Source organism: Capsicum annuum, chromosome 1, assembly GCF_002878395.1.
Source record: "Capsicum annuum cultivar UCD-10X-F1 chromosome 1, UCD10Xv1.1, whole genome shotgun sequence".
Classification (NCBI taxonomy): domain Eukaryota; kingdom Viridiplantae; phylum Streptophyta; class Magnoliopsida; order Solanales; family Solanaceae; genus Capsicum; species Capsicum annuum.
The window spans coordinates 136045088-136117176 of record NC_061111.1 but is presented as its reverse complement, the minus strand read 5'-3'; the positions used below and the strand labels follow the sequence as shown (position 1 = coordinate 136117176).

The window sequence follows — 72089 nt, the reverse complement described above, 5'->3', positions numbered from 1 at the left end:
CGTCGGGGCATTAGTTTAGCCAAATGACATAACCAAGAACTCAAAATACCCATACCAGGTTAAGAAATCCATCTTAGGGATATCCTCCTCCCTAATCTTAAACTGATAATACCTAGACGGAAGATCTATCTTAGAAAAGAACTTGGCACCTTGGAACTAATTAAATAAGTCATATATCCTTGGAAAAGGATACATATTCTTGAATGTTACCTTATTCAACTGTCGATAGTCAATGCATATCCGAAGAGAACCATCTTTCTTACACACGAACAACACTGGTACACCTTACGGGGATACACTAAGATGAATAAACCCCTTAACTAAAAGATCCTTAAGTTGCTCCTTCAATTCCTTCAACTCAGTCGGAGCCATTCTATAAGGAGGAATAGAAATTGAACGAGTGTCCGAAACCAAATCAATACCAAACTCAATCTCCCTATCGGAGGAACACCAGGAAGATCATCCGGAAAGACCTCAGGAAATTCACTTACCACCAAAACCGAATGTAAGAAAAACCCTCCGAGTTAGAATCTTTAAACCAGACCAAGTGATAAAGACACCCTTTGGATATTAATCTAACAGCTCTAAGCTGAGAAATAAAGCTTCCCCTAGGAACTAGGGAACCACCCTCCTACTCAATAACCGGTTCACCAGAGAACCTAAAGACAACCTTACAGGTCTGACAATCTAAGGTACCATAACAAGAGTGAAACCAATCCATCCCCAGACTATCATCAAAATCCACTACATCTATCTCAAAAAATCAACCAAAGTCTTCCTACTACCAACAGATACAACACACCCCATGTAGGCCCTTTTACCAAAAACAGAGTCACCTACTGGGTAAAAAAAGGATCTGAAATAACCTCGCAATCAAAACTAAAACACACAGCCATAAATGGGGTCACATAAGAAAGAGTGGAACCTGAATCAAGCAAACAATACATATCACGAGAAAAGAGTTTTAACATATAAGTCACGACATTGGATGATGCCTCAGATTCCTGCTGAAATGTAAGAGTATACAACCTATTCTGACCTATGCTGATATCAGAAGCAAGAGTAAATGCAAAAACAGCACCACTAGGTGCAGGAGTAGAAGATGAAGCAATCAAAGCTTTGACCACTTCTGAAGCACCTTTACCAACCGGAGAGTTTTTAAGCATATGGTCTGCCAAACCATATTTAAAATATTTGCCCTTTCCTTCACCGTAAAAGCCTCGATAAAGACAACCATAAAACCAGCAAAAAGGGCATAAAGAAGCCGATTGTGCCCCACTCGCCTGAGATAGGGCACCTTGTGCCCAAAAATTATCACCACCTTGTTGACGCCATCACTCGAAGGCTTCGGGTAAGTGGTACTAGTAGAAGATAAGGAACCAGAACTGCCCAACTTCTTATTTAGCCACTTACAGCTATCCTAACCACCCAAATGTTGAGCACCACTCTGCTCAAAGAACCTGCTCCTCTTACCCAGCCTTTCCCCAAACTCTGCCTGTTTTCTCTTTTCATTTTCCACCTGCTACATATGGATAAATAACCTTGAAATATCCATATCCTTGATCAGAAAAGTAGTCTTGTTTTCAAGGATCAAACCCTGAGATACCCCAGACATGAAATTTCTCATCGTCGCTCTCATATCAGCCACCAAATCTAGAGCATACCTTGACAGCTGATGGAACTTCTAGGCATATTCCTTGACAGATATTCTTCCCTACTTAAAATTCATAAACTCTTCTATTTTTGGTTCTCTTAGCTCCTAAGGAAAGAAGCAATCTAGAAAAGTATTAGAAAATGCCTCCCATAAGGAAAACTCCTCAACATCACCTCTATCCCTATCCTACTCATCATACCATTGGTACGCAATATCCTTGAGCGATAAGCTGCAAAGTTTATTCCTTCCATATTCATGGCCTGTATCACTCTGAAGTTTTTCTCCATTTTATCCAAGAAAGCTTGAGGATTCTCCTCCACCTTCACACTAGTAAAACTAGGAGGATTCATTTTCATAAACTAGCCAACTCTTGTGACCTCAGCAGATAAAACACCAAATACATCCCGCTCAGCCTGAACAGAAATAAATTCAGCAATAACATGAGCAAAATATTGCATTGGTCACCTCACCTTAAGTAGGACTAGTAGCAACCAGGGGAAATCTAGAACAATTAGGGATAGGACCCTAGGATCGAGTGTGAACTCCAGGTGTAGGGCATACCCCATCAACATCATCCCCAGATAGGACAGAAGAATTTCCTTATATTTCAGAATATAAAGGAATAATTTGAAAAGCGAACAAACAAGGATTAGAGAAAATTCCAGGACTTAGACTCCAAGCTTGCAAATAGAATACCAAGAAAATAAAACATTCCAAAATGCCTTGTAGCCTCTCTCTTATGAGTGTGGCATGCTACACACCCTTAAAAAAGACTCTAGTAAACACGGCTTTGTGGACAACCAATTGACCATGAACCTAAAGCTCTGATACCAACTTGACATGCCCTGAACTAGGGCCTTGTTGTAATGGACATCCCAAGTCCAACCAGGACCAGGGATCGCCCCCATTACCAAACCCAACCAGCCTATGCATATCCTGAGTCTGCTGAATTCTGAACTTATAACAAGATAGCATTATTGCATAATCCAAAACTCTGGGATAGGTCCTATATCCATGACTACCCAAATGAGTCCAACTATCTGATACCCAACCTATAACCAATACCAACCAATCAATAATCTAACCATAACCATAGGAGCTCCATAATAATAATATATAATCCAAAAATAAAAGAGGATAGAACAGTGAGAAATTTAGTTCTATGGTATTAGCCCCAATACCAAGGTTGACACCAATACCGATCCTACCCATGCTAACTCATAGTAGTTCCATAAAAGCCTTTAACCAAAAGAAAATCAATATTCGATTGGGACATGCCCCCAACCATAGCCGAAATCAATATCCATAAATAAACCAAAGTATATAAAAATGTCCTAACATGAAATAAAGCCTTCCAGATAGATGGAAACTCACCACTTCAATCCAATAGTTAATCTCGAAGTCTGATCGCTAAGCAGGATGAGTGGAACGATCGGTTCCTACATCGCGTGGGGATATAGCCATCCGAAGATAGGTTAGCATGTGAACACTAGCATGAACTTACAATAAGAATAAAATAATGTCATTTAATAAAACCAAATAAACCATACATATGCTTATAAACCATACATATATACATTATATAACCATGCTGGGAAAGGGAATCTGGTTTAACAAGCATTTAAAACCATTAACCTGGGTATGTGCATTTTAACCATCCTTAACTACCCACAGGTTATATGGGTCCAGTGTAACCCCCTGGATGGGCCCCGATGCGTGTAGACATATGAACCAGAGATACTATAAGTGTAAGGGATTCCCAAGTACCCTTCACCCTCCATGATACTTATGTACAGTGTACTTAGAGGATTATCATGTACCTCATAGTATCTTATAAGGTCGCCATGACCTACCCCTTATGTCGGCAAACATGAGTTTCTAGTGTTCATCCATTGGACTCCCACCTTCATGGTTAGCTATCACACCTAGCCTTTATTGCCCAATTAAAACCATTTCCTACCAACCAAACCATTATTATTAACCTAGGCTATACATAGTGTTATCGTCATACTGACTATAACTTGCAAGTATTGTCCCTAGCCAAATCTTTTAGAGATCAAAAGATTCCATGTACCCATAGATCTTATTATCCAATTAACTTAGGGGAGTCCCATGTACCCCACAAGTGTTCTATTATTATGATTACTTAGGGTATTTCATAGTACCCCAAAAGAAAGATTATTAACCCTAAAACCATTCCATTTTGACCATTCCAAACCATTTAACCATTTAGGGTTCTAACTAAGTTTAAACATGCATAAGTTCCATTAAAAATCTAACATTGTAGTGAAAACATTCTCATAGGCATTTTATCAAACATATTGGGGGTATAGTATTTCTAAGACCAAAGCCAATTACCAAATAACCATTCCCATGCAACCAATTATCCAAAACTACCATTAAAGCATATAAAATCATAATTAAATTATAGGAAAACCATAACCAAAACCCCCCAATTATATTTGAAAACCCAAAGCCATACTATAATCAAACCATGAAAACATTATATAAAACCCTGCATTTAGTTGGAACTAACAATGAGGGAAAAGAACATACCTTAAACCAAGAAGATAATGAAGAGAAATCCCCAACACAAGCCCCAAATTAATCCTTAAGATAAAACCCTAGATTTCTTTGCCCAAGAACTTAAGAGAGTATTAGAGAGTATTTTTAAGTGTTAATGAATAGAATAATAGGTCAAATAACCTCCCAAGTGAGTTAAAAGTTATGGGTCCTTATTAGGTTAAGTGGGGAAATGTATAGATTACCCTCATTTAAACTGCACCAAAATCTATCAAAGGGATACGACTATCCATACCAGTTGTACCCTTCAATATGAGAGGTACCCATCACTCGTACCCAAGGCCATCACCTTGGATTCAACACTATCCAAGGTATGTATTCATGTATACGACTAGTACTCATGATCCGTACCCCTGACAGAATAGAATCCAAAGAGGACTAAACAGTGACCACTATACAAGTCCATGGTACGACTTGTACCCTATCTTAAGGCCTTGGGTAATCCATTCATACTCATATCCAACTTAAGTTACCAAGTCTAAGATTAAGTGAAGGAATCAAACAACCCATACCCACCGATATGACTTGTACCACCCAAGTTGTATCCATTCAAGAAACCAAATCCAACCCACCAACCAAAACTTATCAGTATACGACTAACCCATACCACTCGTATCCCAGTGTGTGAGTTATTTACCTTAGTCGTATCCTGTCCAATAACCCAAAATCCAGGAAATTTTCTAAAGGTCAGAAACCCAGGGTGTAATATGTGAGTTGTAAGTGCTACCCTGTATGAAAGGGTAGAGGAGTTCAAAACTAATCTTATTTGTTAAAATATCCTCCCTAAAATCATATCATATCTGGTTTTATCTTCCTTCATCCTAGTTATCTCCTTATTTTCCTAAAATATTTTTGTTTCTGGTGAATGCCTGGCATAATTACTTTTAATATTTTTAGGTATTACTTTTGTGAATGATGTTTAGTACTACTTGATGCATGAATAAATGACTTCTCTTTTTGTGTTATCACTTCTCCTGTTTGTCTTCAATACTCTCTTACTTATGTAAATATTGACTTAATAGCCATAAATCAACATAGATGTCTTATCTATGTCTAGTTTACTGCTTAACCTTTTCGATGATGTTAAAAAGGGGAAAACGTGTTGTGTAGTTTGGCCTTGTATATATATAGATATGTAGTTTGTCAACTGTGGTAGACATGTTGTCTGTCAGCTATGGTGTTGTGCAAATATGTGTAGTATGTTGTGTATATACGTAGTATATGGTTGTGGTGTTTTGCTAGCAAAGACAAGATGTCACGACCCAAACTGGGACCCTGGCCGTGACGAGTATCCCAAACCATGAAGGCCCAAAACACCCCTATCTGTCTGGTAATCATGCACATAATTTAAATGATAAAGAAATGCAGAAGACAAATAACATTACGAAAAACATGGTCAAGATTCATGTAAAAGCAATAATAGGGAATAATGTCCAAAAATTCAAATCAATACCTCTAGACCGTCTGTGAAATCTCTACTACATGACTGAAACAAATATCTATCTGAAAACTGGGACAAGGCCCACAATAGACCCAAAACTAATAAATGATAAATTAAATTACAGATATCAAGCCTTCCGAAATATAAAAAGCTCACCACTTGATTCTGTTATCTGTCGGAAGGAATCTACTAGTTGTCTAGACCCCAAGACTGTGCCTCTAAACCTGGGAGGAGAGGGGGTCAATACAAAAGTACTGGTACGCAAAGAAATCAAAACAGAAATATAATATTTTTACACAATATAGGTGAGAGCCATTATAAAGCAGTTTCATATCAAATTATTTGAACACACATGAGTACAATGTAATAGTTTCTAATATCATTGTAATGCGGTTGAGCTAGGTGGAATACCCTACAATTGTAATTCCACGGCTATGTGGAATCCGCCTCTAGTGCTCGGCGGCCAAGCCTCCAATCTAAGTAACCGCCAGGATTTGGAGCCAGTATACCCCCCATGTGAGATGTCCCAATATTTTATTATCCTCCCATGTAGGATACAATATCAAATGACCCGCATCGGCAACTACGATTTCCAGCGATGATCCCTTTCACTCAATCGCCTTCTTTGGGCATCTATCTTTCTCAAGAAAATCAATGCATTCAAACTTTGTTCAAATCAATCACATGTCATACTCTGTAGGTTATCATAATACCCGACTTGCAAGTCATCAGTATCATATCATTCTCTTCATTCAATCATCATATGCAACATATTTCAACATGAACAAAACAACCCTCTCTTTGAAGGTCAAAAACCATATCCAAATCATGACATTTTTAAGACATTTCATGACATGCATTTCAAGATGATTTCAAATAATTCATATTATGTGAAAACTTAAAACAATATCATATCAAGAGAGGGGTTCCGTATAAATCATGCTCTCAATTTATCATCATTATGAAACACATGCATATCCATACATAATATATCAAATCACATTGGAATTAGGCCTAAAGACCAAATCAATATCATAAAACATTTAAAACATAATCATATTCGTAATTTCAAAACCCCCATTTTGAAAACATGAATTTTTAAAGCCCATGAGATTTTTGAGATAACCCTACGTACCTCTATATATAAAGATTATAGGTGCTTCTTGAAGCCTATGTTCTGAGGATTCGAAATACGCGATTAGTTTATAAAACCCCCGGTTAAATCTTGAGTTGCTTGGGTTTTTATTTTGAAACCCTAAGGAGAATCCTTGAGCACTTTTGATGAATGAAGGTGTATTTTGGGGTCTTTGGAACTGAACTTCGTGTTTAGGGCTAAGTAAGGGTGGAAAAGGACTATTTTGCCCCAGAAATAGAGTGTTTAAGTCACTTGAAACCTTTACATAGGCGCCGCCTATGCCATCGCCTATGTTTACATAGGCGCCGCCTAGGCTATCACCTATGTTTACATAGGCGCCGCCTATGCTATCGCCTATGTTTTCCAGGGGCCATGTACGATTGGTTAGGCGACGCATACTACTTTGAAAGTCCATAACTTCTTGCTCGGGTGCCAAATTTTAGGAAAATTGGTATCGCTGGAAAGCTAACTTGAAGACCTATCATTTGACACATAGTAGGCTTTCTAATTCGATATATACAAAGAGTTATAGTCGATGGAAGTTGACACAAATTATAATATCCACTAAAACTTAATCGATCGAAATAGTTTCAACTCGTCCTTGAGTTGAAGGACCTCTATGGTCTAAATTCAAGATTGAATGGATTCACATACTACATAAATAATTAACATGCCATATTGGCATAGGATTTATTGCTTCAGGATTATCAATGCATCGAAATCATGGTCTATATTATAGCCCAAAATATGGGGTGTTACATTATCTCCCCCTTAGGATCATTCATCCTCGAATGATGGGTAGGAACATATTGAAGCTTAGAGGTATGGAATAACGCGGACATGATATGTTTCTCTAAAAAAGAATGCACTGATCTGAAACATGACTATAAGATTGGAACTACTGATGTTTTAAATGCTTATGCCGGACATGCATATCCGAGGCATGGAATACACAACTGAAGTGACTCATAGGCTGAATTCTTATAATGAATCATGCATATCTAATGCATGGATTTGTTACTGAGATGTTCTCATGAACCCAGGACTGAATACACTGATAAGCTGAACTTTTCTATTGAACATTCATTTCTAATGCATGCATATCTGACTAAACTGACGTATGATGTATGACTGAATCGCAATGATAACTAGTGCGAAGCTTGTAATAAGAATCTATCCATGCAGCTGAATGGGGTATCTCCCCCTTGGGACCCTATGTCCCTCTATGAATGCTCAATTTACTAAGATACTCGAAAAACTGAGGCGATGCATAGGGTACCTACGACTTGAATCATAACTGAACATCTGGAATCTCAATTTAATGCATGATGCATGAACTGGGCTATACTCGTAACTACTAGTATACTCTATCTTGGAATAGTAGAATGTCTAAGATTTTGAGTAGCATGAATAAGTGCAAAGACGAGAAAACAAGTCATGCGAATCTGACTGCTAAACTAACTTATTGGCCATACAGACTAAATTATACCACACCCTCATACTTAACTGGAGTTTCTCTGCAGTACAATTCTCTAAAGAAATTCTAGCGGTAATAGGGGGCCATGAATCTTGGGTATAGATTACACAAGACATCCAACTGAGGAAATCACAACATTGACACTACTCTGCAATCTGGAATATAGACATATAACTCCTAAATTAGGATAGAATTTTTAGACCTTTCGCAATACAACTTCTTACTTTCAGACTTAGCGCACTTCCCGAATATCCCTTTACTATACTATTCCCTATAAATATCATATTCATTCAACTCAGCTTAAAATTCTCATATGAGCATTGACAAATCTTTCTACTAATGTCAGAAATAACTTAATCCCTTCGCCGTGATCAAGCCTAACTCTAAGTCACAAAAATACAACATGCCAGACCACACTATTATTCTAAAACATATGATGCAATCTTCTATACCTCCTTTAAAGATCAAATCCTAAGCATAACATGCCTTACCACTTCAATGACTACTTTGAACTCTTAATATGAAGTCGCTAATGTATATTGTGACCTTTCACTACAATCCTAAAACGTCATTCAAGCCTAATTTATAACCACATGTTAACTCCAAGGCAATCACCCATAAATACATACTTCACATAGTTTCTAAACTATTATCAATATAACTCCCACGTGCTATCCTAAAAACATATACACACCAACTTTTCCACTAACCATCACATGTATCAAAGACTTAGCCCCAAATCTTACTTCATACTTATGGCCTTATCTAAACAAGCATACTATGATCTTCCATCAACAAGAACATCTACATCATCACCCCTATTATTGCATAGGAAAGGTCACTAAAAGGTTAAAACATAAGACCCTAAAGCGTGAAAAGATCATTATACAGGACTGAGTACACTATAAAGAGTGAGTAAATGCGTCATGAGTTGCATGACCTCAACTAGAGTTCACAACATAAGGAATGTGATTCCGACTACTTGAATGAACTAAAACTCATTATCTTAGAACTGGAAGAGTACGTGACTCTCTATCATATACCAAAATCATGAACTATGATCACAGAACTGAATCGTAAGGCATGAGTAAGCATCTGGATAACTAAAAAAAATACTGAGGTCGGAATGGGTTGAGATCCACCCTCACTTTCTGATGTTCTAAATCATACTGTATCACACCTAGAATCTGAGAGCCTTACTTGGTCATTCGTTCTATCATCTCCCCCTCAGCTTCACGTCATCATCTAGAGTTTGGGAGATCCTTTACCAGATTCTAACTGAACTACACTTACTGCACTCTAGGGTATGAAAAAAATGACAATGCATGCATATCGTAGACTTAACCCGAATGACTACCTTCTGGGATACATTAGTTTGCACATTTATTTCTATCGGTTCAACCTTCAAAACTCAAACTTAGATTCTAACACTTAACATGGATATCACAAGCCTTTGATGAACCAAACCACTTTCGACATAGCGTACTAATATCGCGACTCCTAACTTATGCCTCATTACTATGAGAATCAAGATCATATAAAAGGCTCAACACTATCAATCAAGGCTCCTTAACTTGGCTATCTAGAACACCATATACCATCTAACTAGTCTTTCTCCATCTAGCAACTCAACGGTACTACTAGCCACACGCAATATGTAATGGCCTTAGAAAGAATGTCGCAACCTCATGTCACCTTAGGCATACTTCTACATCACACATACAATATCATACATCACTACGAACCAAATAAACTTAATCTATCGCATGCACCGTTCAAGCCTATTTGATCACTTCTATACAACTAATATTCATTAACCAAGAAATCTTCATATCCACCTTCATGGACATCAACTATTCAAACTTAATATCTTGTGCTATGCATGATTTATAACCCAACCTTACACAAAATTTTCACTTGGAAACTATGAATAAACATCACGAAACACTAGTGCACTAGAACTTCATAACCACAATAATCGATCATGACCTAACGGCTTTCCTTATCATAACCCATTAGCATGTACTATTTCAGCACCTCAAGCCTACTAATTTAATCCCACAAAACATGTGTCATCAACTCTTGCCACTATTTAACACCACACCATTTAAATTCAAGCCTATAGTTTAGTATCAATCATTTACCACCAATGAAGAATGCAACATAATATAAATATACTAATCCATCAAATTGGAACATTCTATCCCAAATACTTCAAAATCTTCTACATACCTTCTCATAAGTAGTACTAGTTTACAACTACCAACAAAAGAAGGTCAAGGGGTAAGGTCACATAATAGACAAATCAACCTAAATCTTATATTATAACCCCATACAATCTTTTCTACTTATACGGATTTCTCACCTCATACTTACTCACTCAATCATACATTTCGACTGCCTTTAAATTCCTCAAACAACCATGAGTCTATAATCATAACTTACTCGCTAAAATAGTTATTTTCACATTCAAGAAACCAATAAATCACCCTGACTAACAACTCCTTCTCTACCTTATACTAAACTAACTCACAATGACTAATCATCGCCCAATCTCATGCAACCAGATTCAATTATACATATGTTAAACCAACAAAAGAACAACAAGTTGGACAATAAGTTGCTAGTGAATCAAAATAGGCCTCACACGGCTTCACTAGATTTTGGTTTTATATTTTGAACAAGAAAATGAGATGGATGACAAGACAACTTTGCTGGTGAATCGAAAGAGCCCCAAACAGCTTCACTAAACTTTAAATTTTTTTATTTTATTTTTTTCAAAAACACCATGATAACAAGATTACATATTACAAGGGATAGAAAATTGACACATAATATACATATTATTCTGTATAAATAAAAATCTAAGTAAAACACTTCCTCCATGGACTACCATACCGTCCACATACGCAGCTAGCTACCACATTAGTTTATCACTATAAAGGAGTAAATCATCCCTAAACATCAATTATTCAACTAAAATATTCATTTACACAAAATCACCCTCACTCTGACTACTAACTTTGTGACGTTACATCACCAAATTCTTGGTCCAATATCACTACCAATAGGTCATGAAAACAATACTTTAACTTATGCTACTATTCGGGTGGAAATACAGTTCCAACATTTTGCTATATATTGTCCACATCTGTAACAAGATTTTAAGAGTAACTAGATAAGTTTAATACCTTAAGCTGGAATGCACGATTCCATCAGGATCAATATTTACATCAGAATTAACACATATTGATGCACTAACAGACTCCTATCGAGTCTTTGCACAATTTTTAAAATCTTATAAGACTCAATCAGAAAGGACTATATCATGTAGATTCAAAATTTTTTGCACTTGAATCAGCCCAATAATGAGACATGTCTAAGAATGTCCGAGTAAGGAAAGAATTGGGATGAATGTTACTTTCGTATGGGTGACACCATAGCACGAATTTGAGTATGAAAGAGGAACATTCTACTCTATTGCACGAACTAAAACATGAAGAAAGAGAAAAATTCCTAAACGCCTAGTAGCCTCCTGCTTATAAGTGTGGCGCACTACACACCCATAAACAAGACTCTACCCGATGCAATTTCGCAGACACCCTAGGACTATGAACCGTGCTTTGATACCAAGTTTGTCACGACCCAAACCGGGGCCCTGGCCGTGATGAGTATCTCGAACCATGAAGGCCTGAAACACCCCTATCTATTTGGTAATCATGCACATAATTTAAATAATAAAGAAAGGCGAAAGACAAATAACATTACGGAAAACATGATCAAGAGTCACATAAAAGCAATAATAGGGAATAATGTCCCAAAATTCAAATCAACACCTCTATAACGTCTGCAAAATCTCTACTACATGACTGAAATAAATGTCTATCTAAAAACTGGGACAAGGCCCCAAGTAGACCCAAAACTAATAAATGATAAACTAAAATGTAGACATCAGGCCTTCCAAAATATAGAAGGCTCACCAATTGATTTTGCGATCTGTCGGAAGGAATCTACTGGTTGTCTGGACCCCTAGACTATGCCTCCAAACCTGGGAGGGGGGGTTAATATAAAAGTACTGGTATGCAAAGAAATCAAAAAAAAAATATAATATTTTTACACAATATAGGTGAGAGCCATTATAAAGCAGTTTCATATCAAATTATTTGAAAACACATGGGCACAATGTAATAGTTTTCAATATCATTGTAATACGATTGAGCTAGGTGGAATACTCTACAATAGTAATTCCACGGCTATGTGGAATCCGCCTTTGGTGCTCGGCGGCCAAGCCTCCAATCTAAGTAACCGCTAGGATTTGGAGCCGGTATACCCCCATGTGAGTACACTGCAGGGAATCCCCCCATGTGAGATATCCTAATTATTTTATTATCCTCCCATGTAGGATACAATATCAAATGACCCGCATCGGCAACTACGGTTTCCAGCGATGAGCCCTTTCACTTAAATGCCTTCTTCGGGCATCCACCTTTCTCATGAAAATCAATGCATTCAAACTTTGTTCAAATCAATCATATGTCATACTCTGTAGGTTATCATCATACCCGACTTGCAAGTCATCAGTATCATATCATTCTCTTCATTCAATCATCATATGCAACATATTTCAACATGAACAAAACAACCCTCTCTTTGAAGGTCAAAAACTATATCCAAATCATGACATTTCTAAAACATTTCATGACATGCATTTCAAGATGATTTCAAATAATACATATCATGTGAAAACTTAAAATAATATCATATCAAAAGAGGGGTTCCGTGTAAATCATGCTCTCAATTTATCATCATTATGAAACACATGCATATCCATACATAATATATCAAATCACATTGGAATTAGGCCTAAAGACCAAATCAATATCATAAAACATTTAAAACATAATCATATTCGTAATTTCAAAACCCCCATTTTGAAAACATGAATTTTTAAAGCCCATAAGATTTTTGAGATAACCCCATGTACCTCTATATACGAAGATTATAGGTGCTTCTTGAAGCCTACGTTCTGAGGATTCCAAATATGCGATTAGTTTCTAAAACCCCCGGTTAAATCTTGAGTTGCTTGGGTTTTTATTTTGAAACCCTAAGCAAAATCCTTGAGCACTTTTGATGAATGAAGGTGTATTTTGGGGTCTTTGGAACTGAACTTCGTGTTTAGGGCTAAGTAAGGGTGGAAAAGGACCATTTTGCCCCAGAAATGGAGTGTTTAAGTCACTTGAAACCTTTACATAGGCTCCGCCTATGCCATCGCCTATGTTTACATAGTCGCCGCCTAGGCTATCACCTATGTTTACATAGGCGCTGCCTATGCTATCACCTATGTTTACATAGGCACCGCCTATGCTATCGCCTATGTTTTCCAGGGGCCATGTGCGATTGGTTAGGCGACGCATACTACTTTGAAAGGTTATAACTTCTTGCTCGGGTGCCAGATTTTAGCAAAATTGGTATCGTTGGAAAGCTAACTCGAAGACCTATCATTTGACACATAGTAGGCTCTCTAATTCGATATATACAAAGAGTTATAGTCGATGGAAGTTGACACAAATTATAATATCCACTAAAACTTAATCGATCAAAATAGTTTCAACTCGTCCTTGAGTTGAAGGACCTTTATGGTCTAAATTCAAGCTTGAATGAATTCACATACTACACAAATAATTAACATGCCATATTGGCATAGGATTTATTGCTTCGGGATTATCAACGCATCAAAATCATGGTCTATATATAGACCAAAATGCAGGGCGTTACACAAGAGTTCTCTCATTCAAAGGAACTTAAATGCTCATTAATAGGGGGAATAAGGTGGAGGATACTAGTATTCTTATAAGCATCAGCAATGGGGGGAATTGGTTGGGCAAATTGGTCTGGTATATAGTCTTGTTGCTTATGTTGTATTGATATGGTGTAGGTTATGTTGTACAAAAATTGATTAAAGATATTGAGTATGTTGATCTAATTATATGGGTTTGTCATCATCAAAAAAGGGAAAATTGTTAAGTCTTTAGCTTTGATGATTATCAAATTCATAGTTTAGGACCTATTCCCTGGATCCCTTGTTGGAATAACAAAGGCCATCAAAGTATTAGGGAATGGGTTAGGCTTACTAGTCATTATAACATTCAATAGTCTAACTGACACTGAAATTTAAGAAGGGGGTAAATTTAAAATTTTATGTGAGTCAACTATCGAACCTTCACAGTCGACTCTGCTGCAGATTAACACACTTCACAAAATAGGTAAGATTTAAATAAGTATACAAGTAAATAAATGAAAAAAATAAAAACACACAGATTTATCCTAGTTTGGAACATCAATGTGGTGCCTTCTCCCAGTCCATTTGGGTTTCAAAGTTTCCTTATTTCTTTTGAAGTAGAGGTCGAGTTCAATAATAATGATCAAGTTTCAAAGACTTATTTTGCTCTTCAAATCTTATGACACAGCTTCAGTATATAATACAAAGTTGACTCGATCTTATTTTTATGTAACTATTGTAAACTGATAAGTAAAAAATCTTTATAAGACTAAGATTGAGAAACTTTGAGGTTTTTCTTTGAAGTTACGTGCTCGCTTCAATATTCCATCATTTATTTTATATGCTTAAGCTCCTGTTCTTCACAAGAGAACCCAAGATATTTTGTCCCAATCAAATATTTGAGTTGATTCCTTGATTGAGGAATGTTACCATATAGTATGCCCATACACAATATTCATTCACATCCATATCAGATATGTCTATGATCTTTTTTACTTTTTCCTGTTGTAGTGATTGATGTTCTTTCTAAGTTGTGTTCCGGTTAAGTTACTATTGGGTGCTTGGTTTTCCTTTGAGAGATTTTCTTGAATATCTTGAATTGATTCCATGATTGATGTTATTCCATGTTTAGTGCCAGATATCTCGCTGTTAGATGTGTCCTTCCTTTTACAAAATATGCATGGATATATTCAATTAATTCCTTAAAGATTCTGGAATCTCTTTTGCTCTTTTGTATCTTTGGTGTATCTGCAAGTTGTTTGATTATTGAATATTACTTATCTTTAATAAAACATATACTGAGAGTGTGGGATTAACAATCTTCTTCTTTTTGATAATGACAAATAATAAACATCAGTCAACTTTCCTATTTCGGCTGTCAACTTGTTCCCCATTTCTTGCTGGTCCTCATAGTTTGGAGCATCAGTTGACTTCCTTTCTCTGTAGTCGACTAGCTCCCCCTACTCCCCTTTTTGACATAATCAAAAAAAAATAAAACACAATAAAAGAAACAACACACAAACACAGAAAACCATATATAGCAAAGAGTAGTTAAATAGTCTTTGTAAACCAAAAGAAAAGTATATAAAATCATCTTACAACCCAACAAAGAAAAGGGATAGGACCTCTTTTGGAATAGAATTCAACAGAGTTGTCATTTGGCCAGAAAATATGTGAGGGTATTGTGCATGTTGTGATAGAATCGTTCATAGGATTTCTCAACATTCATAGAGAAGAGGAATAAGAGTTCTAGATGGAGATAGCAAGGTCATTGTTAGAGAAATTAGCTTCATCTTTGAGAGAGTCCAGGCGAAACAATACTTTAGAGAACAACTTGATACCCTCTTACTTGAACCTATTAATGGTCAATCGCACTTTGTTTATGTCAAAGTTGGTATTCTATCCAAGCTACAGCAATTTGAATGTCGACTCCTGAAGCAGCACCAATCCTTCCACGACGTCTCCATGTGGTCCCTAAGTTATTCCAATTCTTTCAACATATGAAACATCTGATTAGAAATACGTTTGCTTACCGTGGGGAGATTGGATTTTGCTCTGGCGGAAACTTTTCTGCACCACTCATCGTCAACTAAGATGTATCCCATACTTCTAAAGGTATTTGAATCATATGTGGTAGAGATCTCAATAGTTCGATAAGCAAACAGGTCGATGGAGTAGTATTGGAGAATTCGGGTGATCAACAATCCGTAAGGCAAACTGGCGGAAGCATGAGCATCTGCAGCACTCTCAAGTATATATTCATGGAACCATGTTTCGCAGCTAACTTACATTTTTTCACTAAGCAATAGAGAATAAACATGTAACGACAAGTAATATTACTGAGGGAACCTTTTTTGGAGATCAAGGAGGTGGCATGATATGAGCTAAAATACGATACTTAAAATAGAGAGACAGAGGACCAAAGTTGGAAGATGCAGTTTCTGGATCAGACACAACCTGTTTGGCCTCCTCAAAATTGACTTCAAAATTGTCAAGCCAAGATCCATTCATAAAGGAAATTGTGTCGGAGGACTTTATATCAAATATTTTTCAAAGAAAAAGTCAATTACAATAATTCTTGTTCCCAGCATAAGAGTGAACATACGAAAAGGTTCATCATATACTAGCAATCCACAAAGACGAAAGACCAAGGGTAAGTCTTGAAATTTAAAGAGTGAACTTACATTGCAGTGTGTGTCCTTTAACTGACAGAGATTCACAATACGCTCAGGTACAAAAGAGTGATTCTTAAAAGAAGAGAACTTATCTTTGTGCAGGCCGGCATAAAACTTATGCATGTCTTCTGGAAGGGGCGGATCCAAGGGAAATGAGTGAGGTTTTTTGACTGAGGAGGTAGGGCTTAGACTAGGTCATTTTTGTAGAGACAGTTGACTATTGAGAATCAGAGAAGGATTCATCAGATGACTCTGAGATGAGGACATGGTTATTCGAAGAGAGAGGTGGAAGAGTTTTTTAGAGATTGTCCATGGAGCGAGTTCTGGTTATTTATTAATGTAGAGTTTTGATAAGGTATCTTTTAAAGATATAGGGAGAAAGATGAGGAGTTGGATGAGAAATAAGAGTAGAGAAATATGGAGGAAATGAAGAGAGGGAGGCGACTTTTAATGTGAAAGGGTAGCAGAAGGGGGTGATGGGGAAGTAAAAAAATTAGGGGGCAGGAATCGAGGCGTGGAAAAAAGGGTGAGTAAGGGCAACTCCTTTTTAGAAAAGGTTTACCAAAAAAACAGTTTTCCTTATTTTAAAAAAATATATATATAGAAATTGGTTAAGAAAATTGAAGAGATAATCAGAACAAGTAGAAAAGATTTTTTCCCAGAAATAAAACTTATAGGTCATTAATGCTAAGAATACCAAGTCTTTTCTAAGGTAACAAAATCTTTCTTCCAACAAGGGTTCTGTATAAATATCTGCCAGTTGATTTTTAAAGTCAACAAATGTTAAAGGAAAGTCTTCATTTTCTACATGATCTTAAATAAAATAATGCGTAATATCAATGTGTTTAGCCCTAGAATGATGCACAAAATATTTAGACAAACTAATAGCACTAATGTTATCACACATAATAGGAACAAATTCAAAAGATAAATTAAAATCAAGTAGTTGATGCATAATCCATAAAATTTGAGTATCACAACTGCCGACAGTTCTGTATTCGGCTTTAGGTGTTGAAAGAGCAACTGAAGTTTGCTTCTTACTGTGCCATGAAATCAGGGCACACCAAGAATTTGACACATTCCATTAGTGCTTTTTCTATCATTTCTATCTTCTACAAAGTCAGCGTCTGAACATCTAATTATATTAAAATGGGAAGAGCAGGGATACTATAGTCCAACGTCTTGAGTTCCTATGAGATATCGAATAATTTTTTTGATGGAAGTCAGATGAGACTCCTTGGGATTCGACTGAAACCTTGCACATTCACTACAAAAAATGGATCAAATTGCGGGGGTTAATTTTAAGACTTGCGGGAATTTTAAACCCCTGCAAATTATAATTTCGGTAGTTTTCAAAACCCCCACAATACGAGCCATCACAAATAATTTGCGGCAATTTTTTTCTGACCTCCATAATTAATTTACGGGGATTATTTTGCGGTGGTCGAGGCCTCCATTACTCTAAATTTAATTTTTTTATAATAAATTTTTATTTAAAAATTATGGCGGTTTAAAACCTCTGCAAAAAAATTTTAAAAAAGAAAAATTTAATAGGACCCATCAATTTTCAACAACAAATTATAAATTCTAATTTTAGCTCAAATTTAATTGTTCCTTTAGGCATAACCTACAATCCAATATTTATTTAATTCATATATCATTAACACAACATGACTAATTAAACATTGTAATTCACAAGTATCTCAAAAATACATTGAACATCAAAATTCAAAATTAAATTTTCAACATTAACTAATATCTTCAAATTTCAAAATCAAATTTAAATTCAAAACCTTCAATATTCTAAGATTCGCTCCAACTACACAATTACATCATCATAATTGAACATTTAAGACAATTTGCAACAAAATCGACGACTGTCATTGGGATCACTATCATCACGTGGTCTTCTTGTATCCATGGAGAAATGGGTCCACTAGCCGCATCACTTGGCTACATAAAAATGCAAAGTATAAAAACCAATTAGATAAACTTTCATTCCTTATTATATTTATATCTGCGTACAACTAAAAAACAACATGATAAATATAAATAGATCAATCACAAGTTCGCAATTTCAAGTAACTACACTTAATCATTTTCAAGTCACTACACTTAATAATTTTCAAATATTTTATCCACTAGTACACATTTCAAGTCACTACACTCAAACTATTTTCAAATAGCTAATTGACATTTCAAGTCACTATACTTAACCTTTTTGAAGTAACTACACTTAACCATTTTCAAGTCACTAGTACACATTTCAAGTCACTACACTTAACCATTTTTAAATAACTAGTAGACATTTCAAGTCACTACACTTAACCATTTTCAAATAACTTATCCACATTGCAAGTCACTACACTTAATCATTTTCAAATAATTAATTCAAATTTCAAGTCACTATACTTAACCATTTTCAAGTAATTACTTCACATTTTAAATAATATACTTAATCATTTTCAAGTCACTACACTTAATCATTCATTTCAAGACACTATACTTAACTATTTTCAAGTAACTAATTCACATTTCAAGTAACTACACTTAACTATTTTTTCAAACCACTAGTTCACAATTTCAAATAACTACACTTAACCGTTTTCAAGTCACAAGTTTGCAATTTTAAGTAACTAAACTTGATCATTTTTAAGTCACTACACTTGATAATTTTCAAATAACTTATTCACATTTCAAGTCACTACACTCAAACCATGTTTAAATAGCTAATTGACATTTCAACTCACTATACTTAACCATTTTTAAAACACTATACTTAACCATTTTCAACTCTCTAATTCACATTTTAAGTGGCTAAACCTAACTATGTTCAAGTCATGAATTCACATTTCAAGTACCAACACTAAATCAATTTCAAGTCATGAATTCACATTTTCAAGTGATTACACTTTACTAATTTTAAAACACAAGTTAACATTTCAAGTTGCTAATCCGTGTCTCAAGTGACTACACTTGATCATTTTGAAGTCACTGGTACACATTTCAAAACACTACATCCGTAATTTAGTATTGGAATGAAATAGACCCGTAAGAGACGTAGTTATTGAATTTTACCCTTCATTATCTTCTACAACTCCCGATGGCCAAAAGAAAGGTAATTAACCAACTCATGATGACATAGAAACTAACACAATTGCTCCTGTTGTAAAAAAAATATCAAAGATTTGGGAAATTTTCACGTGTGATAGCATACATGATTAATCAAACACAAATCACAAAGATTTTAACAAAGTGCTTAATCAAATTAAGCCAATCACGAAACTTGCCAAATTAAAAAGTAGAAAAAAAATTAAGAAATTAAACCCGGGATGGGTTCTCAAGAACCCATTAATTTTCTGACAACAATTGACCAGAGCAAGGGGCAGCGAGGCGGTAGAAGGATTTCCCGTTGATACCATTTGATTGGATAAGAGACAAAAATGAGGGGAGGAGATGGTGGAGCGATGGTGGTATGGTTGAGCAGATGCGACAAGAGAGGGGGTTGGTTTGGTGGTGGTTGCTTAGCTGGTTCGCTGGTGCTGATGGCGGCGATGGCACAGCTGGAGTATGACAGAAAGCCTGGCGGTAGTCACGTCTGTCAAGGCTCGTCGGTGTGAGAGAGGAGCGAACCGGGGCATATGGATATGGCGGTAAGCATTGGGCTTCGACGGTCGGTGGTGAGGTAGCGACGAAAGTTCAATTTCTAAGAGAGGAAGAAAGAGAGTAGAGAGAAGGCAGAGAGGTGTGTGGCTGTCCTTTGTCAAAAATGAGGGATTAGGTTTTTTTAGGTTTAAAAAAGGTAAGAAAAGATGATTTCATCTTGGTCGTTATATCAAATTTGATTGATGACTGAGATTAAAATTGAGTTTAAAGGGGTCAAAAGATTAACCTTCAATTTAAGCTCAAAAGTAATATCAATTTGGCTATAATTGCTATCAATTGGATGTAATATTGGCTAAAAATTAAATATGCAGAAAAAGTTAAATGAGGTCGCCTGCTATTATAATAAATGTGATAATGACGAGAGAAATAATAAGACGTCGATTAACATAAACTAAACATGTAAAAATCAATGTTACATAAAATTATTATATAAAATTGTCGATAATAATAATAATAACAATAATGATATAATAATAGAAATGCATTTGTAAATTGTGAGTGTGCATATTTACGTGAAAAAATAATTAATAAATATTAATAAAATTATGTAAAATGTTGAATTTAAATTAAAAAATGATACTAAAAAGTAATAAAATAATTTATACATTTTTAAGTCATGAATGTGACACGGAATTTTTGTTTGATACCAGAATAATGTGTAAAAATGCTAAAATTTGAAATTACTAATTTTGCAAAAATAGCAGCCTAAAAGGAGTATCGGGCAGTCAAAAATTAGGTCTCAACACCAGTGCCATCGATTGACAGCTCGAGAACCTGCTGAAAAACCGCACTGATTACAGTCTTGGTTTGAGATAGCAGGTTAGGAAATTGACGTATGACGAGAAGAGAAGAGGTACCATAAGAGATCCATGAGTAACCAACGAAGTTCAGTTGCTAGTCAATTGTTGACTCGAATTTGAAATGAGAAACCGCCGATGAATGGAAATTAAAATTGAGTTCAATTAAACATAATTTGAACTAGAATTGTAATAAATTGAATAAAATTAGGCTAAAATTATTATAAATTGGCAAAATCAGGTTAGAAAATAAATATATTGAAAAATAATTAAATAGATTAAAATCATTGATGTGACACGTCGTTATTTATTTGATATCAAAATAATACATAAAAATATTAATGTTAAAAATTAATAATTTTTAATAAAATATCAGCCTAAGAGGAACATCGGAAGGTCAAAATTAGGTATCAACAGTCAAAATGAGCATACACCACACAATTGTTGTTGTTCAGTGTTAAGAGTTCACTTCAGAGTTTTATACGTGTAAACTGCTACTTCATGAACTTAATACCAAGGGTAGTATGAGAAAAAAATAAAAATTATCTTACAAATATATCAAGGCTACTATTTAAATATAATAATAAATTCATAGCAATAATAAATTAAAAATATTATAAAAATTATTATTCTTACAAATAAATTACGTAGGTCACATAGAAAATATTATATAAAAATTATCAATAATAAATTTGAAATAAATTAAGTATAATAATAATAATAATAATAATAATAATAATAATAATAATAATAATCAATCAAGGTAACATCTTTTGATTGTTTTTTCTATGAGATTTCGAGAAAATAAATACAACAACTAACTCAATTTAGTCCCACAAATTGGGGTCTGTAGAGTGTAGTACAATGTATGTAGACCTTACCGTTAAGGTAAATAGGTTGTTTTTAATAGCCCCCAGTTCAAGAAAATTAGTCTGAAACTGTCCAATTTAAAGAAAAAACTAGTGAAAATTAATTTAATATTGATTGTTGATCAAATATGATGAACGGTTGAGATTAAAATTGAGGGGATGAGTTAAATTGGGATTACAAATTGTATTAAAAAGATTGACTTGGGAATTTTGATTGAGTCAAATTAAACTCAATTGACACAAATTGAGTATAAATGGCTAGAATTTAAATAAATTAGGAAAATTGAATTGAATTACGTTGATATTTAATAAATATAGTAACTATACAAAGTTAATTTTTATTTATATTTAACAAAAGCGACACTGTACGTCGCTTTTTGTAAAAATACAGAAAAATAAAAATAATTAAAAATTGCCACAGATATCTTCGCTTTTCTATAATTAATATTTTAAAAATAAAATATTATAGAGACGTTGTCCATCGATTTTAATAAAAATTAAATTTAAAAACCGACAGACAACATCGCTTTTTATCATAAAGTTAATTTAATTTATTTTTAATAAAAGCGATTCTGTCCGTCGCTTTTTGTAAAAATATAGGGAAAATAAAAATAATTAAAAATTGTGACGGATAGAACTAAAAATACATCACTTTTCTAGAATTATTATTTTAAAAATAAAAAAATATAGGGACATTGTCCGTTGATTTTAATAAAAATAAAAAATAAAAAATTAATTTAAAAATAGACGAACAACATCGCTTTTTAAAAATTAATTATTACTATTTTTAACTAAATAACGATGCTATCCATCGCATTTATTAAAAAATAGATAAATTATTTATTAATTAGTTGACACAATAATCCTTAAAAAAAGCGACGGATATTAAAACATAGGCCGTTGATTTGAATAAAAAATAAATAAAAATAAAAATAAAACTAAAAAAGCAATGGACAATGTCGCTTTTCTCGTCGCTTTTTAAAAGAGACACAGTTCATCGCTTTTTTATGCATCACATTTTGGCCTTTTTTAGTAGTGGTTTTTGGAAAAAATAGCGAGACATATTTTGGAGGCAAAAAATATTAAATTTTTTTTAAGTAAAAAGGAGCCAAGTTTAGGCACTATTTTTTTCGATGGATAGAGGAGGGTTTTAACCCCTGTAATTATATTCGATGGATATCGGGGGTTAAAAAGCCCCCATAAATATATTCGATGGATATCAGAGGTTAAAAACCCCAGCAAATTTATAAATTTTAGAGGCAAGTTTTTAACCCCCGCAATTCATATAATTTTACGGGGGTTAAAATAACCCCCCTAAAAAAATCCCGCAATTAAACCCATTTTTTGTTGTGATTTACATACTCTAAACATGATGTCTGATCGACTAGCGGTCAAATAGAGTAGTGATCCAATCATTCCCCTATACATCTTTTCATCAACATTTTTTCCAGACAAGTTTGAATCAAGGCTTGTGGATAGACTGATTGGGGTTCCATAGGCCTTTCCTTTTTCCATACCAAATTTTTTGATAAGTTTATTTGTGTACTTAGCTTGACTGATTAAGGTACCTTTAGGAGTTTGTTTGATTTGTAATCCCAAGAAGAATGTGATCTCTCCCATAAGGCTCATTTCAAATTCTCCTTTTATCAAATTTGCAAAATTCTCATACAGAGAGATGTTAGGACTACCAAAAATGATATCATCTATGTAAATTTGCACAATAAGAAGATTTGGATCAAGCTTCTGAATTAAAAGAGTTGTATCAATTTTACATCTTTGAAAAATCTTATTTAACAGAGAAGTACTCAATCTCTCATACTAGGCCTTTGAAGATTGTTTGAGACCATAAAGTTCTTTCGATAATTTGAAAACATGATTTGGATAAAATGGATTTTCAAAATCGGGGGGTTGCTTTACAAAATCATCTTCAAGAATAAATCCATTTAAGAAGGCATTTTTGACATCCATTTGATATAATTTAAAGCATTTAAAAATAGCAAAAGCTAATAAAATTTGAATTGATTCTAACCTTGATACAGGAGAAAAGGTTTCATTATAATCAATACCTTCTTGTTGGGAGTAGCCTTGAGCTACAAGTCTGGCCTTGTTTCTGATAACCCTACCCTCTTTATTTAATTTGTTTCTGTACACCCACCTAGTTCTAATTACTGAGCAGTTTTTAGGTCTTTCAACAAGATTCCAGACTTGATCTCTTCAAATTAGTCCAACTCTTCCTTCATAGCCTTAACCCAGGATTCATCTTTGAGGGCCTCATCCATTTTCTTTGGTTCAATTTGAGACACAAGGGCAACAGACGCTTATTTTCTCAATGAAGCTCTTGTCGGCATTTTATAATCTAGATTTCCAATCATGAATTCCTTTAGATAACTAGCATTGTGTTTATATTCTCTTGGAACACTTGGTTTGGTTGTTTTTGCTATAGGAGTCGACTCCGGAGAGGATGTAGTCGACTCATCTTGTAATAGTGTAAAAGTTGAACTGGCATTGGCTCTAGGTTGTAGATCACTCACCTGTTCTTTATCAGTGCTCACACTCATAGGAGGGTGGTTAGTTTCATCACATACAATATGCATAGATTCTTCAACACATAATGTTCTTTTATTGTAAGTCTTGTAAGCACGACTGGTAGGAGAGTACCCAAGAAAAATACCTTCATCACTTTATGGATCGAATTTTCCTAAGTTATTGTTACTGTTGTTGTGTATAAAACACTTGCATCCAAAGGGAAAAAAGTAGCTAATGTTTGGCTTCTTTCCTCTCCACAACTCATAAGGTGTCTTCTTTAAAATTAGTATGATGAGACATTTGTTGATTGATAATGCTCAAATTACACGTTCAATTTGAGTGCAAGGCGGTCGTTATTAATATATTTACCCAACTTTGGAGTCGAGGTCGAATCCACGAGGAACAATATGAGTGGCAATCAAGTTACTTCGAAATAAAAGTTACTAACTAGATTCAAACCTATGGTACAAAATGATTTAGGGGTTTTGAATAGCTTTTGACATATAAATAATTCTTGGTCTTCTAAGGGATTAATTCAAAACTAAAAATAATTAGAGTGTAAACAATTAAGAACGGATCTTGGGGTTATGTTTTTCTAGGGGCAACCTAGTCATGAGAACATGATGATTTATTACAAATTCTAATAGAAGATGATTGGTAGACTAGGTTTAGAGTCTTAGAGGCTAGTTTTTCAACAAAACCTCAAAGATATCACTCATTGACCCTTTTGAGTACCTAACGAGTATGTCAATTAAAACTACCCAAAATCTCAATTGGGCACCCTTATTTCTAGGATGGTACCCTAGGTATAGTCAACCTCACAATCTCCATTATTTCTAAGATAGCAAAAATTAGTCAACTATGCCATTAATTGTCTTCTAATGCCTTGGTTCCTACATCCCTCTTTCAAGGATGATGTAGGTTCTTAAAATTCACCCAAACCCCTCTTTCAGGGATGGTTTAAGCTTTCAAGTGTTTGGAATTTTCACCCATCAAACCCATTTGGGTATTTGGGGATTCCACCCACAAATTCCAACCAAAGTAATCAAGCATTCGTAGAACCTATCATCAACACACTAGAATTTGCATAAATATACCACTACCCATACACATTTGCACCCTATTCAAACGTAAACCCAAGAGGTGTATCTAGAAAATCATACACATAATAAACACAAATAAACCAAAACTTTCATCAAAGTTATTCATTAAAAATAAAGATAAGGCAAACCACACTTTAAGCTCCAATGAATTCTCAATGGAAGATGCCAAATCCACTCTTTGGAGTTCCTCTAATTAAGTCTTAGCTTGAATTAATACAAACTTAGGCATCACACTCCAAAAAATTGCAAAAACTCTAAACTAAACTAAAGATGGATAGTGACTGGATAAAAGATGGTGAAAATGAGCTAAAATCCCCTATTTAAGCCCCAATTCCACATTTTCCCAATATTATAAAAATTCCACCTTGCTCTTGATCTGCTTAAGAAGATGGAGAGTAGGTGGAAAGCGGATGCAAAGCAGATGATCCTTTACTTTCACATTTGACTTCCTTTTGACTTAAAAGAATTACTCATCTTCCCTTTTCAACCTTTACTACACAAATGAGCATTAAGTATGAGATAAATATCAAATCAATGAAAATCCATGAAAAAATCATGATAATTTAGGCTTAAATGGTACTACAAAGTCATCAAATGATGGTTTATCATTGATGATATGACATGTTGTGCTTACTACCACTGCCCAAAAGAGATTTGGGGGATTGTGTGCTAATAGCATGGTCCTAGCAGTTTCTTGGAGAGATTGATTCTTTCACTTTACCACTCCATTTTGTTAAGGAGATCGAAGTGATGAGAAGTTCTGAGAGTATCCATTTTGAGCACAGTACTCCTAAAAAGCTTTGTTTTCAAATTCTCATTTGTGATAGCTATGAACATAAGTGATGAAGTGTCCAGCTTTTTTCTATACATTTCTACAAAAGATCTCAAAGTTTATAAAAGCCTCATATTTATGAGCAAGAAAAATTACCCAAGTAAGGTGGGGAATAATCATCAACAATGAAAAGAACATATCTTTTTCCACCAATACTTGCAGTCTTGGTAGGGCCAAACAGATCCATATGGATTGTTTGATGGCGTTTTGTAGTAGAGACAATGTCTTGGACTTTGAATGACGTCTCGGTCTATTTACCTAATTAGCAGGCATTACAGATATGATCCTATTCAAACTTGAGTTTTGGCAGACCTTTCACCCATTCCAGTCTGGACAGTTTCTCAATGATATATATATTGTATGCCCAAGTTTTCTATGCCACAACCAAGTGTCATTGGTTTGCACAGTGAGGAAGGTTAAGGTATCAAAGTCAGGACTATTCAAGACATAAATATTATCAATACGTTTACTGATGAGAGAGATATTTCTTTTATCATATTTGATGGAACAATTTTTAGCTTTGAAGAAAACTCCATACCCGAATGTCACACAGCTGACTGATACTGAGTAAGTTATGTTTGAGGCCGTCTACTAAAAATATTTCAATAGGTTCACATGAGAAACTGACTGATCCTCCTTCTATGTTCTTTAGAGCACAAAAATTTTATTTTTTTCTGGTAATATATCTGGAACATCCACTGTTGATGACCCACATTCCCTTTTTATAGCTTTTGTGGGCATGTTCCAGCAAAATAAGAAAATTAATTTTGTTTAGGTACCCGAGTGGTCCTGGGTCCTTGCGGGTTGCTTCCAAACCCACACTTTTAGGCTTATGCCTGCAGCTGTAAGATTTGTGCCCTTTTTATCCACAGATATAACAGACAGGTCCTCGAGATGATAAAGAGGTCTTGGCTGATTTAAATGATTCTGATGAAGAACTTGAGTTTTTTTTAAAATAGTTTGATCTCGCAAAATTGTGACTAGGTGATTTCATAAATACTATTCAATTGCATTTTTACATTATCAAGTTCTTCTTGAAGTAAGTTAGTTTCAATTTGACATGCTTCTATTTCTACTTGATAGTTTCTACGTTTCTCTTCGAGTTTTTATTTAAATCGAGCTTCACAATATTTTTTCTCTTGGGCAAGTTTATTATTATATTCATCAATAACTTTTTGAAGATTTTCATTTATCATATCTAAATTAGATTCAAGAATATTACAATGATGACATTCATGTGGTCTTACCTTGCTCGATTCACCTTTTTCTATGAAGCACATGTTGGCGGCTTCTGTTTCTTTTTCGATTTCATCTTTATCACTCCAAGCTACAAAATTTTGATTTTTTTTTGGACGGTCTTCTTAATTTTGGACAGTTTTATTTGAAGTAGCCATGCCTTCCATGGTGGTAACAACGATCAATGTTTCTAGTGGAACTATTATTTTTGGCTCCTTGAGATCTTTGTTGTCTCTATCTCATGATTTCCCTTACTCCATGATTTATGAGAGTCATTTCTTCGCTATTGGCTTCTTCCAGAAAATCCTTTTCTTCGGTTGGTGCGGCATTGAAGTCTACTGGTTTTTTCTTTTTCTCTTTGTGGTACTTTTTAGTATAATTTTGTTCATGTGCAATGAGATTACCTCGTAACTCATCATATGTCATATTGTGAAGATCTCCATCTTCCAGGATGGCATACTTGGTTTCCCAAATTTTTGGGAGACTTCGGACCGACTTTTAGACTTGCAGGTTATATGGATAGATCATCCCCAGTGATTTTAACTCGCATACGATCTTGCTAAATCTAGCAAACATTGTTTCAACATTCTCATTTTCTTCTATTTTGAGCAACTCGTATTCATTGACCAGGGCAGCAATCTTTGACTTTTTGACTTTGGTAGTTCCTTCGTAGATTACCTCCAGTATTTACCACATCTCTTTTTCGGTCTTTCAGGTTGATATCTTGTCATATTCTTCTTCACTAACTGCACAAAGAAGTAAACTTATAGCTCGTGCATTAGTTTGGATTACCTCTTGTTGTTCTTTGGTGACCTCGAAGCTTTCAAGATCTTCTATATCAGTACTGCTCCATTCTTTGTCCTTGTCCTTTTGCTTCTCCTTGAGTCCTGGAATTGGATTTTGTCCCTTCTTAATGACAACCTAGGATTTTAAGTCATTTGATTGAACAAAGACTCTGAATCTGTTTTTCCAATAAGTGTGATGTTGTCCATTAAAGTATGGTGGTCTTGTGGAGGAATGACCATCTTGAAGGAAAGCACCGGGAATTTAATAGTTTGTCACTTAATCTTTGCTCACGTGTAGTTAAGCAACACTATTATGAGACCTGCTCTGATACCAATTGAAATTCAAGGGCAAGAGGTGAATTGAAAATTTTCTGTGAGTCAACTATCGAACCTTCACAACTGACTCATCTATAGATTAACACACTTTACAAAATAGGTTAGAATTAAATAAGTAGATGAGTAATAAACGAACAGAAATAAAAACACACAGATTTATCCTGGTTCGGAACACCAATATGGTGCCTACTTCCAGTCCCCCTGGGTTTCAAAGTTTTCTTAATTCTTTTGAAGTAGAGGTCGAGTACAATAATAATGATCAAGTTCCAAAGATTTATTTTGTTCTTCAGATCTTGTGACACAGCTTCAGTATGTACTACAAAGTTGACTTGATCCTATTATTTATGTAACTATTGTAAATTGATAAGTACAAAGCTTTATGAGACTAAGATTGAGACACTTTGAGGTTTTTCTTTCAAGTTGTGTGCTTGCTTCAATCTTTCATCCTTTCTTTTATATGTTTCAGTTCCTTCTCTTCGTAAAGAAGCCCAAGAGATTTCGTCTCAATCAAGGATTTGAGTTGATTCCTTGATTGAGGAATGTTACAGTATAGTATGTCCATATTTGATATGTCGATACATGGTATTCATTAAAGTTCGTATCAGATATGTCCGTGATCTTCTTTTTCTTTTTCTCCTGTGGTGATTGATGCTCTTTTCAAGTTATGTTCTGGTTAAGTTGTTATTGGATGCTTGCTTTTCCTTTATGAGATTTCCCTGAATATCTTGAATTGATTCCATGATTGATGTTATTCCATGTTTAGTGTAGGATATCTTGTTGTTAGATGTGTCCTTTCTTTTGCAAGATGTGCATGGATTTCTTCAATTGATTCCTTAGAGATTCTGAAATCGCTTTTGCTCTTCTGCATCTTTGGTGTATCTGCAAGTTATTTGATTATTGAATATTATTTTTCTTTATTAAAACATATACTGAGAGTGTGGAGTTAACAGACACATAGTATAAAAGTTAGTGAAAAGCTGTCTGCCACCTTTTTGCCTCAACCAATGAAATTGCTTCTAGGTTTTCTTGTATCACAATATATAATTTTCATCTTCCTCAATAATAAAACCAATACTTCCATATACTTAAAATTACATATCTTTCTGAAGTGTTACAGAGCTGCAATCAAAGGTTGGAACTATAACAGGAACCTGTTATTCATCAAGTTATATCTTTATTTCCTTGTTATAGTTGTGTCTTTGTATTTTGTACTTAAATACTTGCTTATGATTGTCAGTAGGTGTTGTGGTGTAATCATCCTGTTATAATCATCTAGAGTTAGGTGATTGTCCAAGCTAGAGTTAGCTTGAGGAGTCCAGGTAGAGTTAGCTGGAGGTGGAAGTAGTAGAGTTACTGCTTGGTTTCCTTGTAATAAGAGTTATTACTAGGAAACGAAATATTAGGAGGTTAATTCTTGGGGTCTGTATTCAAGAGGTTGCTTGAATATAGTGGAGCTTAAAAATCCTGGGGGTAGGTTGTGGTTTTTCTCCCTTGAGCAAGGAGTTTCCACGTAAAAAAACCATGTGCTTTTACTTTTCTGTACTCCTGCATTTCTTACTGTATTTATCTCCTAGTTCTTTTTGCATGTGAGATTCTGGGAACAGTTCCCTGAGCCGAGCAGCAACTCACCCCAACCTGATAAAGAAATGAATCTTGGGTCTAACTCAACCTCAAAAGCTAGCTCATGAGGAGAGGATTGTCCAAGACCATAAAAGGAGACCAAGGACCCTTTAACCTACCGGTGTGGGACTCCAACACCCCCGCACGCCCATGGCTGGACATACCCTTTAACCCACCGATGTGGGACTCCAACATCCCCGCACGCCCAGGGCTGGACATTTGGAGCGTGGACAATATAAGACGGGGGGCCCAACATCGGAAACAATGAACTGGGTGGGCCTGACTCTGATACCATGATAAAGAAATGAACCTTGGGCCTAACTCAACCTCAAAAGCTAGCTCATGAGGAGAGGATTGCCCAAGACCATACAAGGAGACCATGGACCATTTAACCCACCGATGTGGGACTCCAAACTCTGATACCATGATAAAGAAATTGATCGTAGGCCTAACTCAACCTCAAAAGCTAGCTCATGGGGAAGGATTTTTTTTATTATTTTTTTTTATGGGTTAAAGGGTCAATGGTCTCGTTATATGGTCTTGGACAATCCTCCCTTCATGAACTAGCTTTTGAGATTGAGTTAGGCCCAAGGTCTATTTCTTTATCCCAACCCTTCAAGATATAGTGTTTTTTGATAATAAGACTGAAGATCCAGTGATGAAAGCCAGGCAGTTGAATAAGCTTCTTTCCCATGTTACTTCGATTATTGAAACCAGTGGTGGAAAACCTTTCACAAAAGACTTCTTGAATGAATTAAAGGTATGTATATGTTTTAAACGGGCAGTGTTGGCTAGCTTCTGTTTGCCTTTACCATTGTGATCAGTTAGCGGTGGAATAGTAATGTTGTTGTTTCTCCTTGTCTATAGGATACTGGAGCTTTAAAGGTTAACGCTTCACTGCGGTATTCAGAGCAGGAATTTACTGAACCGAAAGATAAAATGCAGAGGACGTATAACGAGTGGCTTAAAGGAATGGCTGATGTGGTACGTTTTACTTTCACGGCTTTTTCGCTCTTCTTACTTGGCTTTTCTTTTGTTAATTGTACATTTCAAAATTGTAGGGAAGATGGACCATGTTATTTATCTGTCTTTTGCTGTTGCCAGTTTAAATTTGATTGTGCCTTATGTTTTTCAGGCTGAATCTAAGTTGAAGGCGTCCATGAACAGATTTAAATATCAATTGGCTAATGAACGTGCTGCTCGCTTAGCAGCAGAAAATATACAGTGAGGAATTTGAAAATCGATTGGCTGCAATGCGGATAGAGGTAAGAAGATTTGAAGTTGAATTGGGAAAGGAGCAAAATGATCGCCAAATTGAACAAGGTCAATTTATATCTTATGAGAAGAAATTATTTAAGAGGATAAGTTTGTTGAGGACCCTCTTGTGGGAAACTCGATGAAAATGACTCAAAGCAACGCTGTGATGATTTTATGTTATTAAGAGAACATGGTTGAAGAACTTTAAATGAATTCCAGCTGACATAGCTAGGATGTCATATTTGAAGTAGGGATATGATGTGAATTTTCTATCATCATTTGTTGTTTTGGTAGTATTTCGTTTTAGTATAATGTGGTAGGATATCTACCCTTGTGGCCCAGCCACCCAGCTGACGCTTGTATAGCAGGAGCTTTAGTGCATTGAATTATCCTAAGTAAGTGTTCTGTCTAGAACTTGTGTAGTTTCATAGAGTTCCTTAGAGTAATACGATTGCACATCTAGACGGTTTAACCAAGACTTGTTTGTCTAGTACAAATGATATTGCAAAAGAGCTGATTATTAATTAAAGTCTTACGGGTTTCACATAGTAAAAAGTCATAATACACCAAATTTGATGAGGTACTAACGTAAGCATAAGCATTGATTAGAGATAATTTTGGACCTTCCAAGCACAAATGTTCTCTCCTCCGAGTGCTTTATTCGATTTGCCTGCATCGAAAAAGCTTGAATTAATCATCAGTGCAGAAATTGAGAGGCAATTTTTTCCCTTCGCTATTAGTCATTTCACGTAGGATGCTGTCATTGCTTACTGTAGTCTAGTTATCCAATACATTCTCATTGACAAGTTATGATATAACAGTAGTATATTCGGTGTGATATTACAGTTGAGGTTTGTACTGATCATTTCCACCCCAAAATTAAAGTGGGTAACTAATAAGTATTGTGTTATAAAAATACGAATTGTTTTTCTAATGCTACTAAAAATTGATTTAATAATCTTCTCAACACAATCTAGGTCCTACAAATTTTCAGTTGGGAAAGTACTAACTACTCCGAACATATAAGAACGAAATCTGCTAGAGATTGTATAATTAAGGACGTTGAAGATAAAGATTGTAAAGAAACTTGCACACTCCAAGATAAATTCATCACTTGTGATGGTCAAATCCTTTCGAACATTGAGATTTTAAATTTATTGTTAATAAAAGACTGATATACACTATGCTTCAAACACAAATTTCTGATGGACAATGATCGGTACAAAAGCAAGCTATATTGATACCGACACATACTTTTGTGACGGATTGATTATTCAAGATCCATCATAATTTCAAACATATACAAGTGAGTTTAGTTATTTTGGGGGGAAATATAAATAGTAATAAATAGATAGAGAAGTGGGAGTTTGAAGATTACATACCCTAGTGAAGGTGAAGGGACTTCTTGTCGTGATGATGAGGAGACAATGGATCATAGGAAGTAGAGACACCAGCTTGGCCTTCCATCATGTTAAGTTGAAGCATGTTTCCTGCTAAATAATGTTGTATTGCACTGTACTCTTGCCCCCCTCCTGCTGGCATCATGCTTAGTTCCTGAAGCCTCTCATTTTCTGCTATCTGAAACAAATTCATGTTAATTAAAAGTGACATAAATGAATAGCTAGGGTTGCTTAACACATGCTAAAAACCAATCTGGTGCATTAAAGGGTAAGGGCTGAACCACAGGAATTTATTATACATAGCCTTATCCTACATTTCTGTAAAAGACTGTTTCCCCTGCTTGTTTAACAGATGTTAAAGGGACAAATTAAGGCTATAGATGTATTAAAAAGTACCTTTGATCTTAGAAATGTATTCTCCTGCTCCAGTTGAATTTCCTAATTATAAAATTAAACAACAGGTTGAAGATGTTTATAATGTCAAACAGTCATAGTGATATCTGTTGCAGACCAAAACAATTAGAATAGGGGTATGTGGTATAACCTATGCTGCTCAAATTCTTCAAAAATGTCTAACAAGATATGTGTCGGATACTCCAAAAATAATGCAATTTTGGAGAATCCGACACAGGTGCACTTTTGAAGAGTCCGAGCAACATTGATAGTAATAAGTTTCAAGCAATTACCCTCTTCTGCAAATTCTCAGTTTCAGCTAGTATCATCTCATGCTGTTCAACCACAAGAAACATCAAAGCCATTAGTATGAGGATTTGTATTAATTATGATCAACATAAACATTTTGCTACTTAGGTTAAATATTTTCACTACAAAATAAATAGATTGAGCTGAATTTGTGTGAGTCAAAATGAGTTGAGTTAATAATTAGATGGACAGGTCATCATTATCCCGTGCATCTAATAAGTACTTGAGTTGAGATGAGATTGAGTCAAGATGTGAGCTAAACAATAGGTCATAGCCCTATTTGTCCACCTTTCACCTAGTTTTAATTCAAATGACAGCCCGAGCACTTAAGTTATGTGCAGGGCTCGGAAAAGGATCTGACCACAAAGGTCTATTGTACGCAACCTTACCTTGCATTTTTGTGAGAGGATGTTTCGACGACTTGAAACCGTGGCCTCCTAGTCAAATGATAATCGTTTTGCCAGATACTCCAATACTCTCCTTCCAAGTTTTAATTTATTTATTTATTATTTTCTAATAGCTTGTTTAATTACCAAAAGTTTTTGCTTCCTCTCTAATGACTCCATATAACATATCAAACAAAAAAAAATGTGAAGGTTTTCATTGATCAATTTAGGGCCTAGGCTATATATTTAGCCTAAATCAACCCAACTTTCAGATGAAATGAGTTGAATTGAGCGGATTAAAATGGTTTGAGGCAAACTTGGACATGTCGAACGAGTTATACTTTCATGGGATAATTTTGCCACGCGCATTGTGTCTATCTCTTATAGTAACTTATCTAAATTCTCTAACTGGAAAAATATGTATTGTCTATATAGTATCACCTTTTTTGACCTGATTCTACTGAGGCCTCTTTCAAGTCGATTCTCCAACTGCTTTAGCTCCCTTACATTCAAAGAGCCTAAGCCTTCACCAACCAGATGCCTACACGTTGATATAAAATATTATGTGCAATATAATTTTTATAAAATTATTAATGGAATTATAGTTTTAAATTCATCCCAAAGGAATACTATATTCATGACGTTACCTGTTTGAATTCTGCATCATCTGTATCTGTTGGCGCAGCTTTTTTGATTCTTGTTGGTAAAACTATATCCATAATCATACCCAAAATAAATAATTTTGTTTTAATTTCGCAAACAATTATTTAGGAAAAATTAACTCTAATCAAATAGCTCGTATATTTAACTAATAATAATCCATCGCTAAATAAGATTACTGATGAATTCTTATTAATTATTTAACCAGAAAAATTTATGTGTCACTAATTCCTTTGTGTTTTGTGTAGCAGTGATGGTTTTGGTTAATCAATTACCTGAGCATTGAGCTCTTGAGTGGTGCAAGCATTAGAGTGTTCTGCAGTTGCCTTCTTGTACCGCTCAATAGTTGCCTTAATGCTGTGTATACCAAAAGTACTCAACATTGTTATACTATATACTCAATAAAAACAATAATATATACCAGCGAAATCCCACAAGTGGGGTCTGGAGAGGGTAGAGTATATGTAAACCTTATTACTACCTCGTGAAGGTATCTATAGAGGTAATTTCCAAAAGACCCTCAGGTCACGTACAGACGATACTCAATAAACAACGAACTATTTGAAAAAGGAAAAATGCAAAAAGCACACTAGCAAAGAGTAAGAAAGGTGAACCTAATATATTCCTTCTATCCCAATTTATAAGGCAGTATGAGTATGAAACTTAAGAAACAAATATTTTTGAAACGTGTAATCTAAATAAGTCATATACATTTGTAAGGTTATAAATCATCTTATTAAGAATATGTTTGAGAAATTTAATTTCTAAACAAATATGACAACCTTTTGAGGTATATCAAAAAGAAAAGTATTACACATAAATTGGGATAACAAAATGAATCTGAGAAGCGATTCTTTTCAGGTATTTTTTCTGTCCAATTTACGTGACACTTTTCACATTTCGAGAGTTAAATACTCTTTTTTTTTTTTACTTGATTCTTTTATGTTTTTCAAATGTTTTTGAATTCTCAATTATTGTGACTTATAATATTATACTTTTTTATGTAGTTTTCAAATAAGTATGTACTTTTTATTTCAAAACACTTAAAGATTATATACCAACAATGTCCTAAATTAGGACAAAACAAGCAGTACTTTTTGTGTATAAATAGAACATGTCAATAAAACCGAAAGCTAACGTCGGAAACAAATAAAGGCAAGAGAACGACTTACTTATCAGTTAAAGTATTGATAAGAATTAAAATCAAAATCTGTGATGCAAAGCATAAGTTCAATTAGTTTTCTGAAGTTCTCTCTTTAATATCATTAATCATATCCTTTTTTTTTTTTTTTTTTTTTTTTACCATTTTCACTTAAAGGATGTTAATATGTAGTACCCAAAAAAAGGCGTTCCTCTATGCTAATAGTATTAATTTTCCATATTCATGCAAAAGAAAGGGGACATCCTGGAGAAGTAGCATGCATGCATCAACTTTTTAAACATGTAGACGTAAAACTGGAGATAAAATCTAAGAGAATATACGTATTCAATAGTATTATAAATTTACTTTCACTAGAATAGATACAAACAATGATATACATAATGGAAATGAATCACGTCACACATGCATGATAAGACTTCTTACAGTACTCCTTTTAGTGCATATCAGTCTGGCTTGTACTCCTTACACTTTTTCGTGTATAAACCAATATTCTTTGTGATAGTTAGTATTCATTCATTTTCTTGCGAGTTAATACATAATAAAAATCATCCTAAACTTGACACCAAATTATAACTTTGATCTTAAACTTTGACAGTGCGCAAATATGACCTTTAACTATTCAAAACTGCACAAATATGACCTCCAATCCTACGTGGCAAAACACGTGTTCAACACGCAAAACTGGGCGCGTCCAGCTTAAAATCTAAGGGTACAATACATAAATATAATCTTAAACTTTGATAGTGCAGAAATATGACCTTTAACTATTCAAAAATGCACAAATATGACCTTTAAATGACTTTTCATTATTAATTTTTTATTATTTTTGGCTCAAAGATGAAAATGACATCTAATTTCTTTTGTCATTGCGGAAAAAAAGCAATATTGAAAATTTATTAATTAGGTGGGTCATCCTCATACGAAAAAACTGCGCGGATATATATATATTATAAAGCAGAGGGCCAATTTAAGTTATATAATATATCTAAATATAATTTATTTAAATATTAAATTAAAGATGAAACTATACTAATAATAAAAAAATTATAGTTTTAATAAAACGTTATTAAGGATAGTAGTAGTAGTATATTAAATTAACGTTATTACAATGTTATTAAATTAACGTTATCAAATTAACATTATTACAATGTAATTAAACTAACGTTATTAAAATATTATTAAATTAATGCAGGGGCGGATCTACGTGGTTGCCATGGGGTTCACCCAAACCTCCTCGATAAAAAAATTACGTTATATATATAAGGTAGAAAATCTATATTTATGTACGTATATTAATGTTGAATCACATAAAACAAGACACTTAGATAGTCCAGTGGTGTTATTTGCTCTTCTTGGATGCTTTCTTCAGCCTACTGCGCGGGTTCGATTTTTTAATTAAAAAAAGTTAGGTGTTGCAGCTATAGAAATAATAATAATAATAATAATAATAATAATAATAATAATAATAATAATAATAAAAACGACGCCTTTTTAATACAAAAAATAAAACTTTGACAGTGCACAAATATGACCTTTAACTATTCAAAACTACACAAATATGACCTCCCTCCAAGTCAACCCTTTTAACGATGTGGCACCGTGTGATTGGATTACCTTTCCACGTAGGTGCGAGTGAAACTCACGCATGGGGTTGCAAAATCAGAAGTCATATTTATTCAGATTTTGAATAGTTAAAGGTCCTATTTGTGCACTGTCAAAGTTTAAGGTTAACATTATAATTTAGTGTCAGTTTTATGTATTAACTCTTTTCTCGCGTATGCATGCAAGTATATATGATTCGAACCTTAATTAGCATATATAATCTCTGATGCTAGAACAGTACTGCACTACTGCTTGGGAGATCAGAACTAAGTACTTCAGTAGGAATTAATAATCATTTACTGATATCAAGAAAACCATATATCGTTCCAAGGGAGAACGCACTTTTTAAAAAAGAAAAAAAAAATTAATTGTATTCTCAACGTCTCCTCACGTGCATGTTTGAATCTCTTCATAGGCCAAACACGTAAAAATTAATTTTTTTATAATGCTAACAGTAAGGCTCAAACTTCAAATTTTGAGCTGCTCTACGGCTACAATATTGAAGTGTGTAATTATTTTATCTAAAAGTTTAAATTATTAAAAAATTAGCACATTTTTATTTACATAAATTTTATCACACACCGCTGGTGGATGTGGCAATTTGTCTTCCGGATTTTGGCATCTCCTGATCTCATGAACTAGCATCTGAGGTGAAGTTAGGTTTCGGTGGAGGGTTCAAGAATATGGTAGATTTTTATTCCTAAGATTCAAAAAAAAAAAGTGACAAACTTTTATATAAGCTTCGATTAGGATAATTAAGAAACATTCAATCACTTTGAACTACTCAGATCACAATAATATAATAGTTTAAAGACCACATGCAATCCATAACATGACGCTATATAGAGAGATAGATCGGTTGTGTGAGAGCAAATTGTGCGCGTAACATGTGCTACACAGGCCGCACTCCATCTTTCCATTAAACGCGCCTGTTCTAAATTTCAAAAAATGAGTATTTTGTTCAGTTTAAAAGACATAGGTTTTCAAGATATCTCCAGATAGGACTCCATCTAGTTCCACTATCTAGTGAATAAGTGGTTCTTTCACGCAGAAAGCAAGCCAAGCCCTACAGGGTGAGCATCTCCTAAAATGCAAGCACTATTGGTCGATATAATGAGAAAATGTCCATTTCTTTATCATGATATTAGAACCCTCGTATTATATTGTCTATGTTCCAAGACTGAGTGTTAAAGAAGTATTAGTATCACACATCGATGGTGGGTGTGATAATTTGACTTCCTATATAATTTTGAATATCCTTTATCTCACATAAATTAGTTTTGAGCTTCTTCACATATTGAAACTCCTTAATAAAAATTTTGACTCCGCCATTATGAGCTAGAATTATGAGGAACAGTGTGGATTATTGATTTTGTTCCTTCAGTTCTGATTCATATTAAACCTAATCCAAGCACAATTACCACAAAATCAAAATAAGTAAGAATGTTTAATTTCTACATTGAATTATTTTATGCACTTACAAAACCATCCAGACACCAAGATATGGGCGAATAATGATTACACTGATATCAAGAAAAAAGTGGATGCTTATGAAATGACATGCTACGTCCACAAATTCAGATATGATTATTGCCAATCTTCACTCAAAAACACACATATAAACAAATTAGAACACACATGCATACATACAGATAATAAATTAACAAATCAAAGGAATTACCATCACTTACTTGTTGTTAGAGTACTCGTAGACACGTCCACGAGTGGAGAAAACAATAAGAGCAATTTCAGCTTCACACAGAACAGAAAGTTCATAAGCCTTCTTCAACAGTCCATTTCTCCTCTTGCAAAATGTCACCTGCCTATTTGTGTTGTTCTCTATCCTCTTTATCTCTATCTTTCCTCGTCCCATCTGTCATAGTATTAACATAACTACTTAGCCACCCTTCATTACATGTGGCTGTAATGCCACTACTGTACGTTAATTAGCAAGAGATCATCATGTCAATGTAACCGAAAAAGTAGAAAATCTTAGAACAAGAAATTAATTAATTAATCCCACTCTTATATGTTTCCCTAATATAGGTGTGTGAAAATCATAATTCAGAGCGAGGTCTTGTACTGAGAAAAAAAAATTAATACAAGAATCTAAGCGATAACTCACATCATCACTTTCTTCCATATTTTTGTACGAAATATCAACCAAATTAGTGTAGGAATTGTTTTTTTCTTGAGAGAAGCTAGCTCCAAATATAATAAAAAGTAGTACAAGTGTTTTTCCAATTCCCTTTTTTTTTTTTGCCTTCAAGATACATAAATGATTGACTCATGTATGCAAGAAAAGAGGCACACAAAACAATCTTATGTGAACATAGCTACACACAAGATCATCTGCTTCTAGGCGGTATTTTCTACAAAGAAGTCATCGAGCAAAATATTTTTCGACAAGAGAGTCGCTCAGGTGGTAAAGACCCTTCACCTATAACCACCAAGAGAGCCAAAAGATGAAAGCTTGCAGAGAGGGATTTAAAAAGAACAATTTTTTCTCGTTGATTGATAAAAAGGAGAGAACTCATGAAAGAATTAAAAAATGAAATATTTCATATTAAAACCATCATTCTCTAAGCTATGGTTGCAGATCTAAAACTCAAATTAATTTTGACTCAGTTCCACACGAAACTCAAAATTAATTTTGCCATAATGAACATTGAGAGAAACATTTCAGAAACTGCAAAAGAAAAAATGCATGGAAGAAAGGGAAATTTACGTTTTCAATAAAAATAAAAATTCTTTCTAAAATTTGATGCTATGTAAATACCAACGTAACAGACCTGATTGGCTTGAATTGAAAATATTGCTATTTTCCTGCGAACTTGAAAGCCTTTGGGAAAACTCACACAACTTCCAAAGACTTCTAATGAATGAAGAAAAAACACAATATATTTATATATGATATTTCTTTCTTTGTATATCCCTAGTTAGCTACCCTAAGACTAAGTTTTTAATAATCACTTAAAATTAAAGTGAAGAGAGCTGGCAAAGAAAATGACATTCAAATGTCTTTTTTCCAGATATAAACCAGACGTAATGCTACAGCCTTGTTTATTGCAGACTAAAATTTCACCTATTATTGCAAAGAAGCGTGTCATTTTCTGTATGCATAATACACAAATACATAAATAGACATAATATGCATAATATGCCTCATCTTGTATGCATAATACACAAATACATAAATAGACACTCAAATTTGATCTTCCTTGACAGACACGCACTCCAGTTTTGAGAGTGCACATCTAGACACATTAACTTGATCTCAAGTAGCATTAAACACTCCAACTCATCATTCCCATTGTGTCTCGAGCATATACCAAGTGCACTGAGATGACATAAATTTGGAAGGGGTTGAGATGATCATTTTTCTAAGTTAGAAAGTTCAACTGACATGGTGAAGACAAGTTGAAGTGTCTAGCTAGATATGCATTCTCACAATTGAAATGCTTACGTATCGGTTGAGGCCTTTGGGTATGTTTATCTATTATGCCCTTCTTCTATTTAAACATTTCTCATTTTCATTTCTAAATATTTTGAATTGTTAATTATTATACTTAATAATCCCTCCTTCCATTTTTATTTGTTTGGTTTGACGAACCCACCTCTGAAGGAGCACCAAATAAAATGACAATTTTATAAATCACCTTTTGAATATAATATTTATAATGTTTTGGAAAATTATTATAGTTAGTAATAAGGGTAAATAAGGAATTAAGTGATAAATAATATCTTGATTTTCTAAACTGGCAAGTAAAAAAATGGACATTATCTATTTTTAGTATAATGGACAAGTAAAAGTAAATGGAGGGAGTAATATTCATGTATATAGTTTTCAAATATATAAATTTTATTTTTAAAAACTCAAATATGTTTACGTCCAAATTCACAGTTAAAATTCAAAGAAATTTAAAATGTGTCACGTTAATTGAAACTAGGAGAGTAACACTCTCGTTGAACTGATATTTAAGTAATTTTAACATATGGTATCACATAATGTAACACTCCACACTTTCGAGCTAGAATGTGAACTATCCTTCATACATATATAGACTCAAACCTAATGATTTCTATTTAAAAATAAGTGTGAAGATCAATTCTTTAGTGTGGAAACATCTTTGGAGATGAATTTAGGTCATAGCAATCTCCTAGCTCAAAGTTGAGTTGAGAACTTTCCTATCGACTGAGCTCTAGTATTGGCTTTTACTAGGGTACACTTCAAATGATCATTTATCTTAAAATATAAAGAGTTACATGGACTATTACCTCCAACTGAAAGGTATTTTAGTACTCTTTCCAACGCATCCAATTTCACCTTAATTTAATACATGAATGAAAAGTTATGAGCATTTTATTGAACGGACCAGTAAGGGTCCACGATAGGAAGAGTGACATGGAGGTTATGCTCCATTTTAAGAGTGTGGCACACTAGCTAGCTCTGCTCCAGGATAAAATCGTCCCACACCAATGGTCACAGCGATGCTAAAATCTCATTTTCCTTCATCTTTTGAGGGCAAACTAGTCATTTACATCCTAAATAAACCTATAACTAATAAAATATTTTTCCCCATCCCATGACACAAATCACCATTACCTCTCCTCCCAAACTCTCAAGAACATCAAAAAGAAGGATTTTCTCTCCAAATATTTATACTTTCAAGGCTCCAAATTTATTGGATTTCTCCCATCGTTCATCTCTAAGATATATAAGAGCAATACCTTTCATGGGGAACCCTGTTCATCCCCACAGGTGAGTCAAAATTCCACTTTAAGTCGTGATTCAAATATCATAAGTGTCGTTCTTGAGTTTTTTTATAATTTTCTTCTTATATGCTTCAAGTATTGTGAATTATTTCCCAAATTAAGGTAGTTCTTGAACATACAGTCAGTTTTCATAGTCGAGGTTAGTTTCACATAAAGTTTATGACTTGATAGTTTGTATTGAAAATTGCATTCATGTTGCAAATGGTTTAACTATAGTTTTGTTATTAAGTATATTCAAAGGTAAGCACTACAATTTATGAAAAGCCATGTGTGTATATATATATATATATATATGTATGTATATATATATGTGTGTGTGTATTAAAACTTTCTAAAAATCATATTAATCTCTACAATATTGTAACAAGAATTTTTCTTTCTCTGTGTGCCTTGGCTCTAAATCATTATAACTTACTTTATCTTCTCAAGATACGATAACTTTTTTTCACTTTTCAAGTCATAGGAAAAGTAAAGAGAAGCTATTGTATCTTCAGAAGAGAAAGTAAGTTATAATGATTTAGAGCCAAGGTTCACAGAGAAAGAAAATTTCTTGTCACTGTATTGTAGAGATTAATATGATTTTTAGAAAGTATTTTAAGACTTATGATATGATCAACTATTATATTTTTGGGAGAATTATTTAGCACCGAATTGGGTATGAGTCCGAGGTCGCATGCTTCATGACTACGTTGCCACCATAGGTTTGTCTTTGGACTAAGAGTTAGACCCATAATTAAGTTATGTTTTGTATTACACCTTGACAAGGTGTAGGATGACTATTCTCAATGTGGGCAAGACATTGGACTCCATGTTGATCACATGGTTTATACCGGTTAAGAGAAACTCCCCAAATTTTGAGAGACTCAATATTTGTTTAAACTACTTATTATTTATGATGATTGTATCAAAGGTATTTTCTACAACATTTCAATTAATTATTTTTGGAATTATATTTCATGAGGTATACTATTTAAATTTTTTTAATAATTCATTCATTGTATTATTTTATTCTCGGCAAATTAACAAGAGAAGAATTGGTAAGTCTTTTATTTCACATCTCCCTAGTCATGGCATATGTTATGTTTTAAATTTCAAAGTTATGTCAGTTTCAGTTTTACTTTCTCTTTTATGTACCAATACATTCAAAGTATTGAGGCTCTTTTTGTTCTATATCATTTTATGATATAGATTTTGGCGTACAGACACGAGATCCCAGTCAGACCTTTCATTAGACCTTCCTTGTATCAACTTGTGGTGAGTCCTCTAACATCTGGAGGAATTGGTGATAATTTGTTAGATTTTTCAACTTATTAGATAGTTTCAGTCTTAGTTGTTAGCTCCAATAAAGGTAGCTTGGAGCCATGTCCTAACAACTCTTTCAATTCATGAGTTATGGAGGCTTCATTAGACATTAGACAATTGGATGTTTTGTTATCCTTTTAAAATTGATATTCAGTATTTCAAGTTAAACTTTATCTTATTTTTGGAGATTTAGTGCATAACTATATTTATAGCTTCTGCATAATTTCAAAGTTAAGTTATGAACAATTTTCCGGGCCAAGGGTCTGCTTGGGATCACTCTTGATTTCAGGTGTCATGTTACATCCAAGGTGTAGGCTCGGGCGTGACAAACTTGGTATCGAAAAATAAGGTTCAAGTGTCCTAAGGTGTCTATGAAACCGTGCCTATTAAAGTCCTAATTATGAATGTGAAGCGCCCCACACTTATAATCAGGAAGCTATATAGGGAATTTAGAAAAGTTCCTTTTTTTCATGTTCTAGTTCGTGCAATGTAGTTACCCAAAGAGAAATATTCTAACCCCTACTCTTTCGCATTTCAAATCATGCCTCCAAAGCAAATCTCTAGTCAGTGAGCCACAACAACTTTTAACATCTTAACTGGAGCCAATGTTGTATTTGTATCTCCTTCTCATGAGATACAGACCTATACTAGAGTCTGCATTTCTATTCCAGATGTATCTACTGGGTCCCACCTAGATAGTTCTATAAAGGCTCCTAAAATTGGTTTTGCTCGTACTCAGTCCCCTTAGGGTGTAGTTTTCAATGCTGAGTTCAGACAGACCATTCAAATGTTTGCTCAGATTGTGTCATCTTAGTATCATAGGTTAGATAGTGTTGGTTCTGCTAATGATTTTGCAGACACTACTAGAGTCGATCAATTCATCCAATTGAACCCTCCAATTTTATTGGGTCTAGAGTTGAGGAGGATCTCCAAGATTTTATTGATAAAATAGAAAAGATTTTTAGGGTCATGCATGTTAGTGACACCAGAGGAGTTGAGTTTGTAACTTATCAACTAAAAGGTGTGGCTTATCAGTGATATGATGAGTGAGAAGGGATTAAAGGTGAGGATGTTGAATCCACAGTTTGGGGAAAAATTTTTGTTGTTTTCTTGATCACTTCTTTCCTCAGGAGTTGAGATAGTCTAAGGCTAAGAAATTTGAGAATTTGAAGCAAGAAACTATGAATACTAAGGAATATGCTCTAAATTTTACTCAGTTATCTCGCTATGATACATAGTTGGTGTCTAATATAAAATTCAGAATGAGGAAATTTATGGTTGGGTGTTTGATGATATGAAACTAGAGTGTAAAGGGGAAATGTTGAACAATGACATGGACATTTCTAGGTTAATGGTGTATGCTCAGCAGGTAGAGGAGGAAAATAAAAGGATAGCAAAGGTTGTGGATCGTCAAAGCAAAAAGGAAAAATCAAAGGATTATAAGGTGAACCACAATAAAATGGTAATAGGTCTTTCTTCCATAAAAGTTCGTCTGGTTCAGCCCCATCTTTGGCTAGTGTACCTATGCCTGATTCCCAGTCCCATGGTAGTGTTTCTTAGAGGTCCTCTAAGTACCCTCTTTGTGCCAAGTGTGGTAGGTCTCACCCTGGAGAATATAGGATTGGTATAGATAGATGTTTCAAATGCTTCTAATTAGGTCATTTTCTTAAGAATTGATCGTCAATAAAGCAAGGTAATGGGGGTAGAGCTTCGGATCTAGCATCATCTTTTACAATAGGCCAAGTTGCCCAAAAAGGAACTACTTTAGGAACTAGTGGAAGTCGAAACTGATTGTATTTCTCTACTAGCCAGCAGAATCTAGAAAATCCTCCCGATGTTGCAACTGGTAAGTTATTTAACTTTCCTTATGCATATAAAATTAGTATCCCTAAACCCCTATTTCCTGGCATGAGTTTTCTTAGCTTAAAACCTAGGCGAGTGAGTATTATGAAAGTGCTAATATTGATTTTGGAGGTTTGATTCAGATATGTTTGATGTGATGTTGTCTCGTGGATTTTAGTGAGGATGGCTTAGTAATTGAGAATAATTGCAGTCATAAGCTATTAACTTGAACCTTAGAGGGAGATAGTGAGTTATTAAGCAGAGGCTAGTCATAGTGTCATTAAGTTTCTTTCAGAGATTTGGGTTTGTCTGTGATTGTATCTTATCTTGCTTGCATATTTCCTCTTCACGTTCAATGAGACGTTACTCTATTACAACTATTACGTGTTAACATTTTCTCTTCTAGTCTGTGGTCAATTCCTCAAGAAAAAAGAGAAAGCCTTACTTATCTTATTAACTCCTGAGGGTATTTCGTATCCTACAAGACATGGTTTCCATGCTCTAAAGATTTCAAGTTATGTAAGCTTTGTAGATATCCTAATTTGAAGTTGAAACATTTAGACTCATGTTTCTAACCTACGTTTAGAATAGGGTCATTGATGGTTTGGTTTGTTCTTTCATCTTAGAGTGACCCATCATTCAAGGACCAATGATCCCAAGAGGGGATATTGTAACACCCCAAACTTTCAGGCTAGAATTTAAACCGTCCTTCATATGTTTATCGACCCAAATTTAATAATTCTTTATTTATATATAAGTGTTAGGATCAATTCTTGAGTGTGAGAACATCTTTGGTGATGAATTAAGGTCATAACAATCTCTTAACTCAAAGTTGAGAACTTTCCTACCGATTAAGTTTTAGTATTGGATTTTACTAGGTTCAGCTTCAAATGAGAATTTCTCCTATAATATGAAGATTTATGTGGTCTATTACCAACTAAATGAAAGGTATTTGAGTCCTTTTTTCATTGCATCCTATTTTTTCTTAATCTGATATCAGAGTACAAAGTTATGAGCATTTTTGTGAGCTAACCAGTAAGCGTCCGCGATAGGAGCATGACACGGAGGTTGTGCTCCACTTTAAGAGTGTGGCACGCTAGTTGTGTTCATGATAAGGTTGTGCCACACCAGTAGTCACAACGACGCTAAAATACTATTTTTCCTTCAGTTTTCAAGGGCAAACTAGTGACTTACATTATAAATGATCCTATAACTAATAACTAATACTAAAGCATTTTCCTTCATCCCATAATACAAATTCACTATGTTCTCTCCTTCCAAATTATATTCTCAAGAACATAAAAAATAAGGTTTTTCTCTTCAAAAATTCATAATCCAAATTTAAAAAATTTCTCTCGTCGTTCATCTCTAAGGTACGTAAGAGCAATATCTTTCATGAAGAATCATGATCATCCCCACAAGTGAGTCAAAATTCCATGCTAAGTCATGATTTTAAGGTAGGATTTTGAAGATTTAAATATTTTAAGTGTCGTTCTCATGAGTTTTATTGTAATTTTCTTCTTAAATGCTTCAAGTATTATGAATTATTTCTCAAATTAAGGTAGTTCTTGAACATTAGTTAATTTCCATATCCGATGGTTAGTTTCACATAAAGTTTATGACTTGAAAGTTTGTATTGAAAACTGCATTCATGTTCCAAATGGTTTAACTATAGTTTTGTTATTAAGTATATTCAAAGGTAAGCACTTTATGGATAATTTATGAAAAATCCTGTATATATTGTACCATCATGACTTGAAAAGTAAAAAGAGGCTATCTTATTTTGAAAAGAGAGCAAGTTATAATGATTTAGAGTCAAGGATCACAGAGAAAAAAAAAATTCTTGATACAGTATTGTAGAGATTAATATGATTTTTAGAAGTATTTAAGACTTATGATATGAGCAGCTAGTATGTTTTGGGGAGGATTATTTAGCACCGAGTTGGGTATAAGTCCGAGGTCACATGCCTCATAACTACGTTGCTGCGGTATATTTGCCTTCAAGCTAAGAGTTGAATTCATAAGTTACGTTTTGTCTTACACACTGGCAAGGTGTAGGGTGGTTCTAATTTTCAATGTGGGAAAAACATTGGACTCCATGTTGCTCACATGGTTTATATAGGTTAAGAGAAACTCCCTCAATTTTGAGAGACTTAATATTTGTTCATGTTACTTATTATTTATAATGATTGCATCAAAGGTATTTTCTACGACATTTCAATTAATTATTTTCGAACTTATATTTCATGAGGTTTACTAATTAAATTTTTATACACTTTTAATAATTCATTTATTGCACTACTTTAGACTCTGTAAATTAACAAGGGAAGAGTAGGTAAGTCTTTCACATCTCCCTAGTCATGGCATATGTTATGTTTTAAATTCCATAGTTATGACAGTTTCAATTTTCTTTCCATTTTTATGTATCAATACATTTAAAGTATTGACGCTCTTTTTACGCTATATCGCTTTATGATGTAAATTTTGGCATACAGACTCGGAACTGCAGTTAGACCTTTCCTGTATCAGCTTGTGGGTGATTCATCTTTGCACCCAGAGGACTTGGTGATGGTTTTGTTATATTTTCAACTTATTAGATAGTTTTAGTTCCAATTGTTATTTTCACTAAAGGTAGTTTGGGGTCATGTCCCAGCAAATCTTTCAATTCATGAGTTATAGAGGCTTCATTAGACATTAGACAGATGGATGTTTTGTTATCCTTTTAAAGTTGATATTCAGTATTTCAAGTTAATTAAACTTTGTCTTATTTCTGGAGATTTAGCCCATAATTGTATTTCTAGCTTTCGCATAATTTCAAAGTTGAGTTTATGAATAGCTTGTCAAGCCAATAGCTCGCTTGGAGGATGACACATAATTTTTATATATTAGAAGAAAATATTCATGAGAAGTTCTAACACTCTTGATTTTTATTTTACATAGTGTTGGCTCGAGATGGATTTAAATGAAGAACCATGATCAATAAATATTCATATAATCAGTTTCAACTTATTTCAGAATTTAGGTTTGACTAGGATTTTGTGAAACCACTCATAAAAGTGAAAGTAAAGGTTACTTTTGTTGACTCGACCCCGCTTTGAAATCAGTCAGCAAGTATGTTAAGACAGAATTAATATTCTCTTGCAACGTAATTTTAATTTGGAGGGTTAATAACTTGATTTTGCCAACAACATAATCATCCATTTTTTTTGTTTGTATATTACTTCATGAGAATTAGAGAAGATCTGTTTGTTCGCTTTCCAAATCCCCTTATATACATATAGACGACACTTCAATTGATTTTAAGAGTTAATACTTAAACTTTTTCCTAAACAATCAGATAAGTTTCACTTAATTACTTTACTGTATTATTAGCAAAAGAGGTAGAGATTGAAAAAAATAATAATCACAAATAAGAATAATTAATTTTTAAAATATATGTAAAATGTCAAATGAATGTTACTGTGCTAATGCATTTTCTTAAGTCTTAACAGTTTCTTTTTTCTCAATAACCCTTAATAATCACAAACCTAGCTCTATCTCAAAAAGAGGAAGAATAAATAAAGCTTTTTTCTGATGGGTAAAATCAGCAATATCTTTCGCTGTGTTTAATGTGGATTTGCAAAGTACTTTAGATGATCTATATGAATGTTACGTTTGTCATTCAAAAATTTCCATTGGATGGGAAATCTTGAACTTAGATAGATAAATTTGGGACAGTAAAAATCTCCAAAAGAACATAAAGGAATTGTGAAAGTCAGAGATTAAATCTCTCAGAGAATCTAACATAGATTGCTATCTATGTTTTCCAAAGAAAAATATTTATTATGGTACAACTGATATTAAATGTGTGAAAACTTCCTTTTCTTTTTAATTTACTCATAAAGTTTGGTAATCCAAAAATATACTAATAAGTATTTAGATCCATGATATAGAAATTAAGAGGTCTAATACAACTGTACTCAATTAGAGTTAATAATCTAAATGGTGATTCAACTTTGGACTTTTATCCCAGAAAGTCACTTAACTTTAAATTTTACTCAGAAAGTCACTCAACTTTAGATGTTTTACTCAGAAAGTCACCCAACCCATTTTATTAAAATTATTTTTTGCTTATTGTGTAATTTCTTTTAATAGCAAAATTTTAAAAAATACAAAATATTAATTTAATGACCCTTTTACCCGTTCTTTTATTTCCCTTTCTTTCATTCCATACCTACAATTAAATATTGAGAGCCTACCGTATTCAATAGTTTATGTATCATTTACATGTAAATTAATAACTCATGCACAATATCACCAAGTTGTACGGTTGCAATAGTCACTAAATTCATTTTTATACCCTTTAATTTTAATCTCATCTCATCTTATTCTAAATAAGGAATTACATATAGGAATTACTGTTGCAATAGTCACTAAAGCTTCAATTCTTGTTCTAGTTACTCATGCCTAAATCTAAACATCCCATAAATAGAAGACCGCGTAAATCTATATCTCATCTTAATCATATCCTGAACAGCTGAACTCTACAACATAGCGGAGAAGATCAGGTCAGTCAGAGGTTAATATAACTAAAGGATATACAAACTGATTCAGTGACTATTGTAATCGTACTTCCTATATGTGTACCGCTTGATGATATTGTGCATGGGATATTAATTTACCTGTAAATGATACATAAACTTTTAAACATTGTAGGCAACATTTAATTGTCGGTATGAAATGAAAGAAAGGGGAATAAACAAGGGGTAAAAGGGTCATTAAATTAATATTTGTATTTTTCAGAATTTTGTTATTAAAAAGTATTCCACATAAGCAAAAATTAGTTTAAAAATAATAAAATGGGTTGGGTTACTTTCTGAGTAAAATATTTAAAGTTGAGTGACTTTTTGAGTAAAGTCCAAAGTTAAGTGACTTTCTGGGATAAAAGTTCAAAGTTGAGTGACCATTTAAGTTATTAACTCTACTCAATTTATGTGTGACAGATTATTAATTTTTGGGGAGTTATTATGTATACCAGTAGTAAAAAGATTTGAAAATAAAGAATTAAGCGTTCATTTGGCTATGGATAGTTTTACTTTTCTCAGAATTTAATTCTGAAAAATCACTCCGATATATAATTGTGTTATCAATTATGATATCTGGATTCGTTACATGAAAATGGAAGTACGCGGACTACGTTTACCACCCCTAAATTATTGTATCGAATGTTGAAATATTTATTCATAGAAGTGTAATCTGCTGGTCAAATGAAAATCAGAAAATGAAAGATGTGTACTTTTGAACTTTGAAAGATCGGTAAGTTTAACTAATTGAAAAAGATAAATACCAAAAATTATACTTAAGTCCTCCTTCAAAAAAGTTGTAAAACCATATATAAGTCATGACCAGATTATGATGTTTGCTTTAAGAGTCAGTTTGAATTGGCTTATTTTATGTACAGTTAAGCTAAAATATCTTTTAAACAATTTTGTAGTGTTTGGGTAATAGATTTAAAAAAGTGCACTTGATTTTAAGTTAAAATGAAGTCAAAAGTCAGTTCATAGAGGCTCTTAATAAAAAAACAGAAAGTACTTATAAACTACTCCCTCCCTTGTTTTATTTGTCATGTTTGGTTTACTGGGAGTCAAACTATATGAACTTTAATTTGATCAACATATTAAGATATAATTTTTTCATATTATTATGAGAAAAACGGTAACTTATAAAATTTTTCATACAATAATATCTAAATTTAAATTTTACATTAACTCTCATGAAGCAAATTGTAACAACTTAAAACAACCCAAGGGAGTAATTTGATCTGTCTTATAAGCTTAGACAAACACCTTCCTTTCATTTGACAATAAAATGATCATGTTCTTTGTTACATAGGATAAGTAATATGATACCAATATTATCTTTTGAACCAAAAAAAGAAAATGTTTTCGTTTCTTAATCACAATTTTTCTTTTTAGAGGCGTATAAGCCAAGGTTTTGATGGAAAGTTTCACATGTTCTTCTTTCATTTTATTTGGCTAGACTTTGGACCACCACTACTTGAAGTCTTTTTCAATTTTTCCATTTTTGGTTACTTATCCTTTGGCCAGATATTAGGTTAATAAATTTTTGGATTTTGCAGTAGAGGGTTAAATGATTTACACTTTCTGTCCATTTTATAGATTGTAGTATTCATATTTATGATCCTCTTCTGCATTTGAAAGCTCCTTTATTTATAGGTGGTCCTAAGTCTTATGCTTTGCCTTCTGTTTCCCATTTCATCTTTTGATATATTTTCTTTAGGCCAAAAACTTATTTCGCATGCACATCGGGTGTTAACAATAAGACAATGTAGGTAAAATACATATCTTGTATATTCCATAGTCTATGATGACTCTTTGTGCGTTGTATCATGTAAAAGTCTTTAAGATATATGAGGGCAAACGTTATCGATCTGAAACGCTCATTTTTTATTACTATTCAGATTCAAATATCACGTCTTATTTAATTTGCTACTTTGATATACCATCAACAAAAGTGTTAGGCATTTTACATATTCGACTCAAAATGTGTCATTCAGTCCCCACTACACGTGTATAAATAGTACAAGTCATAGTTGATTCGCCTAATCAAAAGATTATATCAATTTTCGATTCTCCCAATGGATTTAGTCAAGACGAAAAGAGCCAACAAACTACACGCATGAGCAGTACTTTAGCTTAATATGGAAATCAAATTCACTAATTTATTATTCCAGAAAATTGTTAGGAATAATGAAAGAAACTACTAAGTGTTTGAAATCAACTTAGTTAACAAAATAAATTAAAGTATAATATTTAATATACTACAGTTATTACATTGAAAAAAATAATAAAATATTTGAATCCACTGGGCGTTTAATAATTTCCTAGGCTAAAAAACTTAATTTTACTGAGATTATTATGCATATCTTTTATATTTCACATACGAAAACATGAAAATTCCTGTGGCATGTATAGTGAAGCTATAAATCATGTGGTGTTAAGAGGTTCTGTTTTTAGGCCTATTAATGAAGAACAATAGTTTCTTCATTTCCAAATTAAGTGTGAAAAATACTTTCTCTGTTTCCTTTTTATTAGTCCATTTAGTAATTTTTGAATTTCAACTTCTTACCTAACATATTTAAGACCATAAGATTAATTGGCATTTTAAAACATTTGACGTATCTTTACTTTAAGACAATAAAATTCAAAAAATTTCTTTATTTCATTAATTTCCGTATCAAATCAAAACACGTCAATCAATTTACAACTTTGGAGTATTAAAATTGATGATTGAATATTTTTGGTTTCATGGTGGGTTCAATTGTAGAACAGTCAACAAATCCAAAGAGAAAAACAAATAAAAAAAAACGATGTTCCGGTGTGTGAATCGAAAAGAAAAAAAAATTGTATCTAATGGTGTGAACTGAGTATTTCATTTCATAGACTAAAAAGGGAAATATTCTAAATAGAGGCACTTACCATTTATAAGTCCATTATACAATTTGGACCACATCCAGTTTTAGGTAATCCAATAACCATATCTTTCTTTGAATCTTAGAGCATGTTTGGGTTACTTATTTTGAGTGTTCTAACCAAGTTATAAAGACAAAAATAATTACTCAAGTTGAAATTTCTAACTTACAACTTTTGACTTATAAATCAAAAGCTATATATAAGTTTATCCAAATTGGCTCGTAATTATGAGTAAATGAAATAAGTTTTTAAAAGATATTAGTAAATTACTAACAAATCATGCCAATCAAATAAGGTAAATGGAATGAATTTGAATGATGTTCTATGAGTAAAAGCTACGTAAAAATCACAACCAATCAGCTTTTAGATTGGGCTACATTAAAACTTTTCTGGTTCACCCCAATATACCCCACTTTTTCGACGACCGCTTAGAAATTTTTGGAAGATACCCCACTTTTTCGACGACCGCTTAGAAATTTTTGGAAGAATTTGTAAGTTATCCAACAAAAAACTTAGGTTGAATATAATATGAAATCTTATCTATGTGCCATGATTTGCATATCACATTTTGCATCACTGTACCATCTCTGGTAGCTCAACTTTAAAATGTCTTCAAATTTTTTTCATTAAACTTACATGTATGGAGTGTTATTAAAATCAGTCATAATTTTTAAACATGGGCTTGAAAATAGCTTATTTGTGCCCAAAACAAACAAAAGCCTTTTTAGTGTTGAGAAAATACATCAAAATATTTTTAAACATGTCCACAAATTTTATTTTTGCACTTTAATTTTATGGATAATTATTTATCCCCTAAACAACTTTCAAGTGAATTTTACATCACCCAAACAGCTGACATGGCAAACGTTATAAACCTCAACGCGTAATGGGCAAAAAAAAATAAGTGAGATCCACAATTTAATTTTCAGCCACCAACTTTGCCTTACATCTTCTTCCTCACACCTTGCCTTCCCTCTTTTTTGTTTCTCCATTTTTCTTCACCACTATCATCAATCAGCTCTAGCAAATACTCATCAAAAATAATTTTTCACGTGGATCTCTATAATAAGTTCAACTTCTCACAACAAAAATCTTCAAGAAAGTTCAATGTATTCCATCAAAATTATTTTTTCTCAGTAACTGAATTAATTTCAAATTTGTTGGATTCTTGTTTTGATGGACAAATAGAGAATACTCATATGAAAAATACTGAATTTGTGTTGAAATTAAACCAAAGAAGAAAATAGCAAAAAGAAAATTAAACCAAATAAAAATTTTCTCAAAATATGACAGTCGAATTTGAAAAAAAAAATCAACATATTTCTATCTCTAATTCCTTTTACCCTCAAAGTGAAACTCAAATTCTTTTGCATTACAATTGTACTTTTTCAAGAACGAAATTTCAAAAATTTGGATCTAAAATTGAGGAAAATGGGAAGGGGTGAAGAAGAAAGAATGAAGGGGGGAGGGGGGGTGTTTGCAAATGTTAAAAGAGAAAGAAAGGATTAGGGATTGGGTGGGGGTGAACTGTGTTATTAATGGCTCTCGCCATATCACCAATGGCAAAGGGCGAGGTGAGGCATAGTCGCCACCAGCCTTCGTGGCGCTTTGACTACAAAAGTCAATGCCTAGGCGAGGTTGGTGACATGGCGAGGCGACAATGATGTTGCCTTTTAATTATTTTATTAAGAAAATTAGGGTTTTAGGAATAGAAGGTAATTTTAGGGCTTATTTTTCTATTTTGGTTCGACTTGCACGACGATTGCGACTGTGACCTAAGGCAATTCACTAGTGTGACAGTGATTTTGGCGACCGCATCGGCTACTCCGGCAACTTGTAAGTACTCCAACAACATGATTTCTCTTATTTTTTTCTTCTTTCTTCTTCTTCTTACCCCGGTGACTCAACTGATAGTTTGATACTGATTTCTTATTTTTTTCTCTTCCTCTTTTTCTCTTACACTACAAGAAAAAGGTTAAATTGTGATGAAATATTTGTGACGGAGTAATTCGATCACAAATTGTGACAGAATTTTGATGAATTTGTGACAGGTCAATTTTGCTTAAATAAAAAAAGAAAAATTTACATTGTTTTCAATAAAAATTGTGAGAGTAATGAATTTGTGACAAATTTATGACAGATTTTAAAAATAAAATTTTTGTGACGATTATATTTTCGTCACAAGTTAAAGCTAATGAAAAAAATAACAACTCCTTGTCACAAATTCATCACTAAATTTGTGACAGATTGAACATTCTGTCACAATATAATTAAAAATAACTAATTAATAAAAATATAATACTCGTGATGAATTTATATTCGTGATCAATATAAAATTAAATAATTATCTTTTGCTTTCCCCCCAAATTTTTTCACCATTTTTTAGTTTACCACCAAAAATCCATCACACTTCTTTACTAAAGTAGATATCCTTTTGAGAAAACCCTTATCTTCTTCTTTTGAGAGAAACTCTCAATAACCATGAAAATCCTTCCATCAATCTTCACCCACATCCTCTAAGCTTCAAATAAATTGATGGTAAATAGATCTGTAGTTGCCGATCCTTTTACGTTCTTGAGGTAATTTTTATCTTTACTCTGTACCCAATTAAGTTCATATAGTTATTATGGCACTATTAACACCAAGAACTAATTTAGGGCGCCAAATAATGTTCAAAGTATAAAAGAGGATAATTTAGGTATGGTTAGATGTTTTTGGCTAATAACTCCAACAAATTCAGATCGATGTTTTTTCACGCACTCTCTACAAGCTGATGACTTTTTCTTCTTCATAGAGTTTAGATTTCCTATCCTGTTCAAGTCTATGAACTGTATTTCTTACTAGCTCTAAGATTGCTAATCAGATATTAATCTAAATATGATTTTAGTTCAGGTTATTTCCATCTTTCTATTGTTTGAATGCACCTTGATTTTTGTAGGAAAGATAGCCTGTCAACTGAATACTTTACCGTGACTGAAGGGAGAATTGATGTTGATACTGAGGTGACAAAACTCTTCGTTCTGATTGTTTGTTTTTTATTTGATTGCATTTTTGACTTGGAATTTCTTGGTATTAATGTTACTCAAGCTATTGGTCTTCCTAAATATTGTAATATCCCTGGTGATTTTCTGCTTGAAAAGGTACAGAATTCAGATTTTGATATTTTGATTTGCTAAATAGTTTAATATTTGTGGTGATGTTACTACTGATGTAAAATAGGCTTTGATATTTTGATTTGCTAAATAATGTAATACTGGAGCTCAATTATTTGGATTTGGTGTTGATGATTCTATGTTTAATTTTGAAGCAAAATCTTTAGTTCAAATTTGATATTGTTCTTCATTTTTGGTAATTGGAAAAAAATTGGAAAATGGTATATTTATATTTTTGTTTTATTATTTTTGTTTTAAAAAGTTGGGGTAGATTAAGGATAAGTGGGGAACGGGATTATAAGATAGGGAATCAAACATTCATTAATGAGGTAAAAGTTGTAGTCAATCAATTGAGCTACTAAGATTTTCCTGAAGAAGATTTCTTAATTATTGTTGATGTAATTTATAATTGTCATTATTGATTTAAGATTGATTTGATTTTGATTTGATTGGGTTTTTATATGCAGCGGCTGCTCCAGATTCAAGTTCTCCATCTGAGAAAGCACCACCTGGTAACATAGATTGGATTGTTCATTATTTTCACCTTTGTTACCACTGAGTTAATAGTAGTTAGTTAATGAGTAGTTTTGGAGTATGCATCAATTTGATTTTATTTTTATGCCTATATCTATCGTTTAGCGTTCTTTGATTCGTTTTAATAGATATCGAGATTCATATTGAAAATCAAAAATATATAATTTCATACTATAAGACACAAGAGTAATTCAGATATTTACTGAATCATGATCCATAGGTGTTTATACTTGTGTGCATTTGTTTCACTATGGTATACTTACTCCATTACTTTTTACTTTTATCCTTGTTGACTTGGCACTCTCGTTAATAAATGAGGGGTTTATTTTACTAAATTATTCTTATTATTATACTTTAGGACTTTTAAGTATGACTACTAGTGTTTTACATAGTTAGTTAATGGTAAAGGTAATTTTGGAAGGAAATAATAACTCTCTTGATTGTTAAAATTGATAAGTAAAAGTATAATTTATTTATAGTATAAGGGACAAGTAAAAAAAGGAACGGGGGGAGTGTCTAAGAACGAGTTGTAAATTTAAGTCCAATTTTGCTTTTTAACATAGGCAAAGCCAAAATTTTAACTTATAGGTTCTGAATCTTAAACGAGTATCCGGGACTTCTATCTTTTCCTCTGCTTTTATGGAAGAACCTTTGTTAAATTTAAGTTACAGAAAGATTAAAAGTTCGTTCACATGATACGTTGTCCTTCTTCAATAATTTAGAAATTTGACAGCATAGCTCTATTGCTTGACTTGTTCCATCTATTAAATAAGTTTTCACCAATTAACGTATTGTGTAAAATCTTTGAAATGAGAAAGTAAATACTGTGTTCCTCTTGCAAAACAAGAATATGAGTAGATTGTGATATACTACAAATTTATGTGTCCGACAAGAATGTTTATATTGGACTTATCGATACACTGAACATGTTTTATTCATTCTGTGTTGTATTGAGATTTCCTTAGATGTCAAATTCAGTACCAGACATAAACTTTTTTAGTTGTGCCTCTCTTTGTTTGAACCTCAGAGGATTAGTGGGGAAGACAAAAACAAAATACTGAATAATATGTAGTGAGAAATTAAATTCATAAATATAAGTATATTGTTGCCTTCTCTTTCTGTTTTAATCAACTCTACGGTTGCAAAATACTTTTACGTTTCTTCCCTGAATAGAACCGTTAGTTTTTCTTTAGTGAGTATTTAGCTAAAGTCCATCCTATTTATTAGCGGTATTCAATCAAATCTCATATCTTCAGCCAAACTTATGACCTACTTTGAGAAACTTGATTTGCCAGAGTCTAGTTGTATCATAGAAGAATGAGTTGAAGGTGGAAATGAAATATTTTGACTTCACCTGATCGATAAGCGGGCTATTTTTCTCGTTTTTAAGAAGTTTATTCTTTCTTATCCATAAAACCCTTGGTATTATGCAGAGCAGTTTCTCTTGGATGTTTCTTTTTGTCTTTCTTCGTAGTTATGATTTAAGTTTTTAAAGTCTTTTTTATACCATATGCCCTATGCCCTGTTAGCCTTTGTCTTTCTGGAGTAAGTTCTCTTTTCTTCTATTCCTCATCTCTTGAGTCATGCCAGTTGAAGTTTTTTCTAAGGCTAGCAAATAAATGAAGAATGGGAATAGAGGATGACGATCTTTATTATTACAACTTCTGCTGAGAAATATTTTACCCCATTTAAAGTTACATGCCCTAGATACTCTTGAGGATTTTTAGGCAGTTGAAGGTGCAATTTGGCATATTTGTTGTGTTATTCGACTTATGATCACAATAAGTTTTCAAGTGTGCTGAAGTACCTTGTTTAAGTACTTCTAGCCATTGAATGGACATGAGGGTTAACCAAATAGAGCACACGAGCATCTTTGTCTAAATCATATGCATCCATCTTTTTTCTCATTTCGAATTAATCTCTAAATCAAATGCAGATTAAAGAATATTTTAAATTTTGATTGGCTTACATACTGATACATGTTTAATTTGCTTTGCATTATGAATCATTAATATCAGATGATTCAGAAGAAGTTCAAGAATTTGATATAAATCGTCTTTATTTTGATGTTGTAGGTGGAGAGAAAAAGCGGCATTCCTATGGGTTGGGCTTGCAATGATACAAGTCAAATGGTTGCTTTAGATTTTGATGACGTGATTCAAAGTCACTATGTGAAGAATCGAGCTTTGGTCGCATGGAGGGCACGGGATCATACTTAGAGGAGTCGTTTTAAGCATGCCAACAAACAAACCCGTGTGTGGAAGGTTGCTTGGATGCTTACATTGTTATTAACTCAAGCACCACAAGACTTGAAGTATAAACCATCCTTGGTTTTGCGAGTATTAAAGAGGCGTCATTCATTCTAGCTATAAAATACCTTGGTTGCCCCTTCTCGAAAAGGGTATTTTGGACATTGCACATGGTGTATTTACATACCATGGCAGCCCCTCTCATTAAGGGCAAATTGGTCTTTGTCTTCTTTTGTAATAGATTATAAATAGGCTTCTTTAGTCTTATTTTCATTAGTTTATGAAAGATGAAGGATTGAAACATTAAGAAATATCCTCTCTCTTGAGAGTAGAACACTTAATCTTAGTTAGGGTTTGAAAAAGCTAGTATTGATCTTTGCTTGGAAACGGTGGATCTTGAGGTGAGTTGATTCCCTTGGAGGTCACCATAAGAGTGTGGTTTTGATTATTACATTCATTAGGGGTTTTTGAGTTTAATACACTCTTTAGTTCTTAATCTTGTAATAATCTTGGTCTCACTATCTATCCTTTACTATTGTTGTTGTCTTCTTGTGTAGTGGACTGTTTTGGGTCCTTTATTGAAGCCGAAACTTGTGTTATTGTTATTCATCTTGTTCCTCACATTTTGTAGCTATTTTTGGTGTTATATACACCATTGTATCTTGTATTCTTCTTGTTGATAGCGAATCCGAGAGTGGTCTCCATCTTGGTCCTCGGATCCTTAAGATTGTGAATTGATTTGGAGTGTGTTTTGTGACTTACGTTGTATTCCCCGTATCATTTAGTATTAGAGAATGGCTAGATATTTTTCCTACAAGATCAAATCTTGGCCTAGCTCACTTGAAAAAAAAAATTGAAATCTGAAAATTCCAGAAAAAAAAGAACAATCTGTCCATTTTGTGTTCCTGGCCAAAAATTATGTTTTTGTTGTGTCTTGACCAAGATTTTTACTTTTCATTGTTGTCTCTAAGTGTTAGTTTTGTTCTTCACTAACACATTGAGTCTATATCTTGATTTGAGCTTGTATTTTGATGTTGTTGTTGTGAACATAAGCTTGGTCGTTTGTTGTTGTGGATTGGAGTTGGCCGTTGGAATTGTTGTTGTTCTTGAAAATTGTTGTTATTGTTCTTGGTGTGGTTGTTGTTGTTCTTTAAGTTCTTCACCTTCCTTCATATATTGTTAGAACATAAAGTGAATGATAGATCCTAAAAGGTGAAGGAAAGAGGTGCAAGTAATTGTTAGTCTTGAGAGACCCCCAACCACCAAAAGACTTTACATCACTTCTTAACCACTTTCCCATGAAACAAGGGTCCATGTTTTAATGAAAAGTACTACAAAAGTCAAGTCTTGCAATTTGAAACTTGAAAAAAAAAGGCTCCAAGACTTATTCTTCCCTCCTTAAAACAAATTCCACCAATCTAAATTAAAATTGGTCAATACTTGGGCTTTGGAAAATAAAAATTGTAGAAACCACAACCAATACGTGGTTTCCACATTATCAAGTTACTGTTCACGCATCGAATTTCGGCTCAAATTTTAGATTATTAGTTTCACTTTATTGTTTACTTAGTTTCCTGTCTTGATTCTAGAATTAATTAACAACTAGTAATCACCTAATTAGTTGTAGATTAATTATTGAATATGTTCCTTTTGTGTCTTTATTATTTGTGTGCTTTTCTCATTTTTTAACTTGTAGTAACTTCTTTGTTTCAAGTTTGTAAGTAAGATTTTGTTTTGAGTCTTGAGTCGATCAAACAAGAATTCATTTCGGCCATCAAGTAGAATTAACATCCTATTGACTACCGGAATGTAAGCAACTTTCAATATTTGCCGCTCCAATTGTGAGAATCACAAAGGTGAGGTATACGAGTGTTGGTGATAAGCTCTTACTACTAATCTTATTTGTTCATTGTGTAGGTACAAAGGTGATATAAGGGGAACATGTTTTCGATAGCCGAGGATTATTGTGAATACAATATGGGAGACTATGATTATAGTGAGGGATTTTATGGCTACGAAGCTGAGGGAGATTGTGCAATCTATGAGGATAGCCATGATCGAAACTTTGGCAGATTTGAAAGTTACTGTTTTGAAGGAGAAAATGAGGTGAATGAAGTGCCTAGATCTTATGGTAACTTTGGAGATAATGTAGGACCTCGTAATGGATCTTATGATGACGTTGGGGCATGTGAGAAGTCTTACTCTTCTCACTCCGAACCTAGATTTGGTGTTAGATATAACCCTTTCATTCACAAAGCTTATGAGAGCTATGATGAGAGTACATGTGAGGAGTGTGAAAATTCATATTTTCTACCTTGTAGTACTTCTTATCAAGGTCAATATAGTATTAATGGTTATACTTGCTATAGTGGAGGTTGTCCAACGAGGGGAAGAGGGTATGCATCTCCAAAACCGAGGGGTGCTCGTATGCTTTACAATGTTGATCCGAGAAGGAGTGTACACTCTGAAAAGGTGACCATTTGTGATATATTGGGCTGCCTCATTATGTTAAATGATAGGTACTATAGAAACTAAATCATGCCATCCATGGTTGACTACTTAGGGTTGCCTTACGAGCCTTTACTTGTTCCATACTTCTTAGATGGGTTTAAGGTTACCGAGAGGGTAAAAGTTGTCTTCTCCCAATATGAACACCATGAGAAGGTGTGGTGCGATATCCTTCCCTTGGCCTACGGTCATATATACTTAGGTGCTGATTGGTTTGCACGACATCAAGTTCCTAACGTGCAAAATTGGCCTAATGTTATAAGAGACCAATGGGGAAATCACATCATGATTTACTTGCTACCCAAGCCATAAATAAAAATGCCTACCTACTCCAATCCGAATTATTATGAGAGATAAAAGATTGAGAGCAGTAAGGGAGTGCAAGGTGGTAATTCAAGAGAGAAAAATGAGAGGTTGTGTCGAGCGAAGTGAGGGAATTACCACCAAACCGTGCTAAAATTGGTTGTCCTTCTATTTCTAAGGACATTTGTGTAGGTACCAACATGGCAAACGAAGGTGAATGATGCCGAAAGAAAGTTGCTGCCCAAGCTTGTGGAGGACCTTCACACCATGACAAAGAAGAATCTACTCAAGGACTTCAATATAAAATAGCTAACTCTTACACTTTTATGCATGTAAATGATAATTGTGTGGCTAGTAGCCCATTGAGTGTGAGTTGTAGCTTGCCTATATGTGAGTCTTTTGTTTCTTTGCCACTTGATGATGATGTACATGTTGTGAGTGTGGATACACTAGTTGATCCTTTTGATGACCGAATCGACTCTTCTTGTAAGATCGATTTATGTCCACCTAGTGTTGAAACCATTATGTTGAATGAAAGTACATTATCTTGTGAAATTTGTGTTGATCAACTTATGTGTGAAAATTGCCCACCACTTGAGGATGTGTATGATATGATTAATGAACCTCAAGTATGTGATAATTTTGAAAATATTGATCAAAGAAATAGGAGTGAACCCGTAAGCTTGCCCTTTGATTCTAATATTTGCTTATATCATAGGGATAATCATGTGCTTAAGGCATCTTTAAAACTTGATAATGAACTTTTAGACAGTGGACTTACTTTTTCCAAATCTGCCCACAGGATAGATCATGTTCTCTTTAGGTATAATGTCTTGTTTGAAGATGATATAAACACTCCTAATGAACCTAATAGTGAAAATGATGGTATAGCATGCCTTGGAAGCTATATCCGATATGCTAACCCACTATGGTGTGACAAGATTCCTCCTAAAGATGGAAATCTCTTCTTGGAAGATGAGACTACTCTTAAGGGCAAGGAATGTGTGGTATTGGAAACTATTTCTCCTTCTACTTTATATGAATTTATTGTTGAGAGTACTCTGGTTATGATAGGGAAACTAATAGTGAGTACACGCATGAGGGCACGTTAGTAGAAGTCGACTTGAGTAATACCTTTCTCTACTCTCTATTTTCCTTGGATGATATGTATGCTATTGTAGAGAGTATGTCATTTAGTTTGGGTGGAGACCACGGGAAAGGTGAGTATTGTCCAGACCCGTGTCTTTAGCCACTCTTCCCATATGACCCCAGTGCCAAATATAGAAATGGTGATGTTGGTGCACCCAACTTGTTGCTTAGTCTACATGACAAGCAAAGTATCACTCTTGGTGAATCCCAAAACCAATCCGTGGTATATCTTTCATTGCATTTTTAATATTCCCTTCAAAGGATGCTTGGTTATACTTCAAGTATGTACCACCTCGGTGTGATGATGTTTAATATTCCCTTGCATCTTTCTCTAGTTTTACAAGGTATGGATTCGAGGTTGAATTCTTTTCAAGAAGGGGGGATGATACAAGTTAAATAATTGCCTTAAGCATGCCAACAAACAAACCCGTGTGTAGAAGGTTGCTTGGATGCTTACATTGTCGTTAACTCAAGCACCACAAGCCTTGAAGTATAAACCATCCTTGGTTTTGCGAGTATTGAAGAGGCGCCATTCATTCTAGATATAACACACCTTGGTTACCCCTTCTCGAAAAGGGTATTTTGGAAATTACACATGGTGTATTTACACACCATGGCAGCCTCTCTCATTAAGGGCAAAATGGTCTTTGTCTTCTTTTGTAATAGATTATAAATAGGCTCCTTTAGTCTTATTTTCATTAGTTTATGAAAGATGAAGTATTGAAACATTAAAAAAGATCCTCTCTCTTGAGAGTAGAACACTTAGTCTTAGTTAGGACTTGGAAAAGCTAGTATTGATCTTTGCTTGGAAACGGTGGATCTTGAGGTGAGTTGATTCCCTTGGAGGTTACCGTAAAAGTGTGGTTTTGATTATTACATTTATTAGGGGATTTTGAGTTTTATACACTCTTTAGTTCTTAATCTTGTAATAATTTTGGTCTGACTATCTATCCTTTACTTTTGTTGTTATCTTGTGTAGTGGACTGTTTTGGGTCCTTTATTGAAGCCGAAACGTGTTATTGTTATTCATCTTGTTCCTCATATTTTGCAGCTATTTTTGGTGTTATATACACCATTGTATCTTGTATTCTTTTTGTTGATAGCGAATCCGAGAGTGGTCTCTATCTTGGTCCTCGGATCCTTAAGATTGTGGACTGATTTAGAGTGTGTTTTGTGCCTTTCGTTGTATTTCTTGTATCATACAAGCTTCTACTTTGTATCAAAATCAAAATTCTACCACTTCACATCATTTACCTACGGTGTTTGTTGTTGAAAAGCACATCAAACTTTTAGAAAAAAAGGTGTTGCATATGAGAGAAAATTATTCAAGAGCGTGTAGAGGTTGAGATGCAACAACACCTAGATCAAGAGGTTTTCGTGTTTGAAGCAACAAACTGATGATTAATTTAAGTTTATGGATGAGTGTTGGTCTAGCATAATGAGCGAGATGGCGCTATTTTCTCACTAGTTCATCTAGTGATCCTTTCTACTCTCACTAATAGGGAATCCCCAAATGCTCACGTGTTTGACATTATTAGACTTGAATTCTCCAAGTTTTATTAGACTTTTATTTGTGGATCTCTCTGTAAGTCTTATACATTTGTAGTCCTTCGTATTGAAGTTGTATTTTTGGATGTGTTTATTTCATTCTTTTGAATTATAAATTTAATATTATATTTGTTATATTTTTGTGATTATATATATATATATATATATAATACTATTATGTAACTATAATTTATTAAATTTAAAAATTTAATTTAAATTTGTGATGGATTTTGTTTGTCACAAGGTATCAGAATTTTGTCACTAATATAATTGAAAGGAAGTCTCGTTGTGACAAATATTTGGTCACAATTTAATTGTAACAGAAATATTATTATTTTTGCAAGGGTAAATTTGTGACGAAAATTATTCTGTCTCTATTTTATAATGAAATATTTCGTCAAAATTATGTCTCAAATTTGTGACGGATCTATTGTGATAGATGGATCTATGACAATTTTGTCACAAAATAATTGTGACGGAAGTTTAGTCCGTCACATTGAATTTATGACCAAAGGTTTTGAGATGTCCCTGATTCCATTACAAATTCGTCACAATCAATAATTTGTCATGGATTTATGACGGATTTATCTGTCACAATTTTGCCATTTTCTTGTAGTGTTATTCCTACTTCTTCTTTTTTCCTTTTTTCCTCTTCTTTCTTTTTTCGCACATTGTATTACACTATCACTGTAACTTGTAAGTCTGTAACAGACTATAGAAAACAATATGTTAAAATATCTATTTTACTATAACTTAAAATTATATAATATACTAATTAATATCAGAATTGTTTCATGACTTGATCATTACAATAATTTCAATGATGTCTCAATCTATTAGTAGCAAACAAATGGACATTAAACGAAATTATGGTACGCAAGGACCATACAAAAATATGATGATATGTATTTTTTGTTGACATACTATCAATGTTGCTATTACTCGGTTCAAGCAACATTTTATAGGTGAAAATAAAAAATGTCAAAACATGTCAAACTTGTCCGACAAGTATTAGAAATGAAGTAAAGACATTTGTCGATAACAACGCCGCGACAAATTCAAAGAATCAAAGATATGTGTCATCATATAATATCATTGATGATGATATGGATGAACATGAGTTAATGACGCCTCCCTCCAAATCTCAAAGAATGTCTTCGAGTGGTATTGTATCATCCTTGATACGGATGTGACGAAAGGTCCTACGAATAGGTTTTTCCTACAGAATCCACAACACAATACAAGCTTTGAAAAGATGGAGTACGAGAAGGACGAGAAAATTATGACACAAAAAATATCTTAAGGAAGCGGGCTATAAATCCTTTCACGGTATGAATGTATGATACGGGTCTCCTATTCAATTATGTAAATTATAATTCATTTACTAACTTCATATAAGCGGTAGGAAAACATGGCCCGGGAATGCAGCTACCTACCTATCATGAAGTTAGAGTCACTCAGTTAAAGAAAGTAGAAGGTCTTGTTGAAAATCATAAAGTTCAGTGGCAAAAGTATGGTTATTCCATTATAATGGATAAATGGACAACACGCAATGAAAAACTGATCATTAATATTTCAGTGAATTGTTTCATAGGTAGTATCTTTCTTGATTCTGTTGATGCTAGCAATGAGTTCACTACTGGCACTAAAATGTACAACTTGTTTGAGAAGAAAATTGAGAAAATTGAATTGAAAAATGTTGTTCAAGTTGTCACTAATAATGCCAGTGAAAATATGAAAGCGGAGAAGCTTATGAGGGTTATATACCCACATATCTACTGGAATTCATGTGCTGCCCATTGCATTAATTTGATGTTGGGGGACATATTTTATGATTAACACATATGCTTCATGTAATACTTAATATGCCTCCTCTCTTTTATAGTTATTACTAAATTCTAAATATTTATTAAGTTAATAAGTGATATAATATGTCTTTTATATTTTTTAAGAAGGCCATAAAGGTAGTTTCTTACATAATTCACAGGTCGTTGTTGTTGATATTGATGAGAAAATTCACCAATGAAAAAAATTTGGTAAAATCGGTCAAGACAAGATTCACAATGGCCTTTTTTACTTTGGAGGTTATGTAGAAACAAAGAAATAACTTGAGAATCTTGATCATCTCTAATGAATGGAGTTTCAGTAAATTTCCAAAGAAAGTTTTGGGAAAAGAAGTTTTCACAATTTTTTATTCTACATATTTTTGGAATGATGTTATCAAAACTCTTAAAATTTGTGATCTTTTGGTCTTACTGCTTCGCTCGATGGATGGGAAAAAAAGAACCCCAATGGGCTATATGCTTAAAGTAATGGATAAGATGAAGGAAACTATTCAACGGGGCTTTGATCCAGTTCTGAGCCATTATGTGAAATTCCTCAAAATAATTTATACAAGGTGGATTGACCAGCTCAAATGACATTCGCATTCAGCAGGGTATATTTTGAATTCAGGATTGTACTTTAGATTCACTATGAATGAAGAGAAAATTGCTAAACTGTGAAAGAGTTACTATACTTTTATTGATACAGTGGTCCCCAGTCTTTCCACACAAGATTTACTAGTTGTTAAACTTACTAAGTACAAGAATATGGAGATTGTTTGCTTCTGGTCAAGCTATTAGAGCTAGAGATATAAGGCCACCGGGTTAGTGAATTAATTTAGTTGTCTTTATTATAACTTTAATGCTTTACTTAAGTTATTGACTTTTTTATACTTATTAACCTTCAATTTTTCTCTATAGTTGAGTGGTGATCGCTATTTGAAAGCGGCACTCCGAATTTGTCAAAGTTTGTCATGAGAGTATTGAGTTTGACTTATAGTGCATCTGGATGTGAACAAAACTAGAGTGTGTTTAAACATGTGAAAACGATTTATTATATTCTACTTTCTATAATGAAATGATTATTATTAGAATCTAATTAGTAATTACTTTATTATGTATAGATTCATTCCAAGAAGAGGAATAGGCTTGAGCTATCGCGTCTCAATGATCTAGTGTACGTTAAGTACAATAGAATATTGACACATCGTTATAATATTCACAATATTGTTGATCCAATTCTCTTGGATAATATTGAAGATGCTAATAAATGTTTACTTGGTGGCCCCAAAGATGAACTAATGTATGAAGAAAATGAGCTTAATTGGGATACTGTTGCTATGGCAGCTGAAGCTGATGATGATAATGTCTTCAAGCTCAACTTTAAGGTCAATGTCATTTGATAAGGGAAAAGCTACAAGTTCAAGTCAAACTCGGACCCCAATTGATGAAGAATCCGACGAGGAATAAGATGAGGGGCAATATAATGAAATACAAGTTGGAATTGAAGATTATGCAAATCTTGAAGAAGAATAAACTTTAAAGTTTTAGTATTGCATGTTTTATGGATTGTTAAGTCATTCAACTTCTAAACTTTTGGTATTTATCTACTATGTATTTATAATTTTTAACTTGAAATATTTCTCAATATATTAGTGCTATTGAAATTTTGATCACTTATATATACAATTAATTTTTTTTATATTAAATGTCATTATACTTTTAAAAGGAGATCGCCTCTCCACATGGCGAGACGGGGCCTTGTCGCCTTTCGTCGTCCAAAACACTGGGCTGAAGAAGAGAGTATGGGATTTTTTTTCTTTTTTTCTTTATAAATATAAATATATATATATATATATATGAAACTAGTTTAGTTGCACGAGGCGTAGTGTCAATTATTTAAAATTAAATGATTGTCTATTGCAAAATTTTTTAATGAAGTGTAAAAAGTTCAAATCACTTCTCAAAGATCCTTCATACTTTAATATAATAATGTAAACATAAACATATATTTTAGTGCAAACACATATATATTTGGAAAAATAACATAAATATACATTTTAAATTACTTTATGTACACAAATTTCCACGCTTACAAAGTAATTATACAAATCTCAACGAATTATGAATCTCTGTTGGATGTACCGGGAGCTAATTATGCTCCTCAATATATCCAAAATTAAAAAAAAAATCGAAAGCTAATTATGTATCTTCTCAAAGAAAAAAATGTATTGGCGTTGGATGTATTATGTATCACAACAGATCCAAAATAACAAAAAAAAAGTATTAGGAGCTAATTATATATCTTTACAAAAGAAAAAATGTATCTTCGTTGGATGTATCGGCAGTTAATATGTATCTCGATAGATTCAAAATTAAAAATTTCTGTAATTATGCAAAATATCAGAATTTCTGTAATTAAGCTCCAAACTGTCAAAATTTTTGTTGTTTGACCTATATATTTTATCACCAGAAGTTTTAAGTGGTTGATGGATTATCACTTTTGCTTTTGCCATGCAATACCTCTTTTACTTGTTGGCAAAGCCTAAGAGAGACACATCAATTTAAACCATGTGTGTGGTACAATTATTTTTCCTTTTTTTGGTATTTATTTTTTTCTTATTTTTAAAGTGATATCTTTACAAAATCATTGATTTTATTCTTATTATGTACTTAAAATTTTTAAAAATTTGATACTTCTTAAATTTTTCTTATTTTAACTCTTTTATTTTTATTTCTAGTTTTTCAAATCTTCTTAAAATCAAAGTTAGTTGATTTAGAATTCTCAAACTAATGAAAAAATGATTAATTGTTATTAATTCTGATGACTTCTAATAAGAAAAGATTTTACCATAAATATATTTAATTAATTTTCAACTCTTAAACATAGAAAAATAGTGAAAAGACGATTTTATCTAAAACAAAGCATTTTAATGAAAGACAAAAACTTCAAACAATATTTCTAAAATCCTTCACACTTTTAATATAGTATAGATTATTTTTGTAAAGAATAATATCCTTACGTGGCTCCGATGTGGCGCTGATGTGACGCGTGTAATATACTTTCCATTGTGAGAGTGATTTTACATTTTTAGGGTGGTATATTTAACTCACTTGGAAATTGTTTAGGGGGTAAATAAGTGCCCATAATGTTAAAGTGTTAAGGTGAGTTATGTGGACAAGATTAGGAGTGTTTCAATGTATTTTCTCTTTACTGTTCCCACACTGACATACTCGGGATAATTATGTAAAATTAAAAAGAAAAATTATCCCCTATACAATTATTAGATTGAAAATTACAAATTTTAGCAACACTTTTAGATAATTGCATTAATAACTTTTTAATTGCATGTTGTAGCAACTTTTAAAATATATATATTATTTTATTTACAAAATTTTGTATTTTATTCATACATTAAAATTAGTTCCCTATTTATAGGATAGTATTCAGTTTTCTCCTTAAATAGTGTATTGATAATTATGGTAAGAATATATTATGATATTTTATTTCAAAAGGTTACACACTTTTCTGGAACAACTTTATTAAAAGAAGACTTTTATTTTGACTTAAACACATTTTTATTCTCAAAGTACGCTTCTTCTCCATTGGCATACTCAAGCTACTTTCTTCTCCATTAACATACTCAAGTTATTTCTTGGAAAAAAATTGGGGTTTACTCATCTTTTTCATTCTTATCTAATTGGGGTTTTTCATTTTCCACTGACATACTCAATCGCAACAAACTTTTTTATTCTTCTACGTCTTGTTGTGATAGATGTTCATGAATATACTTCTTTAAAAAAAGTCATTATTCAACCAGTGATTTCTTCTCCTTCATTGGAAATTCTCTTTCTTCTATTTTTTTCTTTTGTTCTTAAAAAAACCTGATATAAAGAGTATTGTCAATTTCTTTGTTAAATACTCCTTGTATATAACAATAAAAGATATGTCAATGGATATTAGAGAAAGTATGAAACAATTCGTTATTTGTGTTGGTACAACATAAATAAGGATTTGAATGCAGATCGGAATCTTTCATAAGAATAATATAGTGAAAATTATCTTATATATACTTATTAGACTGTTTTTGTATGAAATCTATATAAAATTAGTACGAAATATCAATATTCTGTTAAAGGTTTATAAAATAGTTTCTTACATGTTATATTTATATGGAATGAGTATAATGATTACAGAAGTTGGTATAAAAATTGACTTTCACCAAAAATTATACGTTATTATTTATTTTAGTGTATGAAATAAATATACAAACTTGTATTTTTTGAATTATTTCATGTATGAAACCTGTATAATATCAATATTACATTCAAGGTTTATAAAATAGTTTCTTACATGTTATATGTATATGGAATGAGTATAATGTGATTGTGATATTCAATTAAGAAGATATACTTAAGGTTATACATTGAATGGAATCAGTTTATAAAGTGATTTCTTACATGTCACATTTGTATGAAATAGATATATAAACTGATATTTATGGATTGTGATATTCAATTTAGGTGATACCAATTTATATACTCATTCCATACATTATGTGGTTGTCTCTTTGAATCAAGATTTATCTCATTTACTTTTGTATTAAATTAAGATTTAATGAATACTGTCATCTTTCATACTGAAAAAAAAATCAGGATTTATAAAGAAAAATTACAGTATATTTGGTTGACACAAACTTAATTGATATCCAATTCATTCAACGATATGAAATACGAAACAACTGTTAAATTAGTATAACATTGAATTAAAAACTGCTTAAATATCAAAACTAAACTTTGTTCCTACCAACAATCATAGAAAGACAATAGTAATGAGCACCAAAAAACATTAAAACACAATATTCATATCTATGTATGCCTTATTTTTTATGAACAGTTTAACTAACAATATCTCTCAAAATCTTCGAACCACCGAGTCTGATACAAGTCAAATTGACTCTGAACCTTTGAATGAGATACGTATGATGCTCGAGGTGCTTGATGACTCCTTAGTGCTTTTAAAAGATGCCACATGGATGAATATTACCATTAAGGAGGGTCAAAGGACCTTGACGAGGTCGAAGGGGTGCAAAATGGGGCTCGAAAGCCCCTTGGAAGGGTCATGCACCTAAGGCGCTTTGGATTCGCTCTAGCATTTCAAGAGCGGGTCAAAATAACCATAGTGGGCCTTTTCTTACATTTGGGTCACTTTTGGGCCCTAATTATGTAATATTTAGCCAAACGATAAATACTTGGTAGCTAGACTCATTTTAGTTAGTTTTTGTTGATTGATAACAATGAATTCATGAACCTCCATTGAGAGTGTTTGAGAGCTTGGAAAAGCGAATGTTGATCTTTGATTAGAAACGTCAGTTGTAAGAGAGATCCAATCCCCTTTTGTGGTCACGTAAGAGTTAGCTACTATTTGATAATCTTTAAGGAAGGTTTAAGAGTTAGCTGTTATTTGATAATCTTTAAGGGAGGATTTTGGATTTGATACACCCTTTGATTGCCCTTTTATTATCATATTTATGTCTATCTTTCTATCTTTGATACCTTATCCCTCTATTTTTACTTTCTACATTTAAATTCGAGTCTTCGTGATGAGAATCGTATCATTTGGTATCAGAGCCAAGCTTGATTTCGTTCCTACAAAGTCAATCTTGGGTTTCTTATCTTGAAAAACATAAAAAAAATAGAAAAAGAAAATAGAAAAAGAGTCCCAAACGTTTTTGGGGTGTTTCAAAT

General features: G+C 33.3%; 1 protein-coding gene and 1 long non-coding RNA gene across 3 annotated transcripts; one reads left to right on the top strand and one right to left on the bottom strand.

The window, feature by feature from the left end:
* Positions 1 to 32273: 32273 nt before the first annotated feature.
* Positions 32274 to 40631, bottom strand: LOC107879769 (agamous-like MADS-box protein AGL11). 2 transcript variants are annotated; one of them, XM_016726729.2, is made up of 9 exons: positions 40476 to 40631; positions 39375 to 39556; positions 35195 to 35276; positions 34907 to 34968; positions 34701 to 34800; positions 33858 to 33899; positions 33568 to 33609; positions 33154 to 33349; positions 32274 to 32441 (listed from the first exon to the last, which is right to left on the bottom strand). In XM_016726729.2, exons 2-8 carry the CDS (start codon positions 39554 to 39556, stop codon positions 33155 to 33157), a joined length of 705 nt encoding a protein of 234 aa, XP_016582215.1. In that variant the 5' UTR covers positions 40476 to 40631; the 3' UTR covers positions 32274 to 32441; position 33154. The 2 variants fall into 2 exon arrangements, with proteins under 2 accessions (XP_016582215.1, XP_016582207.1); XM_016726721.2 differs by having other exon boundaries at positions 39809 to 40486.
* Positions 40632 to 46848: 6217 nt separating this feature from the next.
* On the top strand, positions 46849 to 48384 carry LOC124896118. The gene is made up of 2 exons (XR_007052589.1): positions 46849 to 47060; positions 48099 to 48384. It is a non-coding gene; the product is annotated as an uncharacterized LOC124896118 (long non-coding RNA).
* Positions 48385 to 72089: the final 23705 nt, after the last annotated feature.

What these genes read in the sequence shown, in the direction of transcription:
- LOC107879769 (XM_016726721.2), bottom strand. An exon ending in GTAGAATCAGGTCAAAAAAG is followed by an intron (nt 33,900 to 34,700) that starts GTGATACTATAT and finishes GTGGTTGAACAG; the next exon opens with CATGAGATGATACTAGCTGA. An exon ending in CTGAGAATTTGCAGAAGAGG is followed by an intron (nt 33,610 to 33,857) that starts GTAATTGCTTGA and finishes TTTTATAATTAG; the next exon opens with GAAATTCAACTGGAGCAGGA.